Below are 60,729 nucleotides of genomic sequence, written 5' to 3'. Positions count from 1 at the left end.
ATTGCATCTTGCTTGCTGGTGGAAGTTGGTTAATATGTAATTGATCCAATTATATGATGGGACATTATTTGTCATTGTCGAATTGTATTGGTTTTCATGTAAATTTCATTTATTTAACCTATTGAAAGATTGATATTTGTCGGTCTATCAGGAACAATGTTGTGAATTTTGAGATTTTGGTACTCTCAACATTTTGATGTTAATAGTGAAATTGTCCTTGTTGCAATGAGGGTATTAGGAGAGGAAGAAGTTAGATCAAGGATGAGGAAGATGATTCTAGGTTAGTAGACAAATTTCAGGAACAAAGCATAAATTATTATCTTCTAAAGGAAGGATGACATTCACTTCTGGTCCCTCTCCACTCTGTTGCAAGCTTTTACATTGCTTCGGAAACCTGTTACAGTTTCACTGAGAACAATAAATGGGGATCATAGGCTGGTTGGTAATATGATTTTCCTCACTACTTGGGTTGTAGCATAAGAGAACAGACCCTGTTGACACCATGCAGGATCTACTAAGGCCAGTCGATATTCTATCATGGTGTATATCTCCATTATTAAGCTTGAAAGTTGAGGACTTCGATCATAGTCTTGTTGGTCTTTCTTGTGATGTCAATATCCGGGGAAAAATGCCAACAGCCATTAGATTAAGGGGATGGTTGGTTGGAGACTCGATCATTCCTAACCTACCACAAAACTTTGGTGAACTTTAGATTGAAAACTTAGGGTTGCTATTATTTTTGATATAATAGGTTTTGTGATGATGGATAAGGGCTTTGCCTGTGATTCTGAAGCTTAGTTTGATATCATGGATACCTAATTGGCTATGTGGTCTATCATATCCTCTCATCATCACATCAATCTTTATAATATTTTTATCTCTTTGGTCTTGTCTCCTTGTTTAGCTTTACTGTGATTACATCATAAAGAATTCAAAGTTGGCCTGTCTGTTCCCACCAACTAGAGTGCAAATCTGAAGCCTTGGCAATGTTTTATTTTTTTGTATGTATTCATGAACTTATTATATAATACAAACGACATGAAGATGTAGCAGTGCCTGCCTGTTGGTGAGTGAACATTTTTGGAATAATCTCAACCCTGCGATTCATTTGCTCCATCCATACCTTTCTTAATTCATTCATTGGATTTGTAAACTGTCCAAGTCCCCATTAAAATCATTCACCTTGCTCTGCCATTCTGGACAGAGGATGAGATTAAGTTTTGTATATTTGAATTCAGGAACGTGTGCAATGTGAAGTACCATGGCTTCTATCATCAACCTCCTTTCAAGAGTTAAATCAAGCTATACTGAGGATAGGGATAGCAATGAACCGGTTTGGTTGAACAATCCATCAACGTGAACCTGAAGTATAGATGAGCTGAAACAATAAGACCCAAAAAGTCAGACCTATTTATTTTGTATGGACCAAAAAGTGGCACGTCAACTTAATTACCAAAAAAATCAAAAACAGAGATAGAGATAGATAGATAGATAGACAGAGTCACAGATAGATAAATAGATAGAGAGAGAGAGAGAGATTGCTTTAGTGGAGAAATGGTGCGAGCCCTTGGGTATTAACAAAGATGCAAGCATCACAATTATCTTTCAGTAGACATTGAAAAATAAATGTTTACTTCACATGATGTTGCTATATTGGACATGAAACCAAAGAAAAAGAAAAGAAAAATGAAGGCCTTGTAAGCTAGCTTCTGTGCGAGGTCTTACCAAAGCACTATGACCCATTGCAAACACTTCCCTGGTCACACCTAGAATAGTTCAAAAGTTCTAGAACATCTTATCACCATTCAAACTTGGGATTTCATTGGTGCAGAAGGGGCAGACAAATTGACTATATGTACCCAATCCAGGATTGTTGGATAGATCTCATTTAGCTTGCCGAAACTTCAGAACTTGCAGATCTGGGGTTGTAGTTTTCCTTTCCCCTAGTCTTTCTAACCTTCTTGCTATGATTCTAAATAATGACGTCTTTGACGATTTCAGTGCTTTTGTTGATGTGCTACAGACTACATAGGACCACACATTAATCAACATGAAGGACCACAAATTAAAATAACGTGCCTCAAAGAGAAAATCCTATGTTTACCGAGCCTAAATTATTAGGTGTCAGATTAATGGATTACTAAAGGATGTGTGTGTGTTGCACTTGCAAGGCTGACCAGCAAGCCTTGGGCAACAAAACAAATTAAATTAAAAGAAAAAAAAAAGGGTACACAAAGAGCTAAAGCAGAAAAATGTTACTACTTTCCTCTCATTAGCACATTAGAGAAACCTATGCAATGATTATTTATTATTAAGACTTGAATATGTTCCTTGTTATAGGTTGGGCTTAGAGAACCTTTCTCCTTCCCCAAGATAAAAAGAGTGCACTTTTGTGAAAGCCAAGCAGGAGCCATCTCCGGCTCCTCTCATGTGCAACACACCACGTACTGGTGCACGAGTTACCTCGGTTGCCTTTTTTTGGTTTTCCTCTTTTCAATGGAGCCGATGGCTGTGAGGGCATTATAATTGGCGTTCCACGCTTAGGTCCTTTAAGACATTTTGTCAAGCATTCTATCACCACCTTTGCGCTTATGACCAGCTCCAGCTTTTGGCTTTGAATAGTATTGCACGCATCTGTTCACAAAAGACCTCCAGAACTTGAAGTGTCCCTACGTGCTAGCGTGTTGGTGACAAGCAGAGCTAGTGATCGGATTAGATGCGGATTGAATCAAAAAATCATCAATCTAAATCTGATCTATTTATTAAACAAATCAAAAATTTAAATTTAAATTCAATCTGTTTATTAAATAGTTAATCTGATTCAATTTGTTTAACCTATTTATTAAACAGATCAAGCTACGTTAAATAGGTTAAACAAATTAAATTGATTTTTAATGGGTTAAATAAGTCGGATTCAACGGATTAGAAATAGATTAAATAAATTTTAAACAAATTAAATAGATCTTAAATGGATTAAACATGTTATCTGACTCAATCCGATCTGAATATTAAATGAGTTAAATGAATCAGATATCTAAAATTTAAATCTGACTCAAATATTAAACAGATTAAATGAATCGATCTATTTATGATCTAAATCTATTTAGTTTAAATCAAAATTTATTTATGATGAATTGAATATGAATTGGGTTGATAAATCGGATCATATTTTGTCAACCTTAATTAGTGATGAGCATATCCATACAAACCTCCTTCCCATTTATAAAATATATCATGTCCAAAGAGTAGCGAGATTTGGCTGTGAAACCGTAGATGGGGAAAGAGGGTTTTGCTGATGTGAGAAGGGAGGGTGGGAATCATTGACTCCTAGTTGATGCTAACCAGGGATAACTTGGTAATTAGATTAACCATAGATAGTTCTTAAAATTTAATTATAAATATGGATTAGTCAAGGTTTGCATATAACTTTAATATAATGGTGCATGTAGTTTGCCCAAAAAAAAAAAAAAAAATCCAATAATAATAACTTAAATTAACAAAATTGATAAAATATTTTATTTTATTATTGAATGTATTATTTGGGTTTTATGAAAAGAAAAAAGAAAAGCTGACTTATAAATTTCATTTGTACAAGCTAACTGCTTGATTTAGTCCCAAATGCTTTTGGGGTTTCTTCCTCAAGCCTAATGAATTAGAATGTAAAAAAGTTCATGCATTCCCGTTTTGTAGCCCAAGTCTGAACCATGCTTTTGCTAAGTGAGCTTTAGGGCATCTGAAACTAGGCTCTCTTTGGCCACTTTCGCTTGTGCCTTTATTTGCATGTTGAGAAAGTGACAAGGAAGCTGCAGTTGTGACCAGCCATATATCCTTGTAATACAAGCAACTTCTTTTTTCAGTTTATCAGGGTGATTTAGTCACTATCAGATATCAAGATCTTAGAAATGTCGGTGTACACCTTTGCTTTGAAAAAAAAAAAGAAAAAAATGAAGTTATATTGCTATTCTCTGATCGATTTACGAATGAAATGCATGATATGGTCTGAAGACATGTATCTCCTATTTGTATACCAAAAAAACCAATTGTTAGATTTAAATTTTTTTCTTCTTTTTGCCTTTTTGAAAAACTCTATGTCGATTTGGATCCCCAAGATTCTAGTCTCATTACAAAAAGTTGAGGTTTGATAATTTTCTTCAATATTTTTTACTCCAATACTAATTTCATCTTATCTCATACAAGTATTGCTAATTACCGAACGTCACCGGTGATAATTAAACTAGGACTGCTTCCTCTATCTATTCGAATTGTAGGGCGCTTGTTATGTAAGCAAGTGTATTGATCCCACATGATGATTTTGTCATTGCAACCAGGTTGGATCCATTTATCCTAGCTACTTGAGTTATATATATAACAAAAAGTGAAAATAGGGATATTCCACTCTTCTTAATCTTAGTCTGGTTTCTACTTGCCTATGAGACTGAATCATGTGTTGTATGTTTGTTGTCAATGCTCTAACATCCATTAATGAGCTTTGTGTGCAGCTTTCCTCACTGTATGGTCATGGGTGCAAGGACAAGAGAAAAAAATCATGTACTCTCTCTCCTTTGCTAAACTCAATATCTTTCTTGACTTTTAGGAGAGGGCCGCGGTTTCAATAATGCAACTGTTCACAAATAATTGCTCTTCTCAGACCTTTAGCTCATTATTACAATAATTGAAGACCATTATTGTGCAGCACATAGAAAGAAAAGACCAAAAATATGTCATTTGAATCAACATATGACCATGTCACCATGAATTTTAAACCATATTACAAGGTTAAGAAGACAAAATTTATTCTAAGATAAAATATGATAGTTTTTAGCATAAAAAATTAATGATATGCAGAGACAAAATTATATTATTTTAGAATACAGGTGCAACTAAATATTGTTAAAAGTTAAAACCATTATATAATCCCATTATAATAATTTAATTAACTGGCAGACAGACATATAATAGTTATAAATATGCACTATATATATATAGTAATTGCGGTATAGGGTTAGCTAAAGTGGGTCTCCGGGCTCTTACCTACTAAATTCAGGACCGCAGAGGCTCTGATACCATGGGGATCTAACTATAAAAAGAAGGATCTATATATATATATATATATATATATATATATATATTACATGACATGGAGATGGACTAAAACTAGGATTACAGGTATTATCATGAATGCAAGCTCTAGTACAACATTATGCTAAGGATAAAGCATCTGCCAAAAAGGGGCAATGATATGGACTTAGGAGGAGAAATTGACAATAGATCTAGATCCATCATATGAACTACATTGTCAGAGAGATGATAAAGCAGTCATTAGTGCAGTTTGGGAAAAGAAACTAATAAGTTTATACCTGTAGAAATGCTTAAGTGACAATATTTTCGCACGAAAAGATTGCCCCATCATGCTTGTCAATCAATGTTGAAAGAAGGTGGTTGCTAACTTGGTGGTAAATAATTCACATGGTGCTTGTACATGAAACTTGAGAGAATTCCATCTCAGTTACAACTGAGGAGTGCTGGATGTCAAGGAAGGAGTTTGAATCTTCTATGGTCTTTACTATTGTGAACTCCCAGTGATTAGCCCATGTGGTGATGGTCATGGACCACAAGACAAGAAAGAAACCATTGCATGGTCCTCATTCCATGCACTGTCTGATTCAACCAATCAACATGCAGCCATACTGTGGTGGCCACAAACTATCCAAGCACTTGGAAAAGCTTTCCTTGCTTTATAGTCCAAAATCATTAGCCAGACTTGGACAAATAAATATATGAAAAATAAATGACCATATAGTGTTCATGTCTTCCAGCTCAATCATCCATCCAACATGGTAGAAGACCGATGAAATTCATAAAAAGCTAAATACTTTTCAGTTTCAGAGGGATTTCACTGTTCGCCTAGAATAAATTGCAGTTTAAATTTCACCACTCATAGGATGGCATTACAGAATTTCGAAGTTTATCATGCTGGTAATTTTCGATGGTGTTGTAAGTGAATATACAAAAATACTCATTCGATGAGCAACTAGAAAGATAATATAGTGATGATGTTATGTAATATTTTCGATATATAATATTAAGTGTTAATTATAAAGGAAGGAGGGACCAGGGTCAGTCTTCAGGTAGCTCTCCGAGGCTGATTGGAGGAGATATCACAAGTCTAGAATGATAGAGGTGTTGAAAATTTTACTAAAGCGGACGGCAGGAACTGACAGGGGAGATGTGGCATCGAGATCTCTGCAATAGAAGAGATGGCTGGGTGGAGACCGAACGCTTCAACGACACCCACAAAAAAAGACATCGGAATTAACGGCTTTTTTCCACCAACCATTTCTTTTCTCTCTCCGTTTTCTATTCTCCCCATGACCTCCCCCACCCCCTCCTTCCTTCTGGATTTTATCACCCTCTCTCTCTCTCCCTCCGTGTCCCATAAGCCATTTGACTTTTGCTAAAGCTGAAGGTAGTATGATGCGACAACCCCCACGAGAGAGAGAGAGAGAGAGAGAGAGAGAGAGAGAGAGAGATTCTCTCAACGAGGAGGGGAACAGAGGGACAGGGAGAGAGCATGGTATTTGTTTTGTATCGCATTGTTGGAATTTGCTTTACGAAGGTCAGCCACGATTCTTCCCCACCCCACGGCCCCAACCCCACCCTGACAAAATGAGGCCATTGGAGAATATCATATTACAAAAAAAGGTTCCTATGGTCGTGCCACGTACCCAATTACATAGAGTTTTAAAGTTCTAATCACTCTTTTCTCATCCAGCCTGGTACGTACCAGCCAGCAATTAAAAATTAGCAGCTCTTCTTCCTCCTTCAAACTCTCTCTACTCTTCCACCCTTTCTCAGACTCCGCACCTTTTAATGATTCATTGATACACATATTGCGCATCTTACGTCATATTAATACGTACATCTAAATGAGATAATACATGGTCTAGAATACTGTTATATATGTTTCTAATATATATAGTATATGCCAAGTGATAATACGCACATGAACCGCCTTAATATGCTGCTGATTCATGCCCAATGATTCATTCGTCAACATTTGATGATGGTAAGAAAAGAAAGATGAGAGAGAAGAGATGTCAGAAGAGAGATGGAGCTCTTGATATCGTAAAGAGCAGTTAGGTTAGTGCATTGGAGAAGAGAGAGAGAGAGGCAAGATCGGAATGGAAAATAAGTGGAGAAAATAAATAGGTTACGCTTCCATTAGTTTTTTCCCACATGAATATTTGTTCTTTTCTTGCTTTTAACTGTGTTTGTGATATTGACATTTATCAGCTCACATTGAGAGCTCACCATATGATTCCTTTTATAATCTTACCAAAGGATTTTTGTCCCATCCAACCCCATTCTTGACATTGTCTATGCATGCGCGTATTAGACATCCGTGCAGCCTCTCCTTTTTCTCTTTTCTTCCCCTTCCTCCCCTTTCCCATCTTTTATTTGTCCCCTTGCTCTATTGATTTCTTATCTTTATTTTGTTTTTATAATGATTCAGCCTTTCCTTTTTTTAATATAATTTAATAATATTTTATAATATGTTTCTCATTAGATATTTATTTTTCTATAAAATTATAAATATGGTTGCTAGCATGCATGGATGCGTGGCAGACAAGAACTGGATAACAGCTTAGTTCATATTCTAGTTGAAGATGCCAATGGGCACCCTGAGGTGTAAAGCATAATCCCATAGCTCTTTTGAATAGCATCGTTCTTTTGCATGTCATGGCTAAACTTGGTGCAATTTATTTGGGTGAGTTGTTTTGTTTGTGTGTGTGTGGGTGTGGTGGGCGTGGGGATGTTGTCAGGGCTGATGTATGATTTTGCTTCATGGCAACCAGAGGTGATCGGCTAAGTTATCTTCCACACATAACTTATGTTATCTATGTATCTCATCTAATCTAAAGAATTCTATTGGTTGGTACAGAATGTGCTTGTGTGGTTATAGGTGATGAAGTCAATGGCGTAGATAGAGAAGATTAAAGAATTATGTAATGGCAACTGATTCCAATAGCCTTTGAAGTTAATTGCCTGATACACGTCCAAGAAAAATACAGCAACGTAGCGCTAAATGTTAATTATACTCTCGGCCAATGAACTTTTATGGTGATGATCTTCCCTTGATATGTCCAAGAGCATTTGGTTGCATTGTTCAAAAAAGAAACAAGAGGAACAGCCCTCCCTTTTGATGATCGATTTAAATTGTTTGTGAAGGCCATCTACGTGAACCAATTCTGTTGCTATTTGAGTTTGAATAACAAATGGTAGAGTAACAGGGAAAGGACATTCTCCATTAACAAAACCATTTAAATGATACAATCCATAAGATGCTCATAGAACTTCTCATATAAATAAATTATTAATTAAATTTATGACTTATATGGCTCTACGCAAGCAAAACCCGGATTCCCTGCCGAGTTAGCCGAGTGATTGTGGTTTTCGATGAGTGATTATCGGGTCTGTTGGAACTTTTCTTGCCGTCGCTATTATGGATCTTTAGAACCAGATTCAGCTCCTACTAAAGGAGAAGATTAGGGGGATTAAAAGAAATGATCTTTCCTTTTGTTTAGTTTATTATCATGGGAATTTGTGATATGATTCCTCGAGATAGAGGTAGTTTGTGCATGATGTGCTTAGATGATTCTTTATTCTTTCCGCACTCGACTAGCATCCATGCAAACTATTTTATCTCCAATTAACATAGATGTAAGCTCAAAGGAAAGATTAAGTGAAGCTGAAGCTCAATTTTAAACACCTTAAATGCATAACAATTTTTTTTCATACTCAACTACTAGCAAAGATGCAACCATTTCAAAATACAAGGAAAGAGTGCAATGATCATAAACACTTTCAACAAAGCCAGCGTGCATAAACGCTGCATGTGCGGAAACCAGCGAAAAGATTTTGAGTCTACGAAAATAATTGTTGATGGATATTCATGATAAATGATAACTCTTTGGTGGTAGCATAATTTGATAATTATTTTTCAATAATTAATCTAATTAAGCACCAACTATCAAATAATTCATGTTTCAGTGAAAATTCTGCTGAATAATTACCAACTAATTTATTTATTGTTTTTTACTGGATAACTGAAGAACTTATATTGTCAGTTAGTGGTTTTGTTTTTGTCTTTCTTGCCTCAGCTTGCTCAGAAAGGTATTTCTTCATCTTATGATTTTGAATTAATGTTCCTCTTTGATAATTTTATTGCTCCAGGGAGTTGCAACTAAAAAATAAGGTTCAAACATGCGTTAATGGAAGCAGGAGATTAGGTCATTAATGTAAGCGAGAGAGGTATAATTCACTTGAAAGGATAATAGTTCAACAAAAAAACCATTATAATGGCATCATAATGTTATGGAGAAAATAAACCGAGGAAGGCATTCTTGGGTTGATATGCCATCCCAAGCAAGGCACTTGGATCCTATATGATTTAAAAATATGGGAACCCTGAGCTCCTAGAGGAGAGAGGAGGAGCATAGCTAAGAATAATATACTATAAACCAAATATAAAAAGTTTATGAAAAGAACAAAAGAATAAACAAACAAAAAACTATTATTTTTGAAAGACAGATTAGTTTATGTTTGGATACCCATGGCTGGTCAGTGTCAGCGGCCGGTCACATGCACTTCTCTGCCCGGGCCCAAAGGCCTGAACGGAGACCCACTGTCTCTCTCTCTACCTCTTTCTCTCTCCTCCAAGAGCTGTAGCTTTGGGTTTCGGCTCTTCCATTTAGCTTTTCCTTCCCCAACGCACACTTACAGCCCCCACTCCTCACTGTCAACGCAAACAAAAAGAGCTCCTCACGAAGTTTCCTCCATCTCTCTCTCGCCATTACAAAAGGGGGAGGGTAGCCCATTTCTCTTCTCTTTATCGCTTCTCCTTTGCCCCTGGACACCCATCACGGGAGGTGCATTCTTGGGTCCTTCTCCGTTGCTTGTTTTCTTTGTTTCTCTTTGTGCAAGCATTTGCTGTGTTGATCCAAAGGAGAGTTTTTGATGTGACTGCTTGCATCTGGGTGGTGGGTTTTGTGGTTTTGGTGGTTCAGGACATGGTTTTGTTTGGTTTTTAGGCGTGTAGTTGTTTAAACTTGAGGGTGGAGGTGGGAAAGATGTGATTTTGAGCCCCTTCTTGATGTAAAAAAAAAAAGTTTTTTTTTTTTTTTTCTATCTTTATCTTTTGCTTCGACACTTGTTCTGATACTGATGGGCATTTTTTCTGGGTAATGGGCTCTGGGTTTTTAGCTTGAAAGAGGGATCTTGGAAATTTTGGCCGCATGGGTCTTGGTTGTTGCTCTGTTACTAGGTATTAAATATGTAATTTCCCCCCTCTTTTACTGCAAGAATGGTGGATGGGAATATTGGTCTTTAGGGAAAGGTCCTTTTGGTGGTCTTATAGGCTGCTTAAAGGATCTAGAATTTTGATGGGCATTTCTAGGGTTTCTTTCTTTCAATGGAAAAGGTTTCTTAGGAATTGAAGGTCAGCATTTTTTTGATGATTTACCTGAACTTCGTATGCAAGCATATAGTAGCATGTCCTGGTTTATAGCTTAAAAATGTGACTTTGGATGGTTTGATAACCTCTATTTTAGATTGTTGTGCTGAGATTTGCGTAAAGAGAACAAGGTTAGACGTTTGAAAAGCATGGATTTTTTGCGTTCTTCTCCATATTCGAGCACAAATTTGTTAATTTCGCTAGAGCGGTGACTTCTCATGATATTCTTTGAGGTTTCTCTGTGGAAGGTTTAACATGTTAAAGGAAAAATACTCGCTTTCCTGGTATTCGTTTCCGTATTTGCTGAAACTATTTTGAAGCTCTTGTTCTGTGTTCCTACTTCCTTGTAGATATCTGAGTGTTGTTGTTTGTACTTCGCCTAGACTGTAGATCAAATGTTCTTGGGTACCTACTTTGTTCTTGCTCTTGGGAATTTAATCTGCTACTCTGGCGAAGGTGTCGTTGGTTCTCTATTCTGTCCATTGTGAACCATAATTAGCAGGAGCTACTGGATTTTATTCAATTTTTCCAATTTGATTTGGTCTGAACTTCCCTGCAGAGCAGATGCTCTCTTTGTCCCAACACTAAATATGAGATCAATTTAATATTCGTTCTTATCTCTTTAATCTTAAATTTGCTCAATAATTTTGTTAATGGTGATCAAGAAAAGTTGCTCGTTGTGGCTGACAGATCATTATCTCTCTTGTTCCTTTGCAGATCTCTTACCACTACTTCTAAAAGATGGAGCTTAACATGAGTGGAATCCAAGGGAAAACCAGGAAGAGAAAGGCTCCAGATGATGCTTATTTGGGCTCTGCCTTCTCCTTAGATGAGCTGAATCAAGACCTTCTCGAAAGGGTCCTTTCCTGTCTTCCTCCCTCGAGCTTCTTTCGCCTTCGTTCGGTGTGCAAAAGATGGAATTCTGTTGCAACCTCTGCAACATTTCAGCTTGCCTGCTCTCAGATACCGTTCAGAGACCCATGGTTTCTCATGGTTGGTCAAGATCTAGACCGGTCCGTTGTTTTTGACAGCAGTGAAGCTAGCTGGAAAAATCTAAGGCATCCAGCTTACCTCCAACAAAGCCATGCTTGCAAGCCCATCCCTGTTGCATCATCTGGAGGTCTTGTCTGTTACCGCACCGATTCTGGCAAGTTGATTGTGTGCAATCCGGTCACTGGTGCCTGCCGCGAGCTCCCTCTGGTGGGCCAGGCCAGTGAAAGCCAAACTCTCCATGCTATCACCATGTACTGCTCTCCAAAAGATCCAGCTTCCTATAGAATTGTACTTGTCCAAGGTGAATTCTCAAACCTTTCTTTCAAAGTCTTCAGCTCCATGAAAAACATGTGGGAAGATGAAGTTCTGTTGGTTCAGAAAGCTGAGAATTCTTCGGAATCTAGTGTTGCCGGTGACGAGACTCTCTATTTTCTTAGCAAAGCGGGAGATGTTGTGGCCACCAACATGCAGAGGAGCCCATCTAAGCAATATTCATCAGTTCTAACCATGGAAAATGGAGAGGAGGTTGTGTATTTCCTTAGTCAATCAGGGACTGTCGTGGCTTGCAATCTTGCTCGGAAGACCTTCTTCGAACACCCAAGATTGCTGCCCATCTTTTTCGAGTACTCGATCGATGTGGTTGAGTGCAAGGGGGAGATGCTAGTTGTTGTGCTATCAGAGTTCCTAGAGACTGCAAGCTTGAGAGTCTGGAAGTTCTCCAGGGGAGACCACTCATGGCGGCAGGTCGCCGCAATGCCGCCATCCATGTCCCATGAATTCTATGGCAAAAAGGTTGACATAAACTGCATTGGCAGTGGGGGTATGATCTTCATATGTGTCAGTTCTGGCGAGTTCAGCAGCTATGTCATGTGTAATGTGGTGACTGATGAGTGGATAGAACTGCCCAAGTGTTATGTAAATGGCAAGGCTAAGGAGTTCATGTCTGCCTTCTGTTTTGAGCCAAGGGTGGAGGCTTCTGTTTGAGTGTCTGAAGAAGTTTGTGTGACTGTTTGTATCTTGATTTATAGTTTGAGATATTATTACAAGCTCTTCATTCATTGTTGTGCAATGGCCTGTGGCAAAAGGGTCATCCAATGTGTATGTTTCTTTGTGTTTGTTTGAGTAGTAATCAATCTTTGTTGTCCAAGATAGTCTTACATGTTTAGAATCTCTTTGAAGCTTTCCCTGTGAATCTATTGGGTGCCCTCCAGTAGGAAAAGTGAGTGCTTTGCTTTTGAAGGTAGTTTGGCTTCCACCAGGGGCATTACAGGTACATTTTTAAAGTAATAACTAGAATCAATATGGGGATTTTTTCTGTCATTCCTGTGGGCTGTTTGGGAAATTGCTTGAGTGAGAGGTGTGTCAATTTGCACTGAGAACTGGGGAGCGGCTGGGGATTGTGATTGCTGGCACGGTGAGTTGGTCACTGGAGAACCCTGCAATGTTGCTGTCTTAGTTGGAGAAAGGCTTGAACATTTGAACTAGCGTAGACAATAGTCCTGTTAATCGCTGGTTCCAACAATTCTCTGTAGAAATTTAGATGTGCTGTTCCTTAGAGGGTTTTAGATAAAATTAAAAAGTTGCTTCTACTATTCGAAGTTTTTATTATTATTATTATTATTATTATTATTATTATTATTCTTTTTGTAGGATTCAGATGTTTTCTCGCTGTTGGATGGAATGTCTTGGATCCTTGTCGTATAACAATCATTTGGTACAACTTGTGCAACTTGTAATTAGAAAGGAGGAAAAAACTTGTGCAACTTGTGATAAAAATTTGTACAAATAGCTTTCAAAATTTATGTAATTTATTTTCTGTAAAATCATTTGGTCTAGATAATGAAGTTAGCTTTCGCAAAATTGGTGCAGTTGATCTTTAAAATCTGTACTATAGCATTTAATTACATAGTTGTGCAAGCATAGTTGTATGCTACCATGATTGGAATAAAGTTGGTTCCTGTTTGATGGCAAAATACATTCCACCCTGCAAAAAAGAAAAAAAAATGAATTTAGGTTGCGAATAACAAAACCAGTCTTTTTTTCAAAGTTTTCAATCTTATAATGAGAAAATAATCTGATGGGTTTCCTTCCATTTTCTAATACGCATGTAATGCTCCCATTTATGCTTTACTCCGACTTCAGCCATCATCCTGATTATGTCATCCTAGAAATAACACTCCAAACGAATATATTTTTTTTAATTTCCCCTTCGAGTACTGCAGAGTCCGTAGGAGATTACAGCCAGAGAACCAGCATAGCCTTTGACTGATAAATTTAATAGCCTTATTGCTAGGTTCTATTTGGTTATTGAAAAATTGGTAAAACAATTCATCAAAGAAAACTGAAAGGTAAAGAGAATTAAAATTTTGTATATCTTCTAAATAATTCTCAAAGTTCTTTTAATTTTAAAAAATAAAATAATTTTCTAAACTAAAAAGAAGCTCTCTAATAAACTCTTTTTTTTTAATCTCACCTTCTTAACAACCTAATAGAAGCTAAGAGTGCACATGAATGCGCCACAGAACTTAATCCAAGCTGAATTTGATTAGACTCACGTTAGGAAGCAAGCTTGGGTGGGTCATTTATAGAACATTTAAGTAGCATCATAATTGCAAAAAAAATCAATATTCGTGGTAAAAATATAGCTATGGAATGACATGAATATTTGAATTAAAAAATATTTTGATAAATGATTATATATATATATATATATATATATATATATATATATATATATATATTATACGTGTGTACACACACGTCGCTGGTGGCTCCCAGTGGTGGGAACTAGTGGAGCCTGATGACGTGGCTCCCACGGGGTCTGGAAGCCTCCACCTGCGGAGAGAAACAGCAACTGTTCTCATGGGTCCCATTACACATACCGATCAAAATAAAATAACTTTTACGAAGTTGGAAACATATCTACCGTTGGATCGAAATATATCGTAAACTATCAATGGATCTCTTCGATCTCGGAGGTGCCAGCTGGGCCTCGCCGAACGGCATTCTCGCCGCATCATGCGGAAAACGAGCACCGGTGATTTCCGGTGACGAGACGTCGACTTCTCCGGATCGCCACCCGCCTCTACCCGACCACGCGATGAAAGGAGTCTTCTTAGAAATTGATTCGTTAAAATAAATAAATTTTCTGTAACTTAAAAAAATATCAAACAGATCTTTTTATTTAACAAATAATTTTAATAAAGCTTTAACGTTCACTTAAATTCCGGCGGTGTTAGCTTACCGTTATAAAAGGTAAAAATATCTCTATTATTTAATATTTAAAATGATTTTTCCTGCGATGCTTTAAAATTTATTTTAATTTTTTTATTGTTAGTTTTTTTTTTTTTTTGACCATTCGACTCAGGATAGATGATATTGATTTATCCATTCATAATATTTTAACTAATTATATACATGATTGGTGTGCTAAATAATTTAAATTATAATTTTTTTTAAAAAATAAAATATTAAATAATTAGAATTTTAAAAAATATTTATTTTGGAAGCAACTTCTTCTTCCCTCTTTACCTCTCCTTTCCGATTTTTTTCTCGTTTACCTTCGACCTTTGACCGCTGCGGTCTCCTCTTCCTTCACCACTTCAACTGCTACTAATCAAGTCCAACCCCTCCACCATCGCCTCAACTACCTTCTTTTCAATTTTCGATCAGCGATAATACCCACCTACCTCCACTCTTTTGTTTTCTCCTCCAACTGCTGTGGCTGCTTTTTCCCTACCGTCTCCTTCTCGATCTCCAACCCACAATCAAGCCCCCCACCATGCTATACTTCTCCTCTATTGGCCAGTGCAATCCATTCCTGCCCAATTATCCTCTCTTCTCCTTCATCTTCGATTGCCGCCGCCGTCTCAATCGTCTTCAATCAAGCCCTGTCCTTCCTCTATCGTATCGATCGTACTGCTGCGACTGTCTCTCTCCCCTTTGACCATCTCCTTCTCTCGATCCGTCCGCCTTATCCTCCACTTCTGATTTCGATGACTTGAAGCTCGACTAACGGCTTGAGTGGAGGAGGAGGGGACGGTAGCTAGCAATAATAAGAAGGTAGATGGCAAAAAAAAATTATATATGGTTGAAAAATAATAAAATATTATTTTTAAAAAAATAAAAAAGTGTATATAATTTTTTAAATATTTTTTGTAATAAAATTTTATAAAAGAGAAATCTAGCAAAATTTTTGAAAATATAACAAAATATAAATGGAATTGGGCTAAGTTTGAGGTGATATTTTTATAATATATATTTATTTAATTTATTAAAAAAAAAAAAAAGAAGAAGAAGAAGAAGAAGAAAGGAAGAAGGAGAAGACGACGACGACGGATGCACGAACAATCTTTCTTCCCTTCGGATGTCGATCTTGTAACACCCCGGCCCAAAATTGGGCCCAAAATCAGCCACGGCCCATAAAAAAAAAAAAGGAAAAAATAGAAGATATCGGGAGGAAGAAGACTCCCATTAAGAGTCTTCTTCCCACCGTAAAAAAGAGAGGGGAATCTGAGTAAAAAACGGATTCTTCCCCTGTAAAACCCAAGCCCCTCGCCTCCTCCTTCGTGAATCACCTTAAAATCTCTCTCTCCCGATTTTTCTTATTCTCGGATTAAAGGTTTTTTGCCAGCGATTTAGTGGCCCAAAAATACCACAAAGAGCAAGGTAATCAAAGACTCCTCCCTTCAATTCCTTTTGATTATAAATCAGGATTTCTACCGATTTATTGTTGTTTTTTTTTGAGAAAAACTTCGAGATTTTGAAACCTCTGTTTTGGCCATCCGTGTGTGTGTGTTTTCCGACGTCGTTCGCCGCCGGCGAGCACCCAGATCGAGTGTCATGGTTGCGCCGCCTCAGGCTAGACCTCTCCTCCCGTCGTTTCGACGAGATCCCATGGGAGATTTGGACGGGAAAGAAGGGGGGATCGCGTCCCCTGTTTCGGTCAAAAACAAGCCGTGCGAAGAAAAGAAAAGAAGGAAGAAGAAGAAGAAAAGAAAAGAAAAGAAAAAGGAAAAAGAAAAAGAAAAATAAAGAAAAATAAAAATAAAAGAAAGAGAAAAATTAAAATTAAAATAAAATAAAATAAAAAGAAGAAGAAGAGAGAAAAATTTTTTCTCTCTCCTCTCTCTACCTTCTCTCTCCAATTTCTCTCTCTAGATTCTCTCTCTAGACCTTTCTCTCTCTTTATGAATTTTGTCTCTCTAGAGTCTTCCTCATTCTTTGATTTCATCACAGACCGTAGAATAAACTTCAGATGAAAATAAGATGATCTGAGATTGCTCCGAAATTCGTGTGGTATGATCTGATCCCAGTCCGATCCTATTCGAAATTTGTAACACTTGATTCATATTGAGTCACCCTGATAGGACCTCTGATGATCTCGATCATGAGTGCCTCATCGGAGGGATACGAAAGTTTCTCTCTCCACTTTCTCTCTCTACTTTCTCTCTCTAAAATTTTCTCTCTCTTCATGGATTTTCTCTCTCTAGAAGTCTTATGAATCAGTGGAGGATCCAGATACTTAGATAAATCCTAATTTTGATTAATCCTAAGAGAGGTCCTCGATTTGTGTATTAGGATCAATTATCGGTAATTTCTCTATATGTGATTTTTATATTGATCAGGGTTATGAAGAGATGATTGTCTGCATATGATATCAAGTGGAATATTTTGTTAGAGAAATTCATAAATCAAAGAAGAACATTGATTTATGTGCTTGGATCAGTCACCGGTAAAGGTAAGAATCCCTGTACATGATTACTATTGTATATATGCTATTTTACTGTTGGTCTCGCATCATTGGTTTTGCATCGTCGATTTGAGATCGATGAATTTATTATACCTGAGATATTGTTATTTGATTTTGAGCATGAGTATGTTATGTCAATATATATGTATCAGAGATTGATGGCATGATTATATGGATATGACACATCTGAATTGATCATAATGCAAGACAGAATTGATTTGATGAAATCAACACATACTGATTAAATGAAAAGAAAGAGATATATGGTATGGACTAAGCCTTGTCATGTGGAACAGCCCGCCTGGAGCTTATGCCTGGGACAGCCCCCACTGGCTTACAGGTGGATCAGCCGGCCAGGAGCTCATGCCTGGGACAGCCAGCCAGGAGCTTATGCCTGGGACAGCCTCTCACGGGCTTTCGTACGTGGGACAGCCGGCCAAGAGCTCATCCTGGGACAGTCTTGAAAGACTTTTTAAGTGGATTCGATCCGGATGATGACTGAGGTATAGACTTGGATAGTCCAGAGCCAGAAAGAAAATATTAAGAATCATGTGATTATGGAAGGAGAAATGAAAGATAAGATATGAAATAATTGTTGAATAAAAAGGTTTCACCTGTTAACATATGATGATGCATCTATTTTAATAAGACAGAAGATTTATGGATGTTTGCATTATTCTGGACATTGAACATGATATTTTATATTTTATTGCTTATCCTTATTTTCAGACTATATTACTATATCAGTGTGATATAGAAATTCTTACTGGGTTGTAAAGCTTACACCTCTTCATCTTTCTTTTTCTTCTCAGAGTTACAGGACGCTTATGATTAGCTATGACTTAAATTTATGGGTAAGCAGATGGATAGATAGAGTGTCATAGTACCTGCTCAGAAGATTGAAGAAATTTAATTTATAATTATGCAAGATTTTACGAATTATTATTGAAATTAATGATATGGATGTTAAGATTGTAATGATTTAATTTGGCCTTGCATATTCTTTAGGGCTTGCTCTAAGGAGTGTGCGGCCATCACGTATCCGATCCGGATGTTGAGTTCGGGGCGTGACAGATCTCCCCAACGTCGACTTTTCCAAATCCCTGCACCCTTCCTCCCAGCTCCCAACGCCGCCGTGATGCATGCCTCCCACTACTGGTGCTACCTCGTCGACTACTGCGGCAGTGTCAACCTCCACTCACTCCACCTCCGACGGCCGGGGCGACGCCTACACGGCGCGATGTTGCCGACCTGCCTCTTCCGCGTGGGCGCGGCGGGGATCCTCCTGTCGAACGGCCGTCTCCACGTAGTGCGCACCCCCACGGGCGCACATGTCCGGGCCTGCGCTGCAGTCAACCGTCGCAGAAGCCCAACCCAATAAAACCTTTGATCTGACTTCAACCCGAACAAACTCAATGTAGGTCTCACGTTTGGCTTCGTGAACTCGAGCAAATGATTGTTTGAATTTGAACGAGAAATTTTTTGTATAAACTTAGTCTATAATAAGAAAAATACAACAGCAATAGTTTACGGTGGTTGAGCAGGTATATTGAGGTGATTACAACTACTATGATATTTTTTTTCGTTTGCTTAATATATAGCATTTGTTGTAGACTAAGTTTACACAAAGATTTCTCGAATTTGAACATGCTGCTAGATTAGATATTTTATATACGTGCCATGATCTCAAAATCTAATACATCCACATGTTGGAATTCAAACATGGGATCCACGTGGAATCATCCACAATCAGGATTAACATGAGTAGTTACCCATGTTATCCACATTCTATCCATCACCCACGTTTGACTTAAGTGTTTAGTTTACTGCTCCAAGTTGTTATTTATCATCACCCCATAACGCCAATCACATTTGATGGAGACATGATTCTTTAAGTATAAAATGAAAGATCCCCAAGCTTAGATAATCATCTGGTTACATACTGTTTAGTGAGAGATCTCAAAGTTTGGAAGCACTCTCATACAAAATAAAGCTTTTTTTTTTCCTACAATTAAGGTTCTGAAGTCTGGTACGTGATTGGGATTAAGCATAAAGAAGAAGAAAGCACACGTTGCGACTATGTTTGCAGAAGTAAAAGTCAGTTTAATCAATAGAGTTTTAGTGGTATCAATTCGCATCTGTCAATGACAGAAGGTATTTCTAATCGAATTACGTTTTCGTATTTTACGCTCCTTTTACGTTATTGAATGTTCTTATAAGAGAGTTCTATATATTGATAGCCATATTTGTACTTGCTCTTATATAATTTTAAAAGTATGAAAAATATTTTCAGTAGATTAATTGTAGAAGAATGTACTATAATTATATGACTTCAGGTCCAAAAAATACTATATTGTTGTATGTTTTATTTTTCGGTTCAGAGTGCTCTGTGAAGTTGCAATTCATGATATGGAGTAAATATTTTATCTGTTTCATTCCATGGCTAGATTTATTATTTTAATGAACTAATATTTTGATATCAAAGCAAGGTTAGGTTAGATTACCTCTGCCTTGATTTGATTGTTTTGCTGGAAAGTAAATGGATGTTGAGTTGTGTTCCATATCGGCCTTAACTAAAAAAAAAGAATGTTAAGAATACTGTTGCGTTGCTTTTCTTTATTAATGGATGCTCACATGGAGGTATACGGTGAATGCAATCAATAAAATAAAATAAAATAAAGAGAAGATGGTTGCATTTTTCAACTACACGCCATTTCAAATAGCGTGCGCACGCCATTATGCTCAGCATGTCATGCATTTTGTTGGCCGTGGTGGTGGGCAATTCTGAGACTATTTATTAAATTATAATATATTTTGGTGATCTATTCTAATATGCCTATGTACATTATGTTTATTTGTTTCGGATAAATGGATGTTTTTGATAAATGAAATGCCATATAAATTTCTGCTTATGTTCCTATAGATTTGAATACATTACAGTATGATTATTATAATTATATATGGAAAACTAAATGACATATCCACATTGTTACATTTTAAGAACGTAACATAAAAAATATATATTTGATTTGATATTTTATGATCATTACAAGTTAATTAATTAGAAATTAGCCACAGCATCTCTAATTATATCAAATTGTACATTAAGTTTTATTAGATCACGTCTGGAAGAATAACATCAAATTATGGTTAATCATAATTAATATAATAAATTTTATCTCACAAAAATTTTTATTACAGTCATATGATTAATCAGGATGAAATAATAAATCTTTTTCTTAATTTACCTACAGGGATTAAGAAAGTTATACGATTTATCAGTTTCGTCAAACAAAGTTAAATTTGAATCCTAAAATAAAAGCTTAGTCCACGAGCAATTTTTGTTGTATTGATTCATATTTTATGTTGAATCCTAAACATATATTTTTATTCAATTTGCAGCTATACCGTCAATGACTTACTTTGATTTTAAGATTGACATTCCCGAATTGAGCGGTAATAACTACAAGATATGGAGGGAGAGAATTCTCTTTCAATTGGGATGCATGGACATTGACTACGCCATAAGGAAGGAGGAACCACCTACTCCTAGCACTCTAGCTAAAGTTATCCTTTATGAATAGTAAGAGCAATCCAATCGCCTCAGTATGATGTTCATAACGACGCACATATCTGCTAGTATTCGTGGTTCTATAGGGGAGCATGACAATGTAAAGGATTTACTGAAGGCTATAGATGAACAATTCGAGTCTTCAGATAAGACCCTTGCTAGCACTCTCATGATGAAGTTATCATCTATGAGGCTCATCGAAGTCAAAGGTATTCGTGAGCATATCATGCACATGAGGAACATTGCAGCCCAACTTAAGAAGCTAGAGGTGGATGAAGGGAAGGGAACAGTTTTCCTTCGGAATGTCCAAATTGCATCTAAAAATTTTTCTACTATTCTACTTGATTAAGAATCAAATCTTTATCTGATTTGCAGTGAAATCAGAGATCAAATCTCAATTTATCTGGATTAAATCTTCACGGAGGTCTGGATATGCAAACCCTCTACTTCGCATGCATGTCAGATGCCGCAGGAAAGTGGGATGAACTCCAATGCAATTGTCTTCGCAAAACAATCAATCGAGGGATGAGATGTGCTGGTATGACTCTTCACACCAGCAGGTGGGACGTCCAAAGAGACCCCACACCCAAAAGAAGAGGGACGGCAACAAGGGGAGAGGCCAAAGGGAAGAAGGGACCTCTCTCTCTTCTCATGCCTCTCTCTCTCTCTTTCTCTCTTCTCTCAATCTGATTTGTTTGCTATGCATCCATAGGTAGAAACCCTCTCTATTTATACATGATTCTCATGATCCAATGAGAGTAGGACTCCTAACTCAAATCTGATTTGAATTAGTCCAATACTCATGAAAGAATGATTTCTATATGAGATAGAATTGTCATCACTTATGACATACACTTTGCACCCACACCCACTTGGGACGCCCCAAATAAGCACCAAATCAAGTTTTGATCATCCTTCATAAGAGGGTATTCTCAGTGCAAGTAGGAATACTCATATCTCATCCAAAATAGGTCCAATTCGAATCCGATTCGAAGCTGGTTTGAAACAATTTCGAAAGACTATCAATCCCAAACTCTTTAGGACTTTTGTACCAAGTCTAACTTAGATTTTGGACCCATTTAAGTCTAATTAATTCAGATCTAATCTAAAATTAATCAGTAATTAAATTTAATCTTTCATATGCTCCATAGATCATAGATCAGAAATTGTTCATCTCCGAGATTGAACCTGAACCTCATGTGTAGTGCTAGCTAGACATAGTCAACTCTTCAATCTCGTTTGATCAATAACTTAATTCTCAATCAAGCTGGCTTATATGTTCAATCAAATCAAGTATTTCTAAATTGGACATATAAACATAGGCCAAGTCTTTTCTACTTTGTCTGTCCTGTGTGCGTGACTCCATAGGTTCAAACACTAAGCCGGTAGCACAGGAACCAATTTCTGCACTAATCGGGATACCATCTAGCAATGATTTTTAATATCCAGATAGGTCGAATTATCACAAAGAAATATTTCAGAACCTATACATATGGTTATCACATAATTCATCCTTTTGATCCTGAATGCTCTAGGACGGTCTTAGGTTTACTGTCAACCGAGATTGCTTCATCCGCATTGTATTTCAATCGTTCAAATCCATCTCATGGATTACCCTGATCAAGGCTTTGCTGAACTAAAATTCAGTGATACATCAACTCCAATAATCTGGAGGGATCAATCTCATCTTGATTCACACACAGACTTTACAAGTGCTTGACTGTACCCAATAGTCTTTCGTCACTATATTAGAAATTCAGATAGTCCGGCATCAAAGCACAGTAAGTTACTTGCAAGTCACTATAGTGATCTCAGGTCTGAAGGGCACTATACCCATGTATTTCACGAGCAGCTCTTGACAGCAGAATGCTCGGTAGGTGAGTCACTTGTTCAATGATGATATACCCCTACATCTCACTTGTATGCCATACCAGTGTCACCACACTCCTTGGTTAAGAAGACAACCAACCCATATGGCACACAACGACTTCCACTCGATAAACGTCATCGTCCTGTAATGATGTATCATTTGATCGCGAATATATTTAAGAACTATATGATAAATCTTCTCTTTATCGCACACTAGCATAGTTTTAAAGACTTCATCACAACACAAGAGTTCAAGGAAGATATTATTTTGTGATGAAAAATAGCAAAATAATTTTTATTCATTAAATAATAATTCATATACAAAGATGAACTCAATCATCACATGATTGATTTTAGAATACAATTTTCAACAACTCCTGTTTGGACTAAAGTCAATCGAGGCATTATCTTATATCCATCTTCCATTTGAAGTCATCGAACTCTTTGATCCTGAGAGCTTTAGTAAAAGGGTCGCCTAAGTTCTTCTTTCTATCGATTTTTTGAAGTTCGATGTCACCACGGTTCACGATCTCTCGTACCAGGTGATAGGGGCGCAGAACATGTAGCATAAGATGCAGCAATGTATTCTGCTTCGCATATAGAATCGATCACAGTATGTTACTTGAAACTCTTCCAACAAACAGCTCCTTCATTCAGAGTAAATACATAGCCTAACATATTTCTGCTGTCATCACAATCTGACTGAAAATTAAAATTAGTATATCCCACAAGTTTCAGATCAGTGTCTCCATAGATAAGCCATTGATCTTTAGTATTTCTCAAATACTTAAGAATTACTTTCGTAATCTTTCAATACTTCTCATCCTGATCAGACTGGTATCTACTCACTATCCTTAGTGAATAGGCCACATCCGACCTCGTACATGTCACAGTGTACATGATAGATCCCACTGCCGAAGTATATGATATTCTACTCATGCGCTCTCTCTCCTCAGGAGTTATCGGACAATCCTTCTTGGAAAGAGTAATTCCATGACTTTTTAGAAGATAGCCTTTTTTAAAATTATCCATGTTGAACTGCTTCAACAAGGTGTCAATGTACGTAGATTGGGATAGTCCTAGCATCCTTTTAGATCTATTCCTATAGATCTTCATCCCAAGAATGTAGGATGATTCTTCCAAATTCTTCATGGAGAACTATGATGATAGCCACAGCTTCACACTCTGCAAAGCCAAAATATTATTTTTTAGTAACAGTATGTCATCCACATATAGCACAAGAAAAATGACAACAGCATCAAAGCCCACTTGTAGACGCAAGGCTCTTCTCCATTCCTAACAAAGCCATACGTTTTGATCACCTTATCAAAATATATGTTCCAACTCCTAGATGCTTGCTTAAGTCCATAAATAGACCTTTTTAGTTTGCATGCTTTCAACTCATCTGTGGATGTGAACCCTTCATGTTGTATCATATGCATCTCTTTTTCCAGCTCCTCATTAAGGAAAGTGGTTTTGACATCCATCTATCAGATCTCATAATCTAAGTGTGTGGCGATAGCAAGTATAATTCGAATGGACTTGAGTATTGCCACAGAAGAGAACGTCTCATCATAGTCAATACCATAATGCTGACGGTAACCTTTAGCAACTAGATGGGCTTTATAGATCTCTACATTTTCGTCTATTTTTTTTTCTCTTGAAAATCTATTTACACCTTATGGATTTTATCCCTTCGGACGGATCAATCAGTGTCCATACACCATTGATCTCCATGGACTCCATCTCCGACTTCATGGTCTCAAGCCATTTTTGGGAGTCGGGCCTTTGCATGGCCTCCACATAGGTGATCGAATCCTCATCATTCTCATCAAGTTCGATGGGGTCACCGTCCCAGATCAAAAAATCATAGTATCTGTCCGACTAATGCGGTACTCTTCCAGATCACCTTAATGGTGCCTCTACTGGCTCCAAATTTGATTCACCAATCAAATCTAATTCTGTGTGTGTCGATCATCCTACCTCATGAACTTCATCAAGTTCAATTTTACAGGCATTAACTCCTTCATCAAGAAACTTCTTTTCCAAAAAGACTGTCCGGCTGCTGACAAACACCTTTTGCTCTGCAGCGAGGTAGAAGTAGTATCCTTTAGTTTTTTTTGGATACTCTACGAACAAGCATTTATTGGACTTCGGTCCAAGCTTATCTATCTTTAAACGTTTAATATAAGCTGGACACCCTCAGACCCTAAGGTGTGAGAGTATCGGCTTACGTCCAGTCCATATCTCATATGGAGTTTTATCGACAAACTTGCGAGGCACCTTATTTAAAATGTAAAAGGTAATTTCTAGAGCATATCTTCAAAAAGAGATTGGCAGACTTGCAAAGCCCATCATGGATCGGACCATGTCTAACAAGGTTCGATTTCTCCTCTCGGACACACCATTATGCTTTGGTATTCCAGAAGGGGTCTACTGTGAGAGAATCCCATTCTCTTTCAGATATGTCAAGAACTCACTGATAAGATATTCACCTCCTCGATCTGATCAAAAGATCTTAATACTCTTCTCAGTTTGTTTTTTTACTTCAACACGGAATCGTTTAAACATTTCAAAAGATTCTGACTTATGCTTCATAAGATAGACATACCCACACCTCGATAGGTCATCTGTAAACATAATAAAGTAGTAGCATTCTTCTCTGACACGTATGTTCATAGGCCCACATACATCAGTATGTATTAGACCTAAGACATCGCTGGCTCTTTCACCTTTTTCTTTTACAAGGTGACTTAGTCATCTTATCAAGTAGACAGGATTTACAGGTAGGTAATGATTTATAATCATCTATCTCAAGGATATATTTCTTGATCAACCTATCAATCCTATTCTTGTTCACGTGACCAAGCCTACAATGCCAAAAGTAGAATTCACTAACATTATCTAATTTAGGATGTTTACTGACTGTGTATATTATACTAACAGATCATGATATAATGTATATGCCATGTTTCAATTGTCCATGCATAATTGTAGTATCATTCATAATGATATTACAAGAATCATCGTTTATTATAAACTTGTAATCAAGTTTGGCCAAAAGCCTTATAGAGAGGACATTCATAAAAAAGGAGGGACAATAATGACAATCATTTAACATGACACTACTGAACTCGAAGACAAGCTGTAAAGTTTTCAAGCCAGAACTGAAACAGGACTTCCATCTTCAATATTAAGGAACCGCTCGCCCTCTTGAAACTTCCTACTTACCTACAGTCCATGCAATGAATTGCATATATTAATAGGACTTTCGGTATCCAATACCCAGATAGTAGTAGTATCACAAACAGAGAATTATCAGGTGTTATCATATAAGTACCTTATGAAGCAACCGCTTGCTTCTTTCTCTTGTTCTTAAGCCTGTTTGGGTCAAGAGTAGCTATATAGGCAGGACAATTTTTTTTTCAATTACCCAGCTTCTTATAGAAGAAGCACTCTGTCTGGCTCTTGTCAACTTTTGACGGTTTACTCTACTTGAAATCGACGGCACGGGATTTTTGCATCTTTTTTTTCTTTTCTCTCTTAGAAGATCGACATCCTACAGATGAACCTCTCACTAAATTCACTGGCTCCTTCTGGAGTTGGTGATCCTTCTCAAAAGTCTACAGTATCCTAGCAAACCATAGTAGTTTACTGCAAGCTTCGTCATTCTATAATGATTGAGAAAGAGTAGATAGGATTTCGTTAGCGAATTGAAGATAGCATCCTTGCCTAACTGTTCATGCAATGAAAAATCAAATTTGCTAAGGCGTTCAATCTGCTCAATCATGTACAATACATGATCAGTGACTGAAACCCCCTCTCGCATACAGGCATTGAATACTGTGCAGGAGATTTTGTATCTTTTCGCATCCTCAGGGGTGCCAAAAGACTCATTCAACATTTGAATTATCTCTTCTGGCTATGCATCCTCGAACTTACGACTAAATTCATCGTTCATGGCTGTCCTCATCACACAATGCATGGTCGTGCGGTCATTCAGCCACTTCATGTAAGTATTTCTCACAGTATGAGGAGCATTGGCTGTAGGTCTTCAGGTGCCTGATCCATAAGGACATATAAAATTCTCTTATGCTCCAACACGATCTTCAATTTTCGATACCAACTATCGAAGTTGGGTTCGGTGAGCATATCGCTATCCAACAGCGTATTGAGGGATAGTGTGTTGGCCATAACTGAAAGAAGAAAATACTAGCCTATTAGTATATGAATTATTTTTAATTTTAAAAATATAAATTTTAATCTAAAGATTCTCTCACTATTTTTACGAATTGATAGCCTCTATCTCTAACTCGAGAAATTACACTAATTCTTTAGCGGATATCAGATTCCACATGGACTGCATTCGGATCCGAGTGTGGCTCGATCAATCCTAGTGCATCCATGGATAGGTTCATAACTAATTATTTCTTCAAACAACTTTTAGTAATAAGTTTTGCCCCAGGCATCCCTTAAGCAGGCGTGTGACACCTCCATTGAAAATTTTGGTTAGGTCCAACCATTAACATGGCACACCAAGTGCATCCAACAAATGGATATCCAGACCCGAGTGTGGCTCGATCAACCTGAGATTGATCTGAAGATATATCATGATGATTATATGATGAATGACAATTTCAATATGTAATAGACACCAAGCGTGTGGCGCCTCCAATGCCTATTTGAAATATTAAACTCATTATCATGCACCTTAATGGAAGGCAATAACCAAGTTATCTCATAACTTTATCACTTTATGGACCTAATAATTTAGAGAATTTGATTTCATTGATCTGAGGATAAGAGAAGAAGTTGATCTGCAAGCTGCAAATCCTCCCACTGACTTCATCAAGTCATGTAAAAGATTAGACACAAGCTGGTCTAAAAATACCTAAATCAGTCACACTGATTCATCTTAATGGCATGGATCTGCACGAAACGACTAGTGACCTAATCAAAACATAATCTACTATATTGGCCAGATAAGTAAGATCAGTGGGAAGGATATACCCTTAACTCACCGTAGACGCATCTAGATGAATAGCACTCAATTAAAAACCACTTGATTGAATCTGCTAAACTTACCTTAGACACCAACTGATGAATTAGTTTCGATTTGATCCACCAGAAGATTCGGACTTAACCACGGAGTCATGATCATGGTCCATTTATTAGAGTCAAATACATGGACTTGATCAAACTACAACTATTGAGATTGATCTAGAGAAATACTGACTTGATCTAATTCAATACTTGATTAGATTTAATCAATTTCTTTACATGGTCCATATATATTTCTAACCCTAGGTCTAACCCATTAGAAAGATCTGATTCATGCTAACCATTTGCCCATCATTTTATGTGGTGTCTTAATGATCTTCAATTTTCAAATCTAAATCATTCAAACTTAATTCATAATTAAGTGTATGAAACGTGTGTTTCAATCTGTAGAACTATTATACAAAGATTTCAAGTGAAGCATACCATATATTTTAACATATAAAAATAATTTTTTATAATATATTTAATAATTAAATATATATATATATATGTATGATCTAAACTTCATACATACATCCTCATATATCATGACAACCTTTAGATCTATACCATTTACATCATATGTAACATATAATTCAGATTTAAAATAATTTTATATCTAAATTTTATCTTATTATAATAAATTATAAATTACTTTAGATTTAATCTAAATATATTTATGATCAAAATAATACATAAAAATCTATTCACTTTTCTTCTTCATGAAATTGAATCACAATGACACCCCTACATGTCATAAGAGAACCCATCGAATAGGCAAAAGAGAGATTAATCTCTTCAATCTCCTATGACCGGACGGTCTGGTGATCTCATCAATCTGAGTACTAAGCTATTAAGATCTGAAATATAATTTCATACATAATTACATCAACATATAATTATTGATAAAACTATTTTATGTCATGTACATATCTTTGATTTTATCAATTATATTTTTTATTTAATCTAATTAGATTTGATGTATCATATACATCATATCATATCTGAAACACATCTTATATTGATTATAAAATATTAATTTCAGATTTGATATCATATAAAAAATTAATTAGATGCAAATATGAATACATAAGAAATAAATTTCTGATAAAATCTATTTTCGCATAGTACTGAATTTTGATAGGAATCAGATCAAATATCTATCAAAATAGATCCAATTCAAATATAAAATAAATTTTACTTCATAAAAAAAATAACAGTATTAAAATTTTATTAAAATAAATTTAAAATAAATTTTAATTTACATTATTATTCTATCAAAAATTCAGCAACAGCAGAATTCTATTATAACAGATTTATAACAACCTCAATCAACCATTGATTAGGCACCTCTAATCCAATCAAAATCAGATCAAAAATTTTATATAAATAGATGTGAGATTTAATATTTTATAAAAAATATTAATTATATCTAATGTAATTATTCTCAAAAAATTTTATTATGCATACATATATTTTAGGCCTGCTCTGATACCAGTTGAAGGGAAGGGAACAGTTTTCCTCTGGGATGCCCAAGATGCATCTAAAATTTTTTCTACTATTCTACTTGATTAAGGATCAAATCTTTACCTGATTTATAGTAGAACCAAAAATTAAATCTTAATTTATCTGGATTAAATCTTCATAGAGGCCTGGATATGCAGACCCTCTAATTCGCATGCACGTCAGACGCTGCGAAAAAGTCAGATGAACTCCAATCTAATTATCTTCACAATATAATTGATCGAGGGATGAGATGTGCTAGTGTGACTCCTCATACAAGCAGGTGGGATACCCAAAGAGACCCCACGTCCAAAGGAAGAGGAGCGGCAACAAGAGGAGAGGCCAAAGGGAAGAAGGGACCTCTCTCTCTTCTCATGCCTCTCTCTCTTTTTCTCTTCTCTCAATCTGATTTTGTTTGCTATACATCCATAGGTAGAGACCCTCTCTATTTATAGATGATTCTCATAACCCAATGAGAGTATGACTCCTTACTCAAATTTGATTTGAATTGATCTAATACTCATGAAATAAGGATTCCTACATGAGATAAAATTGTCATCACTTATGACATCCACTTTGCACCCACTCCCACACCCATATGGACACCCCAAATAAGCACCAAATCAAGTTTTGGTCATTCTTCATGAGAGAGTATTTCCACTGCAAGTGAAAATACTTATATCTCATCCAAAACATGTCCAATTTGAATCCGATTCGAAGCTGGTTCGAAATAATTTCGAAAGACTGTCAATCCCAAACTTTTTAGGATTTTTGTATCCAATCTAACTTAGATTTTGAATCTATTTAAATTTAATTAATTCAGATCTAATCTAAAATTAATCAGTAATTAAATTCAATCTTTCATATGCTCTATAGATCATAGATCAGAAACTGTTCATCTCTGAAATTGAGTCTGAACCTCATGTGTAGTGCTAGCTAGACATAGTCAACTCTTCAATCTCATTTGACCCATAACTCAATTCTCAATCAAGCTAGCTTATATATTCAATCAAGTCAAGTATTTTTATATTGGACATATAAATATAGACCAATTCCTTCCTACTTTGTCTGACTTGAGTGCATGACTTCATAGGTTCAAATACTAAGCCGGTAGCACAGGAATCAATTCTTGCACTAATCGAGATATCATCTAGCAATGATTTTCAATATCCAAATAGATCGAATTATCGCAAAGAAATATTTCAGAACCCATACACATGGTTACCACATAATTCGTCCTTTTGATCCTAAATGCTCTAGGATGGTCTCAAATTAACTATCAATCGAGATTGCTTCATCCGTATTGTATTTTAACTTTTTAAATCCATCTCATGGATTATTCTGACCAAGATTTTGCTAAATTGAAATACAACGATACATCAACTCCAATAATCTGGAGGGGTCAATCCCATCTTAATCCACACACAGACTTCGCAACTACTTGACCGTACCCAGTAGCCTTCCATCACTGCATTAGAAATTCAGATAGTCCAGCACCAAAGCACAGTGAGTTGCTTGCAAGTCACTATGGTGATCTCAGATCTGAAGGACATTAATATCCATGTATTTTGCGAGCAGCTCTTGATAATAGAACGCTCAGCAGGTGAGTCACTTGTTCAGTGATGATGTACACCTATATCTCACCTGTATGCCATACCAGTGTCACCACACTCTTTGGTTAAGAGGACAATCAATCCATATGGCATACAACGACCTCCACTCGATAAACGTCATCGTCCTGTAATGACGTATCATTTGGTCACGAACATGTTTAAGAACTATATGATAAATCTTCTCTTTATTGTACACTAACATAGTTCTAAAGACTTCATCACAATACAAAAATTCAAAGAAGATATTACTTTGTGATGAAAAATATCAGAATAATTTTTATTCATAAAACAATAATTCATATACAAAGATGAACTCAATCATCATACGATTGATTTTAGGACACAATTTCCAACAGTGGATATGTCTAAGTCTTACTTTGTGTATTTCATCCTGAACTCCCTACCTCAGCAATACAGTGCCTTCAAGATCTCTTACAACACACATAAAGAGAAATGATCAATCAATGAGCTCCCAACCGTGTGTGTGCAAGAGGAAGGAAGGTTGCTTACTGAGATAAGAGAGAGTGCACATCTGGCCACTCAAGGAAGGAAGAAGGTTCAAGCCAAATATAAGGGAAAGGGTAAAGCACCCACTTAGGCTGACATCAAGAAAGAGTCCAAGTGCTTCTTCTGTAAAAAGAAGGGGCACATAAAAAAAGACTGCATCAAGTACAAGCTTTGACCGGATAAGAAAGATAAACTTACATCTCTAGTTTGTTATGAATCTAATATGGCTGATATTTGTCATAACACTTGGTAGATTGATTCTGGTTCTACAATCCATATTTCAAATACCTTGCAGGACTTTCTGAATCACAGAAAGCCAGTGGACAGTGGGCACTGCATCTATATGGAAAACAGAGTGCGCTCACCTATGGAGATCGTTGGGATGTGCAAGCTTATTTTGAATTCTGATTTTATCTTGGATTAAGAAAAAACCTTTTACATTCCAAACTTTTCTAAAAATTTAATTTCAGTATCTAGACTTGTACCCTTTGGATATTCCTTCAGTTTTTTAGATTTGTTATACAGTATATTTTACAAATCTGATCTTGTTGGGAATAGTACAATGTCTGATGGTCTTTTCAAAATTGACTTGCAAAACAATTTCACTTATAATGCATTGCATGTTCAAAATAAAGTAGGTATTAAAAAAAATATTATAGATGAAAATTTCTCTATTTTGTGGCATCGAAAGTTGGGACAGATATCCTTTGACAGAATTAAAAGATTGATAAATGAAGGAGTACTTTGTACTCTCGATTTTATTGAATTGGAAATATGTGTAGACTACATAAAGGGAAAGCAGGCTAATATGTAAAAGAAAGGTGCTAAGAGGAGTTCAAAAATATTAGAAATCACACATATAGATATTTGTAGTTTAGATATGGACTCGTGTGGTCAGAAATATTTCATCTCCTTCATAGATGATTATTCGCGATGCATGTTTCTCTACTTGCTTTATAATAAGAATGGAGCATTAGATGCTTTTTAAGGTTTTCAAGGTAGAAGTAGAGAAACAATGCGGGAAGCAAATAAAGATCGTGAGATCAGATAGAGGAGGTAAATTTTATGCTAGATACATTGAGGATGGACAAGCATCTGGTCCATTTGCGGGGTTTCTTAAGGAGCATGGGATAGTTGCCTAATACACCATGCCTGAATCTCCAGATCAGAATGGTGTTGCAGAAAGAAAAACCCAAATATTATTAGACATGGTGTGGAGTATGCTTAGCAGCTTTAAGCTTCCTAAATCTTTGTGGACTAAAGTTCTTAAGACGGCAGCATATATATTAAACCGGGTTTCAACCAAGGCCGTTCCTAAAACGCCATTTGAGTTATGAAAAGGTTGGAAACCGAGTTTGCGACATATGCGTGTATGGGATATCTGTCTAAAATAAGAGTTTATAATCCGCAAGAGAAGAAACTGGACTCAAAGACTATAAGTGGGTATTTCATTGCATATACCAAAGGGTTCAAAGGGTACAGATTCTATTATCCATCTCATACCACAGATTTATGAAGTGAAGAAATGCAAAATTTCTTGAGAATGACTTGATTAGTGGGAGTGATCAAACTCGAGACTCATTTTCTGAGAATGATCATTCGGATGTTCAAACTCTCATTTCAAGTGATAGATTGGTTGTCATCCATAATGCACCTCAGACAGGTGTAGTACAACTAATTATTGAGACTCCATAAGTTGTCGATAACAATCAAGTAGATCTAATTGTTCAGCACTTACCAAAAAATGTTGAACAACCAATTGTGAAGCATACTCCTCAGGAGGATGATGACACAACATTAAGGAGGTCTACTAGAATAAGAAAATCGGCAATTCCTAGTGACTATATTGTGTATCTATAGGAGTTTGACTACAATGTTGGGGCCGAAAATGATCCACAAACGTTTTCACAAGCCATGAGTTATAGTAAATCAGTACTATGGTACAATGCCATGAAGGATAAGATGAATTCAACGGCATCAAATGGAGTCAGGGAATCGATTACATGGAGACTTTTTCTCCCGTATCCAAGAAAAGTTTCTTTCGTATCATTATGGCATTGGTTGCCCATTTTGACTTGGAACTATATCAAATAGATATGAAAATGACGTTCTTCAATGGAGACTTAAAGGAGGAGGTTTACATGAAACAACCAGATGGGTTCTCCTCTAATGACAGTGAGCATTTGATCTGCAAGCTCAAGAAGTCCATATACGGATTGAAACAAGCCTCCCGTCAGTGGTATTTGAAATTTCATGATGTTATCTCTTCATTCGATTTTGTAAAAAATATCATGGATCAATGTATATACCACAAGGTTAGTGAGAGTAAAATTTATTTCTTCATTCTGTATGTAGATGACATTCTACTTGCAACCAATGATAAGAGGTTACTACATGAGGTAAAACAATTTTTCTCTAAGAGTTTTGACATGAAGGATATGGATGAGGCATCTTATATCATTGGTATTAAGATCCATAAGGACAGACCTCGAGGCATTTTAGGTCTATCCCAGAAAACTTATATCAATAAATTATTAGAGAGATTTTAGATGAAGGATTGTTCACCAAGTGTGCATCCATTATGAAGGATGATAGGTTCAGTCTGAACCAATGCCCGAGGAATGACCTGGAAAGGAAATAAATACAAAATATTGCATATGCATCGGTTGTTGGAAGTCTTATGTATACTCAAATTTGTACAAGATCTGACATTGCATTTGCTATTGGAATGTTAGGAAGATATTAGAGTAATCCAGGTATAGACTACTGGAGAGCTACGAAGAAGGTGATGAGGTATCTTGAGGGGACCAAAGACTACATGCTCATGTATAGGAGATCGGACGAACTAGAAGTAGTTGACTACTCTGGTTCAGACTTCACTGGATGTATCGATTCACGAAAATCGACTTCAGGATACATCTTCATGTTTGCTGGTGGAGCTATTTCTTGGAAGAGTGTCAAGCAGACATTGACTGCTATATCTACCATGGAGGCAGAGTTCGTCACTTGTTTTGAGGCTACCTCACATGGTGTGTAGTTGAAGAGTTTCATTTCTGACCTTAGAATTGTGGATTCAATTGCTAGGCCATTGAGGATATTCTATGACAATTTAGCTGCTGTTTTCTTGGCTAAAAATAATAGAAATAGTAGTCGAAGCAAGTACATTGACATCAAGTTTTTAGCCATAAGGAAATATGTTAAGAAAAATAAAGTGGTCATTGAACACGTCAGCATTGAATTGATGATTGCTGATCCTTTGACAAAAGGCATGCCACCAAAGAGTTATAAGGATCATATAGATCGTATGGGACTTGGTTCCATCATATAATATCTGTATAGATTTTTGTTATAATGAAACTCCTATTCAGTATGTTATTTCTCATTTTTGTTGTATACATTCGGTTTGAGAATAACAAATTGGACCTAGAATAAACATAAGGTTTATTCATTAAGTTGTTTTGGGATGATGATAAAGAAATAAAGTGCATCGTGATGCATAGAAGACAATACTCGCTTTTAGAGGACTTGTCGCTATGATTCATGCATTTTGTTTCTCTTAAGGATAGATTTGAGGATTTGGACAATGATATAAATTGGTATACAAACCAAGTGGGAGAATGTTGGAATTCAAACATGGGACCCATGTAGAATCATCCACAAGCAGGATCAACATGAGTAGTTACCCATGTTATCCACATCCTATCTGTTATCCACGCTTGGCTTAAGTGTTTCGTTTACTGCTCCAAGTTGTTATTTGCCATGACCCCATAACATCAATCACATTTTATGGAGACATGGTTCTTAAGTATAAAATGAAGCGTCCCCAAGCTTAGATAATCATCTAGTCACATACCATCTAATGAGAGATCTCAAAGCTTGGAAGCACTTCCATACAAAATAAAGCCATTTCTTTTTCTACAATTTAAGGTTCTAAAGTCTAGTACGTGACTGGGATTAAGCGTAAAAAAGAAGAAGGCATACATTGCAACTGTGTTTGCAGAAGTAAAAGTCAGTTTAATCAATAGAGTTCCAGTGGTATCAATTCGCAGCTGTCAATGGCGGGAGGTATTTCTAATCGAATTATGTTTCCATATTTTACACTCTTTTTACATCATTAGATGTTGTTAGAAGAGAGTTCTGTATATTGATAGTCATATTTGTACTTACTCTTTTATAATATTAAAAATCTGAAAAATACTTTCCGTAGATTAATTGTAGAAGAATGTACTGCAATTATATGACTTCATGCCTAAAAAATACTATATTGTTGTATGTTCTGTTTTTCGATTCAGAGTACTCTGTGTAGTTGCAGTCCATGGTATAGAGTAAATATTTTATCTGTTTCATTTTATGGCTAGACTCACTGTTTTAATGAGCTAACACCACATACTTACATTTTTCTTGAAGTTTAATGTACAGGTAGATACTACGGATGACCTTAAAAAGAGAGAGAGAGAGAGAGAGAGAGAGATGGGTGAAAACAATGCCCTAGTTCTTCAAACAACTAATCTTCGAGGGTGAAACATAAAGATTTTGGATGGTAGTAAAAGATAAAAAGGAGGAGAAGAAGAAGTTGGAGCTTTGCAAGAGCAAAAGTGGCATTAGAATGTGGGATAGGGATGTTCGTCATGACTCATTATATAATCAAATCACACAGAGAGAGAGAGAGAGATCCATAGGGGTGCTCGGGTTGGCTTGTGGTCAACCTGGACTTGTTTTTTTATTTTTTAGTAGAAAGGCATAACCTTTATTTCTACAGAGATAGAACATACAAAAAGTACCCAAGAACAGGCTGCCATGTAAACAAAATAGCAGTTTATTACAAGTAACAAGGCTGTAACTTTGCAAAAGCCAGACCTTGCAGACATAGACCAAAACCGATGGAAATAAGAAATATGAGAAAAATACAAGGAACCGGTAACAAAGAAGCAAAAGATTACAGTAGATGTACGCCTCAAAGGCGATAAGTTGGAAACATGAAAGCAAGTGAATCTATCATGGCATTGGACTTGTTTAAAAGAAACCTCGAGTTGGCTTAACCTGATCTCACCAAATTGGCCTTATAACGTGAGCTGATCTTCAAATCCAGGCAACCTTGTTATCCTCTGTTTAATCGGCCATCAACAAACTATAGTCAGACGGTCAAAAACATTTGGCTGATAAAGATTTGTTGAATTATTTCCATGATAACACTTGGAAGGTTAATGTTTAGCCATTCATCACTCTCAATAGAAGCCTTGTGCAGATGGCTTGCCGCTGAAATTAACTTCCTAAATGAAATTATCAGGACACATAACGGTTATTTGCAAGAACAACCGCCCGAGAAGGAATTGCTTATGCGAGCAACCACTTGTAATTATCAAAAAAGGGAGTTATCAAGACTTTATACAAACCCTCCAAAATGAAGTTATTATTGGAAATAACTTGCAATTTGCATGATAAAATCAATTTATCTCTTCTACTAAAACATTTTACACAGCTTCGACTGGATATCGGTCCTCTGCTAGAAGTGATTGGCTTGATGATCGCCCTCCCAGAATTCCAGGAACTATATTCTTTCTTGCTAATGAATGACCTTTAAACCATCCATAGATATAGTTCCAATTCTTCTTGAGGAATGAAGGTTCCATCGGCTGTCACACATAGACGTTGAGGGTTCCAGAGTGAAAGTTTAACCTACATCAATGTAGAGGTAATAAAAGAACCCACAGATTGGAGGTTCAACCTATTTGAGCATGAAGGCCAGAAAACTTATAGAATGAATGGTCTTCCCATGCATAGAGTTTCCGTGTTTTGTGAAGTCAATGTTGGATATCTTTCAAGCATCAAGAAAGCAGCGAGAGTCTCACTTGTAAGCAAAGAAGTTGACTCGCTCCTTTTATATAGGGTTCGAGGGCAGAATCAATTGTAATTGAAATAGCAGAGATGATTTATCCCTCCCCCATTGTTATGATTAATTCTTTTATTATATTGTATCATAATCATACTTGATCAGATTTATTCTCTCTCTCTCTCTCTCGTTTCTTTCGTATAAGGTTGCAAGTGGATTGGGTTAGCATGTGACCCGACTAAGTTCGATTCATTTTAAAAGATTCGTAGAGTCGGTTCGGATTCTAAAGTTGGATTCATTATTCTATTTTTTGGATCAAGACTGGATTTACTGAATTCAGACTCGACCTGACTTGAATCTAGTAAACCATTGGGCCCGAACATGTTTAAGCCTCTAAATTATAATGTAAGACTTTTATAGGCAACATCTTTAATATAAAGATGAGTTTAAAATTATTTTTATATTCTAATTTATTTTGAGAGTAATATTATTTATTATCTATTTTGACCGTTAATAATAGTTGGCTATATAGTAATTAAAACGTAGTTAGTGATATTTGACCTAGACACGCATTTTTTGGATTGGAGCCGGATTATATATGGATCCGACTTGACCCGAATAGCCTATTGAATTGAAATTTTGGTCATAGATCCGACTCTATTCGACCTAATCTTCTTTTGGGTTGGCTCTAGATTCAATATTAGGACTCCATCAACAAACCGAGTAAGATTGGGATCACTCGTAATTCGATCCAACCTAACCCATTTGCATCCCTACCTTCATATATCAATAGCTCAACAAATCTTCAAAGTCCTCTTACTTGAGGCATGGAAAAGAACCTAGGTGTCTCTGGTCAATCTAGCCATGATCGGTCACGAAAAGGAAGTAGCTAAAATGTGAAACACCTTTAATAAGACCTATTCTCCTAACATTTTAACACTATATAAAAGCATCTGCATCTCTCAACTCTTCAATTTTTATAATAAAACTTATTAAATTTGCTCTTTAAAGACTTAAAGAATGCTAAACTTCTAGTAGTAGGGGATTTTAATGTTGTTTGATTTTAAGGAGTCTAAGAGGAAACTAGTTATACTATCATGCATTTCTGCTCTTATATACAATTCATATAATAGACTATTAGTTATGTTAGCACTTATATGCACAGAAATGCAAACTTTCATGCATGCGTGTGTTCAACAAGCATGCACGCATATATATATATATATATATATATATATATATATATATATATATATATATATATATATATATATATATATATATATACATGCATGTACGTGCACACATACAACATGCAATATTCTAAAGTCTAAAAGATGACAATTAGCTTAATTTTGGGTCCATGACACTTACTCAAGCTTAATAACAATGGTCCTCCTATCATCAAAAGAGGAAAGAAAAAAAAAATAAAGAAGGAAAAGTTCTCGAGATTCCCCCCGGCACACGACAATTTAACGGGGACCAGCCCATCCCCCTGTTGTGGCATTTGGCTCCCGGACGGATGAAGTTATTGATACCGAACCCCCCGGCACAAGACAATTTAACCGGGACCAGCCCATCCTCTTGCTGTCGCATTTGGCTTCCGGACGGATGAAGTTATTAATATATACCGATCGAGTCTGAGTCCCTGAGATGGAAGATTTGGAGCAGCCATTGTTGCATTGATAATTTGGCAGGTGGATGGATGCAAACTAACCGGGTCCGGAAGAGTAGGTATTGGAAAGACTGACAAGAAAGGACAAAGATGCCAACCCAAGGCCAAGCCTAGGCTTGCCATCTTAGAATGCCTACAGAGGCTGCCCTACCGATTACTTTAATCTGAGGTTCTGTACTGTTTTTTTTGGTTGCTTTGCAGGACAGTCACTGTACGTTTCTGAAATTGCAAGTCTGTTATTTTGTGATGATGCTTGCAATTTTAAGAAAACATACATACCAGTCAATAAAATTTCCAGATTCCAAAAATTTAGACCCGTATCTCTGGTCTCCTCACAAGAACTAGATTTTGCTATGTTCTTTCTCTGCTCTGGAGGAGTCAGCCTCTTTCTCTACTCTACCATAAAAATTAATGAGTGCATCTTCTATATCTAAGTTTTTGCCGACTTCTTTCTTAAACCCTCTTCTCCATCCTATCTAATTTTTCCATTTCTTTATTCTTTCCCTCTATATTCACTCTCACCTATCTCAAATTTTTCTTTATATATCTTCTTTGCTGAGAAAATAAACTCAATCCAGCATTTCTTATTTCCACTTCCTTCTTTGCATTATTATAGAGATATTTAAAAATGGTGCTTTGCTAGTAAAAGTTTGCAAACTAGAGGTAAGGTTAATTTTTTATTTTTTCATGAACTATATAGCTTTAAATTTTTTGCATATCGATATTGGTGTAGTATATAATTTGAGTTTTCACGGCAATATATAAAACTCATATGCCAATTTATAATGCAGTTCATTACAAGACTGTAAATATAATGTGAAATGTATCGTGTATATACATGATGTTATGTGAACAACCATTATGAACCATTTAGAGTGGTCATGAATTTATTTTGTTTATAGAGTAATTATCAAATATTCCAATTATAAACAATAGTTTATAGTAAATAAGTACTTAATGAGGTAAGAGAGAATAAAATAATTGAAAAATAAATAATATGAAGTATTGCTAGCATGCAATATTTGTGCATTCATTGAAAAAATTCAATGCATATAATAAGCAATCCAATGTACACAATAAGAAACATCAATCCGTCCAAGTTAATTTTCACAAATTTATAAGGACGTGATATGCAATGAAATTGAAGAGGGGATGTCGAGTGGAAGCTTCTAGGGTTGCAAGTATACATAGTGTATAGGGCAGGCATATATAATGTATATAGCACATAGCATTAGAAAAAATACAAGCAATAAAACAAAGTCTTTTGAACAAATTGTCTCATTATCCACTATTTCAAGTTTCTAGTTTAATTGAAAATTATATTTTTTATAAACTAAAAACTTGATGTAGTGGATCACGAGACAAGATTTGTACTAAAGTATTTGTTTTTATTGCTCGTACTTTTTATTAGAAACATATACTACGTGCAATACGTGTGCCTGTCACATACACTAAAATTGTCTACCATGTGCATTGATACTTCTCATTGCATGCATTGATACTGCTTATCGTATGCAATGAGTGTGCTAATACTGTGAAGCACCGGTGGTGCATATCAGATATCTTTTCGATCATTTTGATCTCTCTCAACTCATTCTAGTACTTCCTAATTGTAAGTTATAGTTTGTGCTTGCTCTATAAATATGCGTGCATACATACATACATACATACATATTCGGTTATATGATAAATTAAAATTATGCAAAAAAAATTGAGTTACATACATCATCAAAAAATAGAAAATTAACCTTATCTCTCTTTTAGAAAATTCTACTAACAAAGCACCGTCTCAAATTTCTGTATTGTAGAAGTGGGAATCAGAGGTTGAGTTTGTTTGCTATGTAACAAAGATAGAAACGAAATTTAAGATATGTTAGAGCGAATATAGAAATGAAGAATTAAAAATAAGAAATTCTAAAGAGGACAGAGAAAGGGTCTAAGAGAGAAAACATGTTAAAAGCCAACAACAAAGATCGAGAAGATTTTAACTTTGTTTTTGTGTTGAAGTAGAAAAATAGGTTGATTTTTTAATAGAGATATGGCAAAATCTGGAAATCCTATTTAAGATGGCATGGGTGTGAAGTAGATCCACGAAAATGGAAGAGCATGGGAAAAAGATTAGATTGAATTCTAAGGTTTTAGAGGGTATTTTAGGAACTTGGATGTTTTCTATCCATATTTAATCATTTAGTTAAAGCTAACCGATAAAACTAATAACAAAACTCAATTGAAAAGAAAGAATCAGATTTGTAATTTTAGAATATTTAGTGACTGTCTTGTAATTTCATTTTTTTTCCCTAATGAATTGTACTGCAGTTGAGTCTTCCACAGCCTGAAGCCAAAGACCAGCAGGACCCCCCAACATGGGACCCTGCCAACCCCCTACTTATATCTTTTTCCCTGGCAGGACATCCCTTCCTGAAATCTCTCTCTTCCAAATTTTAATTAAATAAATCTGTCTATATATGTATAGAAAGTCGCAGAGACACAGCTCCTTGTGAAGCGTGACAACGATAAATTTACACAAAAATTAGACCCCAAGTTTCTTCAGTCAAAGGGGCACAAAAAGTGAGAGAGCTTGCTAACCCACCTCCTGCTTGGCGGTAACAAGAGAGCATCAGGAGTCAGCTTGAAATCTGGGCCTTTCTTTGACTCTCATTAATGATAAATTCTTGTACTTTTACCAATAAAAGGATTAATTCTTGTATGATTAATTAATTTAAATTTAGTTCTTTTTATTTAATTGAATCCGTTTTTAGGTAAAATAGATTAATGGAGTGAGTAAATGGATGTGTTATTTGTACCAGTATTTTAGTCAAAATGAAGAGGGATGAAATTTTTTTTTGGGTGAACAGAGGGTTGAAATTTTTAATAACTAGAAATGAACAAAATAACAGTCAATCAAAAAGAAAAAAAAAATTATGTATTTAATTTAATAAAATATTAAATTTTAAGATAATTTTATTTTAAAAAAATTTCAAAATCACCATATATGCAAAAGTCCGAAGTACTCCAAAAGAGCTGTCACTTTGTCAGCAGCTTGTGCGCCGTTAGATGTGGCACCTTGTTGTTGGGTTTGTATGCCGCGCTACGCAGATACGTATTATATTTTAAAACTATAAATATTCGGTCAACGGGATAGAAAGGTGGATAGCAAGATTAAAATTATATCATGAAATAATCAACCCTTCAGTTCTCATTTTCACTGCTGCTTCTGATATCGATAATATTTATAGTATATTTTTTAATCATCCTTCACTTTTTGTTTGCAGGATTGTGCTGATGATAGGTGTTGCAGGATGGGCATCGGAAGTATTGAACCCGAAAGTCCCATACCGGATATAATCAAGGGACTCTACTGCTTAAGTACTACCACTCCCCCTCTCCCACGTGAGGCACCTTTTGTGGGGCAAAACCATGAGGGGCAGCGTCGTGGTTCCCTGTAGCGGGTACGCGCTGTTTCAGAACGGACAATACCTCACGCTGGGTGGAGGAGATTGGGTGTGTACGACTGGGCACGTAGACCTCAACAATTGGCGCCGTCTGTGGAAACCCGTCCCCTACCTACGCAGTAGACCTCCCTTGCTGGGGGGCTCTGTTGCAGGATGGGCATCGGGGGCATTGAGTCCGAAAGTCCCATACCGGATACAATCAAGGGACTACCACTCCCCCTCTCCCAGATGAGGCGCCTTTTGTGGGGCAAAACCGTGAGGGGCAGCGTCGTGGTTCCCTGTAGTGGGCACGTACTATTTCAGAGCGGACAATACCTCACGCTAGGTGGAGGAGATGGGGTATGTACGACTGGCACGTAGACCTCAACAATAGGTAGCAAGTACCAACTAAATATTGAATAACTTTATCCACTAGTTAGCTAGCTTAGATGTGAATACCAATAATTAAAGTGATGCAAAAAAAATAATCAACCATTCAGCATCCATACACAACAATAAGCTACATTTGGTAGAGGATTATTTTTCAAGGATTGTCCTTTTTATTGTAGATGGGAGAGTCTATTGTAGGAAATAAATTACTTTTTGATATTTGGTTGGAGGCATAAGTAGATGAATAAGAATATCAGTTTCCACGATTATTTGAATTTTATCACGAGGACAAAATTATCCTTTCTGTTTTTTTCTTTTTTTCTTTGGTGTATTTAGAAAGTGGATCGAGCCAGAACAATATTTGGAAGAGACAAGTTCTCTATGTTTCGTAGAATAATTCTATTTCACCATTTTGGTGGAATAAACTTATCCAAATAACCAGCCTTTCAAAGTATTTGGTGGGATTTATCATGTGTAACAATTGCAGCCTGAGGTTGCGATTGGTAGATGGATAAGTGAGAGGTTATCCCTCCAAATGAAGGGTTATCCTGTCAAACACTCTAGCAGGCCATGGAATAGCCCTATTCGAAAAAAATTACTTATTCAGATAGTTCTGTTCCACCAAAATAGCTGAATAAAAACATGGTATAGGAGAAATTGTTCTTTCCAATTATAATTTGATCCCAATCTACTCTTTAAACACCCCAACAAGTGGAAGGGCAGTTTTGTCCTCATGATAAAATTCCAATAATACACTCATTTCTTCCTCCACTTATTGCACTAACCAAGAGATAAAAAGTAACTTATTACATGGAATAGACTATTCCATTTACAATATGTGGATAACCCTCCAAAAGTTATTATAAAGACCATCATCTCAGTTCTGTGGGTGACCAGTATCAAAGAGAACTATGACAATGATCCGTCCCAACCAAAATGCAATGATTGAAAAGAAGAGAAATATCCCAAGATCTGCTGTTCCACTAATTGAGGGATCGAGATAGTGACTCATAGTACAAATAAGACATGATAAACATTTCATTATAATGTTTAGTAGTTAAAAAAATAACACATAAGATAGAGAGACTAAAATTTCAGCTGATATATCAGTATACTATTACCTATTAACTCAAGATATGTTAATTTAGATAGCCAAAAACCTAAAGGATGTCATTTCATAAAACAATGCTAACCGATATCTTCCTAAAGTTAAACCTAATGGCCTAAAAGTCAGAAAAATAAACCAAATGGCCTAAAGTTGACAGGTCTCACAACAGTGACAAATCCCTGTGTGCAAATTTAGTTCCATTAGATAAAGAATCTTTGAGCCCTGTTCCTTTGATGACAGGAAGAAACCTAATGCCTGATCACACAGCCTTGTGTTGTTTATCACAATGTACAAACTAGCAAGGTAGCAAGGTGGATCTAACCTATCAAAACGAAGGAGTTAGCATGAGTTGCCTAGTTTGTACATTCTTGCCTGGCTTAATGATCTTAATCGCAATGGAAGAAATTTAGTTCATTAAAATAATAAGATCTCCCACAACAGTTCCCCTTGTCACACTCTTTATCAAAGAAATGTCATTGCCAATGGAAATGGCAAGTTGGCAACACCTTTGACTGTGACTACTAAAAATCATCAATTCTCTCTTCCTCATCAGGCTTAAAAAGCACATAAATTCAGTCATGACTTGGATCCTTTTGCTACCTCCTTATTCTCTGGAGACAACTAAGGAAAAGAAGAGTGTTCCTTCTGGGTTTTGGAAGAGAGGAAATAGTTTACTCAGTTTGCCTTACAGGGAGTTGTTGCAGGGAAAACAGCCACAAGATGTGCGGCCAGAGAAATGAGAGCTGGGCTGTGACTTCATCTTTTTTGCTTGCTCAGAGGCTTTTTGTAACTGCTGTGAATGCTGCAGCTGGGCTGCTGCTCTCCATTCCTCAGCTCTCCTATGAACAATCCCCATTCTTTTCATCAGCTTCTCTTCCAAAGTAGATCTCATCTTCTGTATCTTCACCTACAGACATAAAAAAGCAATTCGTACTATAAGATAGGTAGGATCCAATTGCACAGTGTATCAATGAGAAATCATTGTTTCTGTAGACCACCAATATAAAAGAAAAGACAAGATTGGTTTGTCTAAGTGACACCATCACTTTGCCATATTCCTAGTGCAAATAGTTCAGCAGTCCATGTTTTTTTTCCATTCTACCATGAACATTTGTCATATGAAAATATCTACCATTACAAACATCATATTATTTGATATTATCCACCAGCTTGATACACTACACTGAGCTACGCTATGGAGGAAGGAAAGCGGAGTTGCTAGGTTTACTTTCTTTAAGAACAGCATAAATCGCTGGCATCTTGAAGGGAAAGGCGACAAACGACTGAGTCATACCAAAGAAGCATATGTGATATTCTCATACCAAGACCCTTCACATGGCTTACTAGTGCCAAAAGAATCTCATTGACTTTGGAGAACAACACTTCAAATATAATGTTTTATAAAAGGGATAGTGTTAATCTGAAAGAAGCTAGAGAGAGTTTTAATAAGTAGATGTGAGTTGGAGGGAAATGGAGGCAAAAACAAACAAGAGGAAAATGGAGAGAGAGCATAGAGATAGGTAGAGGCTCGAGGAAGTTAAAAAACCAACATGCTTCCCAGCTCTCAAAATAATTCAAAGCTACACGCAGATATCCAGCCAAAAGACACTGCAGAAGGGATAAAAGAATACGGTTACAGTACTACAGTAGTAAACAGAAGTAGACCCTCCATCCTGTACTCAAACTATTCAAATAGAACTAGATGGAGATTTGTGTCGTTTTGGAATAGACAGAGCACCACCCTATATTTCGTCCAATTCCATATTCAAAATTCATCATGGGTGGAAAGGTCCATGATCAAATGTAAAGAAACCACTGGTCTCGTAGGATTGGAAGAACAAGTATGCTTGAAAAGTATTAGTCGCAATAACATAAAATGTCCCTAAAAGTCGATAAGATTTGTCATGCCCCAAATCCACCACCTCGATTAACACATGACAGGCCTTGCATGTTCTCTAGAGCTATACTCTATGGAATGCGATAGGCCTTGCGTGTTCTCTAGAGCTGTACTCTATGGAATGTGCTATATTCTATAGAATGTGCGGCTGTGTCACATGCCAACCCAGGTGGTAGATTTGGAGTATGATAAGATTTTTCTCCATGCATTAATAATTACTCTAAGCCAAAAGATAGTCTCTAAGTAAGGAGGGAAACTTCAAAATGTTAAAACTTTAAGATAAGTTAGTAGGAGGCATAGTCATTAAAAGAATGACAGATTTCCATCATGTTACCTCCAACTTTCTAGACTCTGCTTCTGCTTTAGCACTCTGAAGGCTTACCCAGGCCTGAATTTTTGCTTCTTCTCTCTGATATCTGGAAAACAGGCAAGGAAAAGAACATAGCATGATGCTGGGAAATAGGATTTGAAAATAAGAAGAATACAAGATGTTGCATTCTAAAACTTGATTATTCTAAATTTTGTTTAAGCGATCTACCTGATGCAGCTCTTGTTCTTTTCCTCCTCTTCCCATGTCGAAGCTCTGGATTCGGCAATGCTCTGCCTACCACCACTTATCTCGGAATGCCTCAAACTCTTTGACACCTCCTCTTCCTCCTCTTCTCTCGAGCTCCAAGTAGCAACCATGGAATCATACTGAGCACTGAGCTCAAGCTTTGCAAAGTGGCAGTCCTTGAGCTCAGAGATATCAATGCTGGTGTTACAAGGCACCAAAGAGCCAGACGTGTTAGCTGGAGTGTTGTGTCTTGCTGGTGAATAGCTCTTAATAGGAGTGTGGCATCTCGATGTGGTCGAGCTACCTAAAGGAGTCATCTCCGTTCCAACATCTCTCCGACGAACCTCAGAAGCTACCTCAGTCGCCGCATCTTTCATGGTTTCACAGAAAAGAAAGCTTTCCTTTGTGGGCTCCGAGTATCGAAAGTTGGGGAGGATTGGTTCCACATTGTCCGTAAACTTATCTGCATGAAATTTTGCAGAAGGTTACAAAAACCATTGGAGATCAAAGGATCCAGTGGGGAAAATAAGAATCCTTAAGTAAAACTAATTACATTCACTGGGTACTATGACTAACATGGGATATATGGAGAGAGGTAGGGAGAGGGAGAGAGGAAGAAAAACAAAGTTTAAACAGTTTGAGATAGCAATAGAAGCTTTCATCATTTTCTCCTATAACTCTATGAGAAAAGATCGTGCAAATGATAGTAAAGAGGTGAGATGACATAGTGATACAAAATTCGCAACACATTTTCATTAATCTCGTTAGCAGAAAAGAGTATGCAAAGTGAGCAATGGGAGAGGTGGGAAAGGGGGAAATCAAGAACAAGGATTCCGTTCCTTATAAGCAACCATGTAGACTAAAGCACATTTTTAAGCTCCATTGGCCTAAAAGGAAAATGTGAAATTAAGTAAAGCTAGGAGTTGGAAAAGCGAGGTTTGTTTGTATCAACCTTTCAAAAGCACATCTGATGATGCTCCATGGAAAGCTGCATTTGGATCCAGAGGCATCACCGTCCCATAAAAGCTTGGGACAGGGGCAGTCAGGGTCTTCTCCTCACTAAGCCTTGGCTTCTCATAAAAGGCATCACCTTTCTGGTGAAAGACATCATTTTGCCTGGAAACTCTTGATGGTTCTGATGGCTTAAACCCATGGGCAGGCGATTCATGGCGGGAGCTATTGATCAACCACTTCTCTGCATCATCCCACTTGGAAGGAATGCTTTTCCTGGAGAGGTAACCAGGACTAAAGCTAAATACTGGCCTGCCAGGAGTGGAAGGAGTCTCCAATCTTCTCTGCCCCACTGAGCTCATCCCTTCTCTCTTCCTCTGAGCTGAGACCTCGAGGAAGCCTCTGCAATCACTGCTGCTCTTGGTAGTCACCGGGAAGGCCTTCACAAATTCTGAAGTCTCCTTAAGGTTGAGCTTGCAGAGAGGATCAGAGAAGGTGTCTGCAAAAGGATTATCTTTGCTGGTGCAGTAAAAGCTCGAGTCACCTTCGAAAGAATCCTGAGGAAAAAAAAAATTAAAAGAATCAATTAGCCAGTGCCTTGAGAACAAGTTGAAGAGAGAAAAGGTGAGACCTTTACCATCTTGGAAGGTGGGAAAACGGATGAAGCATGCAGATATGTTGGGGTCTTGAGGTCCATGGGGGAGAGGCTGGAGGTGACCAATGATTTTGGGCTGGAGGAATCTCTGGTTTCTTCACTTGCCTTCCTGAGTTGAATCATGCTTTCAGGTAAAAGCTTAGTTTCTTTCTAACTCCCTCCCTCTCTCTTTCCCCCTGGGAAAATGCCAGGCTTTGGCGGATGAGAACAAAAGAGCTTCTTCTGAATTGTGAGCCAGGTGGTGGAAGGCATTGAGAAACCACCTTCAAAAGTTTAGTGGAAATGGAATGCTTCTGTGGAGCTGATAGAACTCTGGAAGCAGCAACAGCAGCGGCAGCGAGGTGAACAAGAGCTTACATCAAGCTAGGAAGCTTTGGGAGGTAACGAGCGCACGAAGCGTTTTCCATAATATAATCATGCAACTGATTCGAGAAGGGCAGGGATCAACATCAGTTTGCACAGATGTAGAGAAGAGTAATGTAGTGTGAACTCATGTAACAAACATGGATCCCGTAATCCAGCCTTTTGGATGAGTCCCTTGAGTTTGCACAGTGTGGTGACAAGAAGAAGAAGTGGCTTCCAAGGAGGTAATTTTATTTAATCTCCCGAGTCCTCAGAGTCCATAAGTGAGACGTCCAATGTGTTCGCAAGGTCCAAGAAGGCAGCAGCAGGGACTGCCTGCTGAGTTTGCCCTTTTGAACGTGGATGTGACAACCGAACCCAGATATTATGTCCTTTCTGGATTGGAGTGCATTTAGTTACAAGGAGCCTGCTTCCTTACTTCATACTAGTGTTGACTCTAATGAATGAGCCACTTTCGTTTTCACAACACAAAAATAAATTATAAGAGAGGCATTAGGAGATTATTGGAAATCTAGGAACATATCAAAGAAAAGTGTTTCTTCATGGTTCCTGAACATTTTGAGATTATTGGGAATCTAGGAAGTCACAACCATAGCCAGTAACAGCATGATCTTCAAAAGTGGTCTTTAACTTGTTTGTTCCGTGGTCTTTAACTTATTTTTACACCAGTAAAAATGATATTGTATGAAAGTTTGCGATGGACTGCAGTTTCCCTGCTAGGAAAAATAAAAGGCGCAGTGAAGCCTTTTACAATTTTTTTTTTTTTTAAATAAATTTACACCCTTCCTGAGAGCATTAGATCTTTTTGTATTATAAAGTACTATATAGCGCTCAACGACAGACGGTTATTTGCAAAGGGTAGGCTATGCTGGAAACTAGGTTGTACGTACAAAACAACACTTTAGCTCATGATAGTAAGCTTTGCTGTGTATAGGGTGGGGACCATCCAAGATATAAATGACAGCCTTTTTTCCTTCAATAGAGTCACGACACCTCTAGAAAGCCCAATAGGTTCGAGATGAAAGAGACCTGGTAAGTAGAAATCAGGAGTTTTCGGTAACAAAGCTCTTACTGGTGTTGCTTGATGCGCTGTGACATCTTACACCAAAATAGTATTTGTTCAGAATATGAATATTACTAAAATCAAATTCCAAAATCGATCATTCATCAATACAAATTTTAAGCTAAATGTCTGCAATGACACAATATAAATGGAGGATTAGCCTTCTCATCAATAGGAACATGACAACAAGGAGGAAAGTACAGTTTACAAAAGAGCAGAAGGCATCGAAGATATTCATACAGAAATTACAGTCCAAATGTCATAGATACTCATATCAACCCATGAAAGGCTCATCCCATACCTTCACATTTACAGGCTTTTTGTATTTGGGACAGAGTTGAATGAATTTAAGCTGCTGCTAGTTGGCCAACTAACCAGCAGGCCCAAAATAGATATGTGCATTAGCGCACATTGAATTCGATGAGTCCAGTGAGGTACGGCTAAGATGATTCTTGCACCGGTCAATCCTTTACATCCGTAACACCATCAGAAGAAATCTGGAATCGGGCTTCCGCTTCAGCCAAACATGGTGAACTAATTACTTTACAAATGCGCTCCTCTCCCCTTCCTTTGCGAAGAGCAAGCCTGGCATACATGACAACAAAAAACTCAAGGGATACACGATAAAAGGTTCAAGGGAGAAAGTTTATGAATTCATCTCAGTGAAGGACCTTGTTGTAGAAGCATGTGCCATGATGTTCCCACCAATAGGCTTGATTTGAGGCCCAGCAAATATCGCAGAACCATCAACTTGAGCAACAACTTGATTGGTGATAACTACAGCAACACCAAACTACATCCAGAAATAAAATTGAAGCAAATGAACATCCAGAAATAAAATAAGTTGCTCCTAAAGCCCTGCTGGTGAGTTCATTGAATGTACTAACGCTGATGATACATTCTGCCTTGATATCTAACCTAATTGTTAATTTTGAGATTACGCAAAGCCTTGAATTGAAAAAATGATCCCCTCCCACGACAAACCCCCCATGGGAACCCCAAAAAAAATGGGAAAAAGACTTATAACTATTACCTCATCTGCCAGCTTCTGAAGGCTCCTCAAAAACTTTGCAAGATGCATTTGCCTCGCTGACAGTTCTCCCCTTCCAGAAAAATCTGTTCTGTAAAGAGCTGTAGCACTGTCCACTATCATAAGAGCAAACCTATGAAGCACAAGTCCCAATTAGTGATATCCAAAAATTATTTTAGATGTTATGTTTTAGGTCAGATAAATGGAACTACTTTTCAAAGTTGAAATGATATGTGAAGTAAAAGAATCTTCAAACTATTCAGAAGGAAGGCAAATATGATAGGATAAATTGATAACTAGTAGCTTGCTAATATAAAGATAATAGAATATATAGATATATAATACACAACAATTAATTTTCTCCAATCCAGATGACTCAAAGATGAATATGTTCCTGCATTTTGAAATCTGCAATCCAATTTATAAACAACAGAAGCAACATTTGAATGTGATACAATATTTATATAAAAAAATTCCATGACATCACATGCGAGCTAGCATTTAGCAATTCCTTATGGTTATTGTTGCCAGATGGTCCTAGAAGTCATCTAAAGCATTGCAATAATCTAAATACATATAGTATCCAGCATATTACCTATGCAATCTTCATCACTATTGACAGCTATTGGCTGCTATCTGCACAACCACTTCACTTCTCAAAATCCTCCTGTGAAATAAGTGGCTCGCAACCGAGCATTTTGGAAAGCAATGACTATCTTACAATTTAACTATTCAACCATATAAACTGCGCATTCTACATGCAGAGTAAGCACATGATGGGTATGTTCAATTAAATATTCCAGAATAGCCTTTACCTTTATATTTCTATAAGAGTTGATTAGCTATGTATTCCCTTCAGAAAAATATGTGATGGTTTCTGAATACTAGATAACTTATTCAAGGATAATTTGATACCTAGGAACATAATGAGTTATTTATTGTCAAAAAATTTGATGAAGGGAAGAAAGAGGGGAAAATGTGCTGATGGCATCTAATGTTTGAAAAGAGTAGTATTATATATCAAAATGGGAAGCAATATCATGGTTGTTTAATGAAAAAGAAACTCTACAAGCATATCAGATGAAATAGATTTATGAATTAGTATTGAATGTTTGAGCCTGAATTATTCAAGCTGTATGTGAAGACAATATATGGGAATGCAAGTGTTAAGGCAATATATAAGTAGGTCACATTGTCACAGAACAATTGAGTAGACCAGGAGATGGACTTGCCTGGTCTCCACCATCATTGAAGCTGCTTCCAGCAATAGCCTTGATTGATGATCGGTATTATATGCTCTAGCATAAGCTACATTCTCTAGAACATCAGCACCATTCAATCCAAACCTGTGAATGTTGAGCATATACTCATGTTAGTAATCTAACATCAATCACTGACTATATTACTCTAATGACATCAACAATACCTATCTGCAATCTGCAGGAGTCTTTGTGGCCTGAAGGTGCCCTCTGCATCAATATACATTGCCTTCCCTTCACCACCACCTTGATCCAATGGGAGCTGAAATATAAAATTGACAATATTAGAACATATATTCTCAGTCACACACACGCACATACACAGAGAATGATTAGAACACCAGTTTGAAAAAATAGCATCTAAAGAACAAAAGGAAAAAAAATTAAGCACTTTAAAATGCTACCGAGTAAGAGGTGCACGGGTCCAAGTTTTAAGAAGCTCTCTCATCTTTGTTTTTAACCATGGCTCATATACATGGACTCTAAAATCTTAATACATTTTGATTAGGTTATTGAGTCTAACATCACATATTTTAATTAGACACCAGCACGCAAACCGAGATAAATTAGAGTTAGCATGGAAAATGAATGAGTGCATCAAAAATAAAATGTCAAGAACACATATCACTGAGACCACATTTAGCGAGGAAAGAGCTCTTACCTGACAAGTGACACAAAGAGTGTGGCACAGCTGGGTCTTTCCAGAGCGAAATTCACCATATATTTCAGTAATGGACCCTGTTTCAATGCCCCCTGTTCACAGAAAACTGTTTAAGTTAAAGAAAATACCAAGTAGTATTCCTAACAATTTATCAGCATCCTCAGCTACTCTTTCCCATAGAAGAACTCTAGAATTTATCACTAAAAAAAAAAAAATACCCTCCAAGATCTTGTCAAGCTCTCTTGAGCCAGATGTGATTTGAATGATTTCAAGCCTTTGTGCATGAAGCTGGCTAGCACTGGTAAAGCCCAAGGGAACCAGCTTTGAAGCTGTCAAAACATGACCCACAATTATTTCTATTTTTTTATTGATGATGTAACTCATTTGTAAGACAAAATTATGCAATTACAAAAAAATAACACGGAAGAGAAAGATAGTATACCTGCTTCAATGATCTTGTCAACTTTTGCCTCACTAATCCCTTTAATATGCAAGAGATCTTTTCTTGGTGAATATGCAACAGATTCCACAGTACAGAGGCCAGCATCCTTCAGCTTTTTTACATCAAGGGCAGCTATCCCAGATGCCTAGTTAATACATAATGATAAGATGAATAAATACAGCCACCAATAGGGACCAAAATACTGAACAATGACCAATTTTTTAATCATCAGGTCGAATCTTCATATGGCATGAACATCAGAATGAGTGAGACTGCATACACAACAATTAACATCACAAACTAATGCAGCTTTGAGACCCTTCCACTCCAGATACTAAGGATCAGATTGGTTATGTTCTCCTGTTATATAAATGGTCTATATGAGGCAAGACAGGTTTCTCCTATTGTTTCCAGAACATAAGGATAACAAGAAGGCTACTCAGATGGGCGGAAGATGGACTTATGAAGCACAGCTACAGCAGGACAGCAATGGGGATTTTCCTATTCTTACCATGTAAAACTATAATAGAATTTACACTGTAATAAAAGAATTCTAGCACCATGTATCCAGCACCAATTGGAAATCTAAAGAGATTTTATCTTTGCATGAAGAACTAGGGCTTTCATGTCTATTTAAGCTAGTATAACCTCTGATACATCATATAATATTTCTTAATACTAACCAGATTCTAACATTGTTCGATGCCTAAAGTTAATATGTTTAATTGCATAATAACACAAAATATTTGCATTAGCTGAAATGAAGCTGAGTCTTGGTGTGAAGGTAAGGTTGCTCCAGAGTAACCTGAGTGTCACGGGTTCCAAACACAGAAATAGCCTCCCCGCAAAAAGAGGTAAGGCTACTGACCCTCTCTAAACCCTATAATGGCAGGAGTCCTGTGCACAAGGCCACCCTTTTTACTTCCACTGGCTGAAATATTCAGTACGGTTACTAAATTGACTTGGTTATAGATTTACTGAAGATGCTATTTTCTATGTTGGTTATAGGAACTACTTGATGTAGGGCAATTTCAGTAGATATATACTGTCTTTGATTATGAGTAAGTAGCCCCCGCACCAACAGCAGTTGCAAAAGGTTAGCAAAGTAACCATGTAACTGAACTTGCTGAATACTGTATAAATGCAGGACTTGTCGCCAAAATGACCACAGGTAAAGTTGCAGATCAAGGCTAAATTAACAATGATGGTGTTGCATGATTTAGGTATTATTACAAGTCTCTTGCAATTGACAAAATGCTATACGTTGAATTACATTACCAGCTACAAATGCAACCAAATAACAGCATATAACTGCAGTTGCTGCAATCCAAGCAACAAACCCTCCTACACAAAGTTCATTGCAAACCAAACGAGCCCCAAATGCACAGCTATTCTACTGTGCATTTCTCAGTTTGAAATGAATATAAATTTTTCCTGATGCATATCATTTCAGAATACTCAGAATTTGGCAATGCCAAACAATCAGAAGAGCTTGAGCTATGGACACATGCCCAAGTCATATTGCTCAATTCAAATTCAAGAAACAGGATCAACCATACAAAATTTTTAAATTTGGCAGAAACTTTAAGATGAAGTCCAGAAAACATCAGAGGTTAAGAAAAATTGAGAAGGCAGGTGGGGTGGCTCAGGAATATGAGTAGATATAGAAAGATATTGCAATTATCAGCAAATATGGACAGCATTTTTACATTCAAAAAAAAAAAACAAAATACAGTACAGTTACTGCTTAAAATTCACAAATAAATGGAGATGGTTCAATAACTCAATGAAGTCCGCGATTATATAACAATGCAGCTAACCATAAAAGAAATTTAAAAAAATTTAAAAAAATAAAAAAATAAAATAGTTAGACTAGTCCAAACCATATTCACAGATCAACAAATACTTGGAACGAGAAAACCCTATTTCAAGTTTAATAGCAACATCCCATGCAACTAGCAAGAATCTTTTTCAAGTCATTTCAAGGTTAATGATTCCCTTGGGCAAGCTAAAAGCCATTCCACGTGCAACAAATTAGGCCAACCCATTCATACACAACACTAAGCAAGACAGGTGAAATGCTAAAGGACATTAAAGAAAAAAAATAGCCGTAATTATTTGTCCCAATGCAATTGATTGGTGCAATAATTTTTATGTATTCATCAAATCAAAAAAGAATGTTAACTGTCGCACAAAAAGAGGAGTCAAGAAAATGGGGAGAGAAGACTATCGAGACAGAAAAAAAAGAAACCCAAGGGAGCCATAAAGAATCGGATGAAACCCATCAAAACCAATCAAGATCCTTCGGTTTTTGAAACTCTTTTTTATAGCAGACTCGGTATAAAAGATAACCAGTGTAATGAGCTAAAACCTATAGAGTATTGTAAAACAAGAGAAAAGATATGCATATAATCAAGATGCCTGCAGCAAATATAGACCGAAACCCTGAGACATTCTTTTCACGAGATACGGTTTTTCCTGCGAAAGAGAGTGAAAAGAAACCCAACTCGGTCGCCAAAACGGAATGTACCCATCATCATGAGACGAATGGTGGAAAATACAGCATATAAAGATGGGATCTCGATGCCTTGGAAGAGAAATTCCGTTCCAAATGGAGTTAAAAAACTGATCAAAGGGGAAATTGGGAGAGCTCCCTTTGCCCGCGAGCAGTGATAGAGATCAAAATCTAAGAAAAGTGAGATCTTGATAGGATCTGGCATCATTGGTGTAGAAATCTAGGGTTTTTGTTGGGGAAACCCGGGTTTCAGTGAAAGAAAGGGTGGGTTCTTGAGGAGAAATACCTGGAGCTGTTCAATAGGGAAGGGACCGTGCTGCATGTCTTCGATCTCTTGCTGTTCCTCCGCCATTTTCTGGTGTCTCTGCTGCTGCGCCGCCATGGCTGCGGACAGAGCAAGAAAGGGGAGGAGAGAGAAGCGGGAGGAGGGAGGACACGGATTGGAACAATTTTAGGGCGCCAAAATCCTACCCAAGGAGATCTTCGAAATGACTAATCTCGTGTGGTGAACGATGCAGATGAGGCTTCTTGCGGAAGCTACATCCCCATACGTTCAAAATTAGCAAATATAATGTCCCGGCCCTTTTCCCTCCAACATGTTCCATGCGGGGAACGACGTCGTTTTACGATGAGGAGGATAATATTGTTATTAGGGCTAGAAACGAACTAGGTTAGATCGGCTAACATCTTTATCTGAATCTGATCCAAAATAATTTTTTGCATTTCGGATCAAATTTAAATTCTAAAATATTTTAAAATTTAAGATTTGAGTCCATCCAATCGGATCGGCCTAAGCATGAGCCCGAGTCCCAATCCAATCCATCTCGCTCTCCTAATCCTCCTTCGCTCCAACCCCATGTCTCTTCCCCTTTCTCCTTCCGTGCGTTCTATTCTTCCTTTCCCTTCGAGCCTCCATCATGAGTGCCTAACCCAGTGTCACCATCATTGGCACCAGCCTTGCCGGCCTACCACCGCAACCCACCTCGCTGCCTCCTTTATCCCCTTCCTCCTCCTCGAGGCTTTCAACGCCGTTGGGGGTCATGCCCACACCGACTCCCTCCATGGCTTCCTCCTTGACTATAGCTTCCAAATCTTCTCCACCGCCTCCTCAACTACCAATCCACCCCCTTTCATCTCCATCCCTTCTATCCCGATGCCTTCGTCTACCATGCCCGCCACTTCCATCGTGTCGCCGACCCCTTCCATCGCCCCTTCCATGCCCTCATCTTCCTCCCCAACCCCATCAATTCTCTCCCCGATAAGCCCGCCGTTGGCCTCGCCTGTCTCCAAGCTACCTCCTTTCTGAACTTCGTCCTCCCCTATGCCCCCGAGTCCCCCATCTCTGCCTCACCTACATACCACCAGTTTTTCCTCCATCATCATGGACTGCTTCTTCCGCCCCTTCCTCACCAGTATTTTTTTTGACGAAAGATGGGTGTTGACAATGGCCTGGTGCAAGAAGACAAATAACAAGAAAGAACAAGATCGAATTGGAGGGAAGGCAATAGAAATACCTCTCCAGAAGCAACAAATGACGGCGATGGGGGATGGCAAGCTCTCTTTGTCTCTCTCGGCTCTTGACTAGTTCACCTCCATGGATGGGATAAGAATATGATTTGTGACTCGCTTTCCCACTCTCTCACTTCTTTTCTTTGATTAGCTTTGGAGATTTACTCGAGACTACTATAATGGAATGAGAGAAGAAAGGAAGATTATTCCTATGTTTTCATTTATTTTTTCGATGGAGAAATGGTTTCATCCAAGATCGCACCCCAATAAGCAGCATAGTCAATGTTATTTGATGCGTGATGTGAAGGGTTGGAATTTGGGCTCTGGCTAGGGTCGGGCCAAAGGTGTGCCTAGCTAAGCCTAAAAGACAAAGGACCTTTATATTTAAGCCCAAACCCAGTTTGAATCATTGTAAACTTAGCCCAAAGTTTGATCCAAAGTCGGTCCAATCTGAGTCCATTTTTAGCCCTAATTGTTATCAAATTAGCAGGAAACAAAATTGCCTCTTTTTATTCTATGGATTTGGATCTGCATGGGTGGTCATGGATCCGATCAAGACCATGTAGCTATAAATGGATTAGATCAATCTAGGGCATGCTTGATCCTAATTCAACCCAGTCTCGATCTTGGTTCTTGATTTTTGACCCAGACTCAACTCATTGGCCAAATTGATTAGGTCATATCAGACCCAAGAAAAATTTTAGACCCAGTAGGTCATTGGATTGGGTCAAAGTCAAATATCTTTTAGCCCCAATCCAAATTGCTCAAATTTTGGTTGGGATCACAATTTTGCAATTCAAAGGAGGTATTTAGCTATTCTTTTACTGATAAAAATATAATAATTATACTTTACTAAAAAATAATAATTATAATTAAAAATAATATAATATAATATTAATAATATAACTTAAATATATTTTTTTTTAAGTGTAAGTCAAATAAGGCCGGTTCAAGTGAAAAATACAAAACCCCCAACTTGATTTCTAAAATCGAGCCCAATACTCGTTCCCCACTCTATCCATGGGTCTTCAAAAATAGATTGTGATGCGTCTAACAGGTTAAGCCGTAGATTGATCCAGCCTATTTGTAGCTCTATATGTCAAGTCTCTATACAAGTGGATCTAACTAGATCTGACTTGCAAGTAGGTCCAAAACATGTGACCTGAAGTTGAATTAAGGTCAGCCCAAGCTAATTTGGACCTGCCTCATGGTTGCATGGTGGACAAATTAAGCCATCATTTCCAATGTTTAGGATTTAAGATTAAGAATCGGGGCTAGTTTTCATTGCATGTCCAGCCCTTCTCAATCTTTTTTCTATTATCTAAGATACGAGTCATTAGATCAACTAATCTAATGGCTCATGTAACTCTTTTTTGGAATTATATTATGTTAGCCATGTCCCAAACGGGCAAAGTTTAGGCATCTCAAATTCAAGTTGCATCTGGGTAAGTAGGTCCAGGTCAAGATTGAATCGTCATTGCACTAAGCCCATGATAAATTAAGAGCGCATGGTGCGGTATCCAGAGAATACAGATTAAATTGACCCCGGTTGAATTTCTAATAGACAAAATTGATGCTAAAATAAGTTATATGCATGACATGGTCCCTTCTCTCTCCTTCAACATTTTCCTTTCTTTTTTTTTTTTCTGATCTGATTATCTTCCCTCTCTTTGTACTATGGTTTAGTAATATAAATTTATAATGCAACTTGATAAGCTTTCCTGTACATTTATATTATTGATTTTATCGTAAAAGTCAAGCATGATTCAACTATCGAGGATACTCGCCAGTTGGGATGCTAAAGTTTCTTGCATGGGCATTAGACAGATTCAATCCCATTTCCGCCTTGAATTTTGGTCGAGTATTCTTCTGCCTCCCTTTTTTTTTTTTTGGGAATAGGAAAGCATCATTGATTTCATTGAATTTTTTTTGGTAGATTTTTCATTGAATTTAATATCTATGAAGCCAAGTGTGCTTTCCAACATGAGACCACTCATTAGGTAAAAAATTTAATTGCATAAATTATTGTAGCAAGATGTTTCCCTCTTTTGGCTGAAGCAGATGGAAGGGGGGAATGAGTCAATTGTTGGATTGGAGAATTGTGCAAGCATGCCATCAATTATCACTGGAGTAAAGAGGAGAAGATGCTAGATTCGTATGTCTTGAGCTTCAAAAATTTTGATTACTATAATATTATATATAATTTAAAAATAATAAAATATGATTCGATCTGTCAATCTAATCCATATTCGACCCTCCATATGTAAGTTTGGATTTGGAATAAACAGGTTCGAATTATAAACAAACCAATTCGTTTAACCTAAATTGGATTCACATTTCAGAAACCTGATCTATCTAACCCATTTAATATTTAGGTTGAGTCAGATCATATTAATGGACCATTTTAAACGGTCTGAAAGATGTTTTTACAGGAAAAATGAATCATGAATTTCAAACTCCAAAATTTAAATTCTCAACACCCCTTGTCTATCTCGATTCTCATTTCCCACGATCTCACTTGCATATCTACCTCCCACTATAACCCATCATGATTAAGATTTTTTCGCTTACCTTCTTCTCCTCTTGCTTGCATCGTATTCACCCTCTCCAATATCAACAATCCAGCTCTTCTCCCTAATCGCCCTCTCCTCCAACTCAGCAGTCGCTCCTCCGATCTCAAGAATCGATCACCGTCTTACTCCTCTTTCAGCTTCTCTATCACTAACTCAAGTAGCCACCATCGCACTACTGCATCCTCCTTATCCTTCTCGTGGGCCATCTCCGCCAACTCCAAGGCCTCCTTTGCATTTCTCATTGCGCTCTGTAACTCCCTCCTTGAGACCTCCACACTCTATCCCTTCCCATTCCTCTTGCCTACGCAACATTTACCTATTTTCAGCACTAGCAGTCTAGCTCCTCTCCTCAACCTTAGTTGTTGTTGGCAACGACACAATAATGAGGCTGTGGCCTCCGATCCTAACCCTCAACCATCATCTCGCTCCTCCAACTTTTCCATCACTAAATTCCGATAGCCACCACTGTACCACTGCATCCTTCCCATCCTCCTCATCGACCATCTCTGTTGACTCTACGGTGGCCTCCTCTAGTGGATCTGCTTTATCAGACAGCATCGAATCCTTTGTAGAAGTGACAAGAGAGGAAAAAAAGTGAAAAAATATCAGTTAAATGGTTTGGGTTGGGTTGAATTGGATCAGAATAGGTTAATATATTGTCTGTTCGTTAAATATATTAAATAGATCAAATCAGATTATCTATTTATTAAATACGGCAGATTGAGATTATAGATTCTGATTCAGTTAATAAACAAGTCAGATTTAGATTTATCATTTTTTTAGGCAATCCGTATCTACCTTGACCTATTTATGATTGATTCGATCCGATTGCCATCCCTATCTACAATGCTAAAAATTAGAGAATAACAAAGAGAAATTAAAAAGTATTAGAGAAAAATAAAAATTTATTTGAAATAATAGCCAAATGAGAGTTCTCCATTCTTTACAATTTTTGTTTTATACTCCTCTCTCCATGTTCTGCCTTATGTTCGTGTTGTGGTGTAAAGAGGGCTTCTTTAGTTCCACATCAGTTATGAGTCAAAAGGAAGTATGGCTTATATGGATTGGAATATTTTCTTCTCTGTGAAGCATCTTTTGAAGGGCAAAACCGTCAGGCCTCGTACGATAGTGCCAAAGGCTAAAGTGGACAATATCTCATGCATGCGGACACAAAGGCATAAGCCAACCATTCGAGCTATTCGACCCCTTAACCCATGACCGTAATATTGACACCGTCTGTAGGAATACCTCTTGCTCACACATACTCTCTCTTGACTGGGAGGTTATGTTGTGGTGTAGAGAGGATTTTTTTAGTTTCACATCAGTTATGAGTCAAGAGGAAGTATGGCTTATATGGATTGAAACTTTTTCTCTCCTGTAAGATTCTTTTTGAAAAGCAAAATCGTGAGCTTCTGTGCGACAGCGTCAGAGGTCAAAGTGGATAATATCTCATATATACG

The 60,729-nt window shown here is 37.1% G+C and overlaps 4 protein-coding genes across 7 annotated transcripts; 2 read left to right on the top strand and 2 right to left on the bottom strand.

Moving 5' to 3' along the window:
* The first annotated feature begins 9,684 nt into the window (after window positions 1-9,684).
* On the top strand, window positions 9,685-12,564 carry LOC105056667 (F-box only protein 13). 3 transcript variants are annotated; one of them, XM_010938953.4, is made up of 2 exons: window positions 9,685-9,929; window positions 11,231-12,564. In XM_010938953.4, the coding sequence occupies exon 2, from the start codon at window positions 11,255-11,257 to the stop codon at window positions 12,488-12,490; it is 1,236 nt and encodes a 411-aa protein (XP_010937255.1). In that variant the 5' UTR covers window positions 9,685-9,929; window positions 11,231-11,254; the 3' UTR covers window positions 12,491-12,564. The 3 variants fall into 3 exon arrangements, with proteins under 3 accessions (XP_010937255.1, XP_010937256.1, XP_010937257.1); XM_010938954.4 differs by lacking the exon at window positions 9,685-9,929 and adding an exon at window positions 9,946-10,324; XM_010938955.4 differs by lacking the exon at window positions 9,685-9,929 and adding an exon at window positions 9,946-10,498.
* Window positions 12,565-33,463: 20,899 nt separating this feature from the next.
* Window positions 33,464-36,935, top strand: LOC140853082 (secreted RxLR effector protein 161-like). The gene is made up of 4 exons (XM_073247186.1): window positions 33,464-33,536; window positions 34,118-34,358; window positions 34,446-34,627; window positions 36,841-36,935. The coding sequence occupies exons 1-4, from the start codon at window positions 33,464-33,466 to the stop codon at window positions 36,933-36,935; spliced, it is 591 nt and encodes a 196-aa protein (XP_073103287.1).
* Window positions 36,936-43,993: 7,058 nt separating this feature from the next.
* On the bottom strand, window positions 43,994-48,376 carry LOC105056666 (uncharacterized). Its single transcript, XM_010938951.4, has 5 exons — window positions 47,837-48,376; window positions 47,201-47,756; window positions 46,231-46,711; window positions 46,027-46,108; window positions 43,994-44,702 (listed from the first exon to the last, which is right to left on the bottom strand). Exons 1-5 carry the CDS (start codon window positions 47,975-47,977, stop codon window positions 44,481-44,483), a joined length of 1,482 nt encoding a protein of 493 aa, XP_010937253.1. The 5' UTR covers window positions 47,978-48,376; the 3' UTR covers window positions 43,994-44,480.
* Window positions 48,377-49,425: 1,049 nt separating this feature from the next.
* On the bottom strand, window positions 49,426-56,417 carry LOC105056665 (DNA repair protein RAD51 homolog). Of its 2 annotated transcripts, XM_019854389.3 has the most exons (10): window positions 55,659-56,417; window positions 55,474-55,571; window positions 52,673-52,817; window positions 52,449-52,559; window positions 52,231-52,322; window positions 51,737-51,831; window positions 51,543-51,656; window positions 50,314-50,443; window positions 49,952-50,073; window positions 49,426-49,865 (listed from the first exon to the last, which is right to left on the bottom strand). In XM_019854389.3, the coding sequence occupies exons 2-10, from the start codon at window positions 55,567-55,569 to the stop codon at window positions 49,742-49,744; spliced, it is 1,029 nt and encodes a 342-aa protein (XP_019709948.1). In that variant the 5' UTR covers window positions 55,570-55,571; window positions 55,659-56,417; the 3' UTR covers window positions 49,426-49,741. The 2 variants fall into 2 exon arrangements, with proteins under 2 accessions (XP_019709948.1, XP_010937252.1); XM_010938950.4 differs by having other exon boundaries at window positions 55,474-56,415.
* Between the last annotated feature and the right edge of the window lie 4,312 nt (window positions 56,418-60,729).

The sequence above is a fragment of the Elaeis guineensis genome, chromosome 13 (assembly GCF_000442705.2).
Source record: "Elaeis guineensis isolate ETL-2024a chromosome 13, EG11, whole genome shotgun sequence".
Taxonomy (NCBI): domain Eukaryota; kingdom Viridiplantae; phylum Streptophyta; class Magnoliopsida; order Arecales; family Arecaceae; genus Elaeis; species Elaeis guineensis.
Note: the sequence above shows the minus strand (reverse complement) of the source record. Positions and strands in the feature narration are given on the sequence as shown.

Excerpts from the sequence above, each read along its gene's own strand:
- LOC105056667 (XM_010938953.4), top strand. The coding sequence starts at position 11,255 with ATGGAGCTTAACATGAGTGGAATCCAAGGGAAAACCAGGAAGAGAAAG.
- LOC140853082 (XM_073247186.1), top strand. The coding sequence starts at position 33,464 with ATGACGTTCTTCAATGGAGACTTAAAGGAGGAGGTTTACATGAAACAA. Across the intron at positions 34,359-34,445 it reads ATATCTACCATGGAGGCAGA|GCCATTGAGGATATTCTATG; the intron begins GTTCGTCACTTG and ends TTCAATTGCTAG. Across the intron at positions 34,628-36,840 it reads TGCTGATCCTTTGACAAAAG|CTTCGACTGGATATCGGTCC; the intron begins GCATGCCACCAA and ends CATTTTACACAG.
- LOC105056666 (XM_010938951.4), bottom strand. The coding sequence starts at position 47,977 with ATGATTCAACTCAGGAAGGCAAGTGAAGAAACCAGAGATTCCTCCAGC. Across the intron at positions 47,757-47,836 it reads TTTTCCCACCTTCCAAGATG|GATTCTTTCGAAGGTGACTC; the intron begins GTAAAGGTCTCA and ends TTTTTTCCTCAG. Across the intron at positions 44,703-46,026 it reads CAGAGTCTAGAAAGTTGGAG|GTGAAGATACAGAAGATGAG; the intron begins GTAACATGATGG and ends TTATGTCTGTAG.
- LOC105056665 (XM_019854389.3), bottom strand. The coding sequence starts at position 55,569 with ATGGCGGCGCAGCAGCAGAGACACCAGAAAATGGCGGAGGAACAGCAA. Across the intron at positions 52,323-52,448 it reads GCTTGACAAGATCTTGGAGG|GGGGCATTGAAACAGGGTCC; the intron begins GTATTTTTTTTT and ends TTCTGTGAACAG. Across the intron at positions 49,866-49,951 it reads GCACATGCTTCTACAACAAG|GCTTGCTCTTCGCAAAGGAA; the intron begins GTCCTTCACTGA and ends CATGTATGCCAG.